General features: G+C 46.0%; 1 protein-coding gene across 2 annotated transcripts; it reads right to left on the bottom strand.

Moving 5' to 3' along the window:
* Nucleotides 1-4135: 4135 nt before the first annotated feature.
* COL20A1 (collagen type XX alpha 1 chain) lies at nt 4136-59591 on the bottom strand. Of its 2 annotated transcripts, XM_075020855.1 has the most exons (40): nt 59267-59591; nt 55539-55623; nt 52926-53036; nt 51065-51208; nt 50665-50823; nt 49586-49786; nt 48183-48338; nt 47345-47464; nt 47008-47172; nt 45273-45437; nt 43766-43938; nt 42984-43113; nt 42339-42484; nt 40819-40942; nt 40204-40343; nt 39421-39550; nt 38750-38892; nt 37500-37632; nt 31078-31220; nt 30256-30385; nt 29897-29953; nt 27070-27108; nt 25336-25474; nt 23464-23606; nt 22987-23096; nt 22055-22213; nt 19945-20022; nt 19231-19317; nt 16994-17047; nt 15911-16006; nt 15358-15411; nt 14952-15005; nt 14559-14612; nt 13022-13093; nt 12299-12334; nt 10919-10985; nt 10147-10335; nt 8744-8821; nt 7783-7938; nt 4136-7278 (listed from the first exon to the last, which is right to left on the bottom strand). In XM_075020855.1, exons 2-40 carry the CDS (start codon nt 55609-55611, stop codon nt 7265-7267), a joined length of 4422 nt encoding a protein of 1473 aa, XP_074876956.1. In that variant the 5' UTR covers nt 55612-55623; nt 59267-59591; the 3' UTR covers nt 4136-7264. The 2 variants fall into 2 exon arrangements, with proteins under 2 accessions (XP_074876956.1, XP_074876963.1); XM_075020862.1 differs by lacking the exons at nt 55539-55623; nt 59267-59591 and adding an exon at nt 53359-53576.
* Nucleotides 59592-62039: the final 2448 nt, after the last annotated feature.

The following is a 62039-nucleotide window of genomic DNA, read 5'->3' as shown; positions in this document are numbered from 1 at the left end:
AAGGAAATTTCCTAGATCCAGGTTATGGCCACTGCAAAATAGTCTCCCTGAGCTGTAAAACTCTTGCCGTAGGTGGGGAAGGTACTTAGACATGGGGAAGCCACAACAGAAATCCAGGGCTGTGTGTTAGCATAATAAAGAAACGTGCCATTATCCAGGGAAACCTGAACAGGACACACAGCCGCGCTTGGGAATTCAGAATGGCACTTTGCAGACATTCCAGGTATTATGGCCTTAAATTTGGCCAGTTATTTCAGCAGCTGTGCTCTTCCCAGCTCTATCCAAACTAAACCAACCTTTTTGCATATCTCGTCCTTGCTTTGGGACCTGCAGCAAGAAGGCAGGGACAGGCACCACCGGCCAGAGGGAGGGAGGGAGGCTGGAGCCGTGTCCTGCTGCAGGGACACATCGGTGCACAACGGCACGGCTGAGCCACGTGTGTGGGCGAAAGGCTGGAAGACAGAGGGCAAGCGTGGGCTTCAGCTAGGTCTGCCTGTTCTCTGTATGCATTTACAACTGCAGGAGAATGACCAGACCAGAACAGACCGTAAGTCCGTCCAGCTCAGCATCCCCTCTGGTTGGTACTTACAAACCCACCGGTCCCATCCTCAATGCTGGGTGCCGGGGGGGAACAGCACAGCAGCACCCAGCCCAGTGTCTCCCTCCTTACTCCAGACATCTCATAGGCACAAGGGTTTATAAACATTTTACCGCAGTGTGCAAGGAAAGGCAGACATAACCTAAAAATACAGGCTTCCCCCGGGACCTGCCGTGACTGCATGACTCAAAGCCCAGGCTGGCAGCTGAGGGGCTCCAGGCTTCACCCACCATCTCCTCCGCAGCCCACCGCGGGGATCAGCACGCACAAGGCTGTCTGGCCACTGCAAACTTTACCTCTCGGCAGCTCGGGCTAGCCCAGAGCTTTGGAGAATCCACACCGGGAGAAGCAGGCAGCTGCCTGGACACCAGCACAGAAGGTCCCAGGAAAAGCCAGAGCCTGGGGGGGGGGGGTGAGACCCCCAGTTGAGACGTGTGGTACCTCTACGTGGTAGCCTGGCACATGAGGCTTGGCTCATGCCACACAGCTCAGTGAGCAGCAGAGAGCTGCATTAGCTTGTGACAGTAATGTTGGAACTGAAACAATATAGTTTAAAGAGACTCCTCCGAAATACAAGTTACTGCACTAAGTCCGAACAGTACAAGCTAAAAGTCAATGCAGTCATCAGCCTGTTTGGCCTCATTTAAGAAGCTACAGCTGACCTCTGAGTTCACAGACTCAGCCAAGTACTTAAAATCTGTACGGCTCACAAAAACGTAGAGTAGCCATGGTTTGGGCCAGTTCCACGAAGAGCTGTGCTGGCACAGTGCGGGGAAGGAGGATGAGAGAGCCCGAGCTGCTCCTCTTTGCTTGTTTTCAGAATAAAGAGAGATTCAGTCTTTGGAGATGCTAATTTATCCCTTTTCACAGTCAGTGAGTTTGCTTATGGCAATGAAAGGAAAACAAACAGTCAAACATCTTCAAGGTCTAGTGCGTAAATGTCCCAACGCAGCTGCAGTCTGCGTCGCAGGGCTGCACGCCACAGAGGGGGACGGCGGCAGAGACGGGTTACGGTCTGTGTTGCAGACAGGCTGGGCTCACGGGGGTAGCCTGAACCCTCTCCGGCACCTTTTTGCATTTTGAGCGCACCGATAAAATGATCACGAATGTGGGAAGATTGCTGGGTCAGGAGCATCATATCGCCGGACCACAGCAATACCCACAGTGGCTGTTCAGAGCTCCTGCTGCAACCTCCTCCTTCCCCGAACCCATGAGCACCGATAGCAGCAGAGCAGGTGGGAGGCTTGGCTGTGCATGCACAATTTTAGCAATAAAACCACATGCGCTTTCCATGCTAGGCTGGAGAGTCAGCAGCAGCTCGAGCCTCTGCTCGCGTCTCCCAGCGAACGTGGGCTCGGGCAGCGGCGGAGCGATGGCCAAGGAGCGGGGACCCGAAGGGGTGAGGGTGGCTGTACAGCAAAAGCTGAGGTTGGGCACCTGCCTAGCAGAAGGGAATGCTTTGGGGGTAGCAGGAGAACTGATAAAGGTTTAAGGACAGGCTTAAGAGCAAATGTTTAAGGCAGCATATTGGGAAATTCAGTAGGGGCAGGCATAGGCTGTAGTTTGTTCACAGCAAAGGGTCCGTCTCAAATCTTCATCTTTTCTCCAAAAAGTTACTGCCAGTGCGGACGGTGTGAACTGCAGTGTCTCAAGGGGAGGGTGGCACTGTGACAGCAACAGAGCAGGACTGCCTGGCAAGGCCACAAAACTGCAGTGCAGCTCCTGGCAGAACTGCCCTGCCACACAGGAGGAAGAGGAGGAAGAAAGAACCACATGCATTTGCTCCATTAGCACATCAAAAATATCAGGTGTGATTAGGAGTGCTAAGGATGTGCTTGCATCCCTGAAGAGTCAGCGCCACTGTGGGATCACAGGATTTGGCAGGACAAGAAGAGAAGTGACAGCTGAAACTGGTTACAAAGATGTTACCGGCGTTTGGGGAGAAGCTTGGGTAATGCAAGTCACTGGCATCCTCTGTTTTGCTAGCATCATAACATTTTTCATACGGTGGCCATTCCATTTCTTCTCACATGGCATTAATAATTCCCCAGTTTAAAGTTCAACTAAAGCCTTGACTTCTGCTTCTGATGTGCCTCCTTGTAAAATCTAAGGGGAGAAAATAGGAATCAACACCTACTCCTCTTTCTTAAACAGGTTATTCCATCTTGGACGTTGTTAAGGAGGATGCTATCCCTCCATTAGATTCGATGATCAGAAACTGGAATAAAACTGGGACATGAACCAGACTATAACTGTAGAATAATGAATAATTCTGCTCCTCTAAACCCATGAAACACAAAGAGAGAGTTTTTTAGCATATGAAAGACTCCAGGAAAATGTATGCAGCCAGGCTGTTAACATTTGCAATGTTGCCAGCTCAGAGCTGATTCCCAGGACTTGACTGAACAAGCTGACATCAGAAGAAGAGTGAGGAAGCAAGACTGGCATACAGCAGGAGATCTAAAACTGCCTTGGAAGAGACCCAGAGCAAAGGAACTGGTTTTCAGGATCTGGGAGTGCAAAACTAAGCTCAGACACCCCAAAGGCACCACAGAAAGCAGACATAGATGCTGATCTTTTCCCGTTTACTTGTGGAGGAGAGATCCTATCCTCACCATACTGTTTCATGCCTTCCCACCAGTACATCTCCACTGGCTGTGAATGGAAGAAGACCAAAGGCATAGAAACCTGACTGTAATAACCTCAGTTACCACCATTTTTCTGGTTTCCCCTACATCCTCTTTCTTCTGGTTCCCTAATGCTCACTTTGTCTTGGTCATCTTCCCAGCCATAGGGCACGCAGGGTATTTTATCTGCAGCTGGCTGGTAGGATGATCTATGTAATCCCCAGCATTTTCAGGACTGTTTTCCACCATATCATCTCATTCTGCAGTGAGCTAATCCAAATAGCTTGTATCCCTTTTGGATAAGTTTCTCCCTAGACCTTCATCAAGAAACTACGCTCGAGGGAATCCACTTGTGTAGAGACAGACAGGCAGAGAGATACGATATGTGAGATGTAAGATTCACATCCAGTACTAAGGAAAATCCCCCTATAACAGCCCTGCCTGCCTTGATAGCCCCTGTGGGCTCTTCCCACTGCAGTGATGTCCATTTATGAGACCTTTCATCCCCACTCAGGATGTCGTCTTTGTTTCCAGCCCTTTAAATCTGGTCAAGCCAAGCTGTTAAGCCCTGCAGAAAGCCTTTTCAGAGCTGCCTGTCAGCAGCGTTGCTGGTTAGTCCTCTGTGCTTGTTGTGTCTTACTCCTGAGACCAGTTTAATACCTTAAAATGATGCTTGTAGCAAAAACATCTGTCTCAAAGGTCCTCAGCCTCTGCCAGAATCCAGCTGCACCGGGTGGGTCAAACTCTGCAGCACAGATAAAAATCCAAATTTATCACAATTTAAGGACTGGAGGATAGAAGTTTTAAAGAAACTGAAGGTACGATGTCACACTACACACTGTGTGGAAAAGAAAGTCTCCCTGACACAGATTACTCAAGGGCAGTAATAAGAATGAGCAAATCAGGACAAAGGATTTTAATAAGGACTGAACAGAAGAGCAGGTAAACAGACACTACAGTCTTGCAAAGGTGAAGACATGGTAGGAACTTGTGGGATTTCACAAGGAAATTTATGCACTGAGGTTACTTCAGGTTTATCCAGAAAACAGGTTTAAATCCAGAAAAACTAATATCCAAACTTTCATTTGTAGCAATTAAAACTTTGAGAACAAAGTCCCTACTAAGGAAAGATCTGCAAGAGAATTTTTTAAACCTCAATGCTAATGAATGACACTGTTCTTAACTACAGTTTGCATTAAAAGTGATAAACTGGGCCAGAAAAGTACAAAGCGTGCTAAAGAACAGCACAAGAGGGAAAAAAAGAGATTGTGTTCAGCAAAGAGCTTGGGATATTAATATTCACAAATGGCTGGTTTCTATACTCACTGACAGAGGATGGAATTGCAATTTAGGCTGGGGCAGGGTCTCTGAGCCTCCCTGCACCTCCGCCCTTAGGGCTGCTGTGTTTCTCCAACCGCTGAAATCTTTTCTTTTTGCTGATTAATAGCATGCAACGTTCCTTGCTAGATTAGGACACTCCCAGTGCCTAAAATCTTTCAGCAGAAATGCTCCTTGCCTTCAAGGAATTGGGTTACAAAGCACTTGCACACATACTCCGTGATACTAGGTGGACTAAATATCCATGATTTCAAGTAAATAAAACCACTCATGGGACAAAGTTTAGGAACATAAATGGACAAGTTGTTTGTGCGGGTTGTCTGTCTCCTAATCAATAGCCCTTTGGGGACCCAATTTTGTTAAAGTCTGACCTTTCATGTTTTATCTGAAATAATCAGACAAAAGCAAATGTCACTTGAAATTCTACCAAACAGGTTAAAGCCCAAGGCAGGCAGTGCGATGATGTCAGTAACTTTCAAAAACAGTTGATAAAGAAAAACAAAGGACTTCTGTCTCAAACCACCTGCAGTTACTAGATTTGAACAGGCAGAACAGCAAGTTCAGAACTGGGAATTTGGCTGCAGTGATTTAATTGGAAAGGAAGCAGAATTACCTGCAAAATCAGATGTTCCACATCGAACTGCTTACCTTCCCCAGTCTGTGAGCGTTTCATGGGAACAATTCTAGGTTCTGCTGTGCCAGGTACCTCTTTTACTTCCTTGCCTTTCCTGCCCACTGCTTTGCATCTGCCAGTCATCACAGCTATTGGGTTTTATATCCAGTGCTAAACGCAGAACCATTCTGAATGCAACTTAACGCCAGGTTTGCTAGGTTTATTTTCAGAATGCCTTCATTTTTCAGAGAATAGGGAAATCACAGATCACAAGCAGTTTGGCCTGTATAAACGGAAACATCTGCAACTCCACAACACGTATGCAGGGTGTCTATCCCAATGAATGCATCTTTTCCAAACACCGTACTCCCAATGTGCTGTCTACTTCAGCTCCTCTGACCTCTCCTTTTTCTTCTAGCTGAATTTTGTCTGCAGCAACACTTCATCTAAGGTAGAAAGATTTCTGTTTTATATGTCAAGGCAACTCTGGAATACTCCAAAGTGAACAGAAATGTTACTTCGATCAGAGTGGTATCTCTATGCATTTTCCTACCTTTTCCAAAGGGAATGTATGTCATACTGAAAACATTAATTCTTGGGAATTTCTAGAGAATGAACATACATGAAGCCAAGGACTACTTTAAATACTTACAGGATGCAGTAATCATATTTTTATGTGACTTTTTTTGTAGGATGTATCCCATACAAGTGTGATACATTCAAATGTTCTTTTAGCAAAATTTCTTAATTCTATAGGATTTTTCCATAATGACAAGAAGAAATAATATTTGGATTCCTTGTCTAAACAACCTAATTTTCTTAAGGTACACCTCTTTCTCTTTGGTATTTATGTGACAATCTACTTTTTAAATGTGGATGTGTTTGCTGTTAAGTTTCCAAATGTTGGCTATAGCCATATGAATACACAGCTACCAGTCTGGATGTAGCTGCAGAAATTGTGCATCCAAACTGAGTGCACAGGAATATGCATGATGCTCTATTTTTTGCCTCCTAACATCTTTGAAAAATCTGTACTGATACTTTTTGCTTCATTCTGCTTTTGCAAAAAAATTAAATGTTTTGTTGCTCCAGGTTTAAATCATGGTTCAGAAACAACTGTTTCTGAAGAAGGAGCAGTTTACAAGCAGAGTAACCACGCACAGCCTAAAGTAGCAATTGCAAAGGAGGAGGTACATTTTTATCAGTATCTACATGGTTTGTTGTGGATACATATTAGACTATGCCTCATGCAAGGAAAGAGGTGTAACATGACAATTACCTCCATGTCATATAGAAAAAAGTCAGACTCAGAGCTATTCAATATTCTACCTGATAAAATGTAAAGTAGCTACTCAGACTGCAGGAGGGAGAGATGGAGAAGGGCAGTAGGTTAATCGCCAGCTCCTCTCGGTACACGGCTGTGCTCTGTCTGATCTAAGGCTTTGCTTGACAGTTACCAAGCCCCAGAGGACGAGGCTAAATGGAAGGGTTTGTCACATCACGGGAAGGTTATCACGCTGTCTGCGGTGCTTGTGTACATAACACCCCTGCAAGGAAGCCATCAGCGTTTTGCCGAAAGCAGAAACAGTCAAAATGGTGCTAGACTTTGTTATCTTGTCAACCAACAGAAAATGCAGTTTTGCTCCAGTGGATTTGCATCTTTGGGCACGAGGTGCTGTTTTTCTCTGTGCTGGGGGCCCAGAATAACATGTGACAAAAATAAATGACAAGCAGCCAAATGGGCAAAAATTATCTGTTATTTCTGAGAATTTCAATACATTATTTCTTTTTTCTTACAAGTCTGTCAGCCTGCACCTCTGACTGTATTTTTGTCTTGCTGTGGGACATGCAATGTGGGTTTGAACACTGCAGTTGTCCAGTGCTGAAAAACAGAGAGATGACTCATCTGAACACAGTCTGGTTTGGTGGCTTTAGTGTTTGATTGACTTGTCCATATAGAAATGACGGGACATTAAAAAAACACAACACATTTGGTGTTCAGGTTACTGCTTCTCTTGGAGTGCGTGGAGCTTTCACCCAGAGATTTCCAGGGCAAAGCAAAGTCTTCAGCTGCCTCCGCACCAGTGGTCAGGGGATGAAATCTGTGTGTGGAAAGGAGATGAGGCCACTGAGCGAACGAATAAATCAATGTCAAGTACTGGGAAGGAATGGCATAGAATTAATTCTTTTCCTTGTAAATCTTTTGTTCGGTGCCAGTGATTTTCTTCATTGCCCAGGACTTTGTACAATTGAGCCTCCATGAAAAGTATGTGTAGGAACTGAAATATTGTTCCTCTCTATCCACCATGGAAACATTGCTGGGGGCATTAAGAACCGAAGATACCCCCACGATCACTCCACCAGCTCGACTACTGCTGCAGTTTTGTCTTAAACTATGAAGGATGGCTGAGGGGCAGTCAATTGAACTGGCTTTTATCCATATGAATTGCACGTGAATCATCCTGATTGCTTTGCAAAGGAGGCTCTTGCAGGACTGACAGTGCCTGAAGGATGAACAAAGGTCTCTGCCTAGCTTAAGAGAAGTAATCAGAGAGACCAGATTACTGTAAAATCATAACTTTGGTACTGAGATAGTCAGGACTTACCTCTTCTACCTGCCCCGTAACATCCAGAGATATCACAACCCCCTGGATATCCAGACTGCCCAGGCTGCCCTCTGACACCAGGAAAACCTTGAGGACCAGCATTCCCAGGGTGACCCTTCGGACCTGGTTTCCCCAGCACAACTTCTCCTGGTGGGCCTGAAGAAGGAGAAGCACTGTAAGCTGAGGCACATCTACTTTAGCTGCTTCAGTGTAATACCTCTTCTATATTTTCTCCGTCCTACATGGGGGTTAATTTCCTCATTTTGGAGGAAAAATAGGACCTGCCAGTTGGAAACCTCTTCTGAATCCCAGTAACTAGAGGGGTTATTCTTGACTTTAAGGGTGCCCAGCTTGGCTAAAAATGGAGCACGGTTATGACAATCCAAAGTCTACCTACGTGTCAATGCAGAAAATCACCTTAACCCCAGGATCCATCCCAGAGTCATTGGTTTTTGTGTCTTTACATCTCAACCATAAGAATTTAAATACAGAAGAATATGTTTGACCACACTCTCTTGATAATGCCTTGTTTGTTACATCAGTAGCAAACCTCCCACTGATTCCAGGTAACAGGGATCAGGATGGAGGAGTATGCCAAAACCTAACAGATTCCTCAACAATCTTTATGATTCGTGAGCTGAATTTTCAGAGTTTCTATCCCCTGAGCATCTGGTCTTGCATGCAAAAAGGCAGGAAAACTAAAACTCCCTGGATGTGTCTCAGGTCCTTAAAATACATCATTACCTGGGAATGGGTACCAGAGGGAAGAAGCTGCCTGGAGCAGTCTCTCTTACATCTTAGCAGACTGGAACCATCCAGGATGCTGCCAACAGTGCTGTGGTGGGAAGGTCAGTCTGTCCCACCACAGTGGTCCTAAGGCTGAACGATGCTTTGACTCTGGCAGCTGGTGAGCTCCGGATGGCCCCAGCGGGTCAGTACAAAGAGGTTGTATTCACTCTACCTGTTCTGCCTCTGGGTCCTTGGATCCCTTCCTCACTGGCTCCAGACATCCCTTTTTCTCCTTTGGGCCCTGGTGCACCTGATCACAGAGAAAAGTGTCACTTCACTGCATTTTGCATTTCACCCTGAATTAATGCTCCTGCAATCTCCCCACCAGGCTCTTAGATGTTCAAGTGGAGTCACAGCCCTTGGCAACAGAGGGAAATATCCATTTCCTTTAATTCTGTCTGGGCACCTACCCTCTTTTCCAGAGTAGCCATTTGCCCATGACCAACAGGGCTCCAACTGGCATTGGTCTGCAGCCTGATAGGTGTGAAAATGGAGATTTTTCACAGGGAAACGCATAGCACTGGTGTTAGTGCACTGACCCGAGCGTGAGGTCCGCTCCCATGCATGGATCAGACAAATCACAAAGCTGAACTGTTTCTTCGAGCAGGTGCTAAGTCAGGGTTGCTGGTTTTGCATGAAATTGCTCACGAAACCAGTACATCTCAGAGAAACAGGTGCATTTTGACAAAATACCATTGTTCATATTTTTAAGATGAAAATATTTTCATCAGCCATGTCCTTAAGATTGTTTTTCAGTGAGATCTGTCTTCTCCCATCTCCTCGCTTGACAGACTGGAAACATCTGCAGGTTGTTACTTCCCTTTTCTCTTAAGTGACATTTTGATAAGCTCTGCAGATACCAGCTCAGACTGAATAGTGCCAGAGTAAGTTGTTAAGCAGAAGGTCTCTAGTTACTTAGAGCTGTTAGGACACTGCTGTAACCAACATTTTTCTTTTTATTTTGACAGACAATTGCTTGAACCACTGACAAACATTGTCTGCAAATCCAAGCAAAACATATTCCCACCATCCACTCATTCATGTGCAATAACTGATGCCACTTTCTGAGATTACATTGATCTATTTCTTTAGTCATGTGTGAGGCTTTTGTGGTTGGAAATACTGATCCAGAAACCTATTTTCACTTTTGGTATTACTTTAGTTGCCTCATGCCCTTCTCCAGTGTTTTCCAAGACTTGTCATTTCTGCCCAGAGGTGACCTGTTCCACCACCACGTATTCAGCCAAATGGCTGTTTCTTTTGCCTTTCTGTAGGGATGGCCTCCTGCCCTCTAAAATTAAACTCTCCATCCCCAAAACCTACACATGGTAGCAAACTAGCCTTCCTCTTAAAGCAAAGCTTGCAAGAAGAGTGGGCTGCATCTGTTTCTCCCTACTCTTTTGAGCTAACTTCGGTTTCTCTTCCTAGAAGAGAGAAGTCCAAAAGGAAAATAGCAATGAGATGAGATGAGATAACATCATGGATTATCTTTACAGTACTCCTTGCGGCTCTAAAATGTTTAGTTAAAGTATCAAGGATATAGTAAAAAATGCTTACGAATGCTTCTGTCCATACCTCTTTCTCCAGGATACCCATCTTTGCCTGGCTGCCCGCGGATGCCATTTTCTCCTCTTTCTCCGTTGCTCCCAGGGGGACCTGGAGGACCTGGTGGTCCTGGTTCTCCTGGTTTTAACCTTTCTTCCCAAACAGGAACTGGCTTCCTTGCATGTTCATGAATGAATGAGTCAAATTTCAACACATGAGCTGAGAAGGCAAGACAGAAAATGAATGTTTCCTTGGCTGGGAGATTCAGAAAAGAGACAAAATCAGAGGATGTCGTCTAAAAAGGTACTTAAGACGATCAGCTAGTGCTAAAAAGCTGTCAGTCCAAACTGAGAAAGCCCAAAGCTGAAGAGGAAGATGAGGCAGCAGAGTCATGACTTTGCTGCCTGACCTTGGGCAAACTGGTGCTTCTCTTCATGCATCACAGCACAGGAGCTTTACCAACAATGCCTCATCTCAGGAGGAATCAGCACAAATCACCGAAAGAATAATTTCTTTCAAACTAATTTCAAGCTTTTCCATTTAAGAAATAAAGGAGTCTTTGCAAAGTGCCAAAGCGGTTTCCAGAGAAATATTTCACAAGACTCTGAGCTAATGCCACCCAATAAAACCAATGTAGTGCTGAGAACCTGCTATGGGACGTTCGCTACGCGTGGTGCTCAGCACGGCACAGGATGATGGAGCAACCTGGGTCACTACAGCTTCATGCTGTCTCCCCTCTGGTTTTGTTCGCCACTGCTGGAGAGTTGCGAACACACTCAGGAGCTAGGCTGGTTATACTCACTTTGAATCATCCGCTCACAAGCCTGGCTAACGAGCTGGTAAATTGTGGCCAAGGACTGTGGTTCCCCCTAAAGCGAAACATTTTTTTTTAATTAAAAAAAAAAAAAGGAAGTATTAATATCTTTTTAAAAAGATCGATATCATAATGCATGATAGCTTTCTGCCCATACTTTTCATCAGCTTGAGTTTCAGAGTTATTAATTACTGTGAAATGCAGCTTTATTTATTTATCACAAAGCTCTGAAGCCATAAAATTGAAATTGGGAAACATCAATAATTGCTTTTCTCCTGCACATCAAAAAGCCCAGACCAAAACTCAATAATTACCGAAGCTACCAAAAAAGGGAGAGAAAATTTCACTCTCAAATTTTATCAATAAAGATGCTAAGTCTATAACTCAATGTTCTCTGATATGTAAAACATTTAATATGATCAGATATTGCAACGTCTTATCTTTGTCTAAATCTTTTATGAATATTGATTCTTACTGTTACTGTATTCTGAATAAATCATACACGAGGGGTCCTTTAGAAAGTTTTAGTAAAGTAGGGAAAAGTGATAAAAATGCAAAAAGCTGCTTAAAAATAAACACTGACTCCATCTGTAAAAATTCATAACTAACACACTATGTACTTCCAAAAACTTTTATAAAATATACATCTCTAGCTGGATTGCTGTGCAGATTACTCAGAATTAAAAAAAAAGCTTAGCACAACAGCCAAGGGAGGGGAAAAAGGAAACTTCCACTGCCAAAAAAAATTCTAGAAAAGGAAAAGCTGGTGGGAATGGAAGGAGAATGTTGTTAAAAGTTATGATACTGAGGCATTAACTTGAGACAAAAGCACCTCACCCCTGTCTGAAGCCTAATTCACGTAAGTCAGTCTTGGTAATGACACTCAGACTCCTAGAAAGACACAGGGTTTCTTTTTAACCAAAAGTCAGGATGAGAAAAACTTCCTCTCACAATAAAATAACCTTCAAAGGCAGCGTGGATCTCCTGACCTCAAAGGCTCTGTGCTGGGGCACGCCAGAGGATTATTACAAATTAGTCCCCTCTTATGCAATACATTAAAAAAGAACAACTTAGTGCAGCCAAGTGGGTTTGGTTTTTCCTTCTCAGCAAAGAATGGATTTGGGCATTTCTTCTTCATTACTACAATTGATACTAAGGAGGTCCTGACTGCTGCAGGATTATTTATATCCCACCAGCATAACCAGTGCAGGTGAACGGAAAGGCAGCAAGCTATAGGTACAAGAAGTTATTCAGCACTTCAAAGGTTTGGTTTATATTTGTAAGCATAGCTTGCAAAGCAGGTTACCACCTCCACTCTTCTGAGTGTAGGACACAATGACAGTGGTGCCTAGCACCAGAAATACTCACTTTCTCTCCTCTTTCTCCTTTCGGACCTGGCAGCCCCTATGAGGAAAGAAAAGAAAAAATAGAAGTCTAGGGAAAGGAGGAGCAGAAGAAAACAAAAAAAATCAATGGGGATGTGGGTTACATTAGTGGGACATGGAGCACGAACTCTGTTTCTCATACTCTCATCATTTCCTTGACCTCATGACAGTGACCAGAAGAGCTTCAAGCTCATAGGAATATTTTGGTTTCTTTTTTAAGAAAAAGAATAACAAAGCAGCAGCTGGAGCAGTGGCATGAAGCACCATCAACAGGAATGCTGAAATTCCTCGGATACAATCTTAGAACAGATTTCCCAACATAGCAGGTGGATTTTAACACCTGAGAAGAAGAAATAGCTGTGACATCCAGACCTGTGGTTGCCTTTGCAAGCCCAATGCTGGCTACTCCAGCTCAGGGCTGACTCCTCTTGCTTTATTCTGGAATCTTACACCAGAAATGTATTTGGATGTTGGATTTTGTGCAGTTTATGAATCTAAAGAGAGCAAAGGGAGCTGGGATTTGTTAAATGCTTTATCAACAGTTAAGTAGCCTGGGCTTCGCATATCCAGACATCTCCTTAAGAAGGACGAGTGTGAATTAAAACTATTCTTTAGACTCTGAGGGAGAGCTGCTGTAGGAACAGCTTGTTTCCACTCAATTGTTTCATGCCTTGGCCTTCTTTGAGACACAAAAGCAGAAACTTACTGTTGGCCCAACGTCACCCGGAGGTCCCTTCTCTCCACTGCTGCCTCGGGAGCCCGTCACTCCTTGGAAACCCTGCAGACATTATTTACAAGACACAGATAAAAATCCAGTTACTTCCTAACTTTCTTCTTTTTCCGTTCAAGGCTGACAACTCCTTACAGCTCCAGGAGCACCAGCAGTTTGAGTTTAGAGGACTCTAGCAAGGGCATTGTAGCCTTAAGGTTTATGTCAGGACCCAGTCCAGCCATAAGTCCAATGTTAAGAGTATATCGTGTATGAGTCATGTTCACATCATTTCCTATTACTGTCTCAACTACTGTCAAGCCAGCAAAGCTGAATTTTGCCAACAAACTGCAATGTGTTTTTTACCCTACAGGCTTTAGATCCTTCATTATATATTCAGATTTAGAGATAGCCTAGAGGATAACCCTTTTCTTCAGCCTCCTAATACCATGCTGTTGTTTTCTTTTGCCTCTAAGACCTGTGTTTGCCTCTAATACTTTCCAACAGTAACAGCAGCTCAGAGAGTGGTAAGTGCCTTCTTTGGTCATCTCCTCTTTGTGAAGTTTCTGTGCTCTCTGGAGCCATAAAGGGAAGAAAAAAATAAGCCAAAACCAACCAGTAGAAATACTTCCTTTTATAATTTTCCAGCTATTATATTTAAGCTCAATAGAGATTAACAACTCTTCTGGTCAGTGAAAATGAAAGAAATCTTCAAGGCAGCACCAGAACAGCTTTCAGAGCCTGCTCTCAAGGCTACAGTGCTTTCCTCATATTTAGAAAGCTGCGGCTCAACCCTGTTGGCTGCACATCTTCCCAGGATGAGCAAGTCAAAGTTATGAGCTGAATTCAACCTTAGCTCCCATAAATACTTAACTTTAGCACAACTACTGTGGGGTCTAATGCTAAGACAGCAGTGAGCAATCTCCATCGTACACTATTCAGGACTGCCAAATTCCTTATAATTCAGCAGTGAGAATCAGTAACTATCAGGTCCACCACCCATCATCTAAAACCAAACTTGTTTCAGTTTCCCATGTAAAGTGAAGTGTACCTGTTTCACAGAACTTGGAAGAGCTGTGGTGCCTTCAAATTAGCAGATGGATTTAAATCAACAGATCTTAAATTTCTGTTATCCTGGGCACAACAGAGTGCAAATTCACCTATCTACATACAGCCCTGGCAGCAGATATTGGAAATGGTGTGGGGGGAAAACTTTCACAGCTACCTGCATCCTCCAGCTCCTGCTGATTTCAGTCTAGCAAACCCATATAGCTCAAACTCAACCAACAGCTGAAAAACAGTAGCACCAGGAAAGCAAAAATAGCAAACCAAGCATCTCCTTGCTGGGTCAAAGCTTCGCCAGAACTTGCCAGAAGCAGTCAAGGTTTTTCTTCTTACACTGAGGGTGGCAGGGAAAGTGGACATCTGTACAATGTGCCAAGTATTCCCCATGATACCCTGAGAAGGGATTTTGCCGTGACACCTCTGGGTGAGGAAGAGATTTCGATATGCATCACTCATAGTGAGTACTCACCCTTGGTCCAGGAGGTCCTGGAGGCCCAGCTGTGCCTTCTAGTCCCCTCACCCCCTGCAAACCCAAATCCAGGCATTTATTAACAAGAAGATTCAAAGAGACCTAGTAAGCAGTGAGGTGGTTTTTCCATGTGCTGCTTTTAACAGGAGCTTGCTAGGAATGGGTAAAAAATGCATCTGCCAAGCAGGCAAGAAAGGTGGCACCTGGTCAAACTCAGCCAAATCTGAGATGACCCCCTTTTTTTTCCCCCCAAGTCCCTCTGGCTTTGCAAAAAGACCATTCGGTTAGGCACTGAGTGCATTAGGAGAGCTGGATGTTTCAGGTCTCTGCTGGTACACTCACAGCAGAATTTTAGGCACCCATGCATGAAAACTCAGAGGTGGGGTATTTTACCTTTGCACCTTGAAGACCATCCCTGCCTGGAGCTCCCTGCACACCAGGAATGCCCTGTAAATCAAAATTGCTGAGTAAAGTTGGCATCTGATTATCATTGCCCTAATTCATCTCGTAACAGGGGACATAAGAAAAAGATGGAAGAAGAAACAGAATTATTCATTAAACAGAGCAATCACTGTTATCCCACCTCTAATTCCATTATATCTAGCTTCCAGATAGGTCTGTCTTTCTTGCACCAACTGACTCAGTTTCCCTTGGGAAAGCGATGACGTTCCATAATAAAGGACAGTTTCCAAGCAGACAACAGTAACAACTCCATGGCTTTTCCATCTTGCTTAAAGTAGTTACTGGGAAAAACAGGCAAATCTTGGAGACAATTAGAAAGAATGGTGTCTACCATTACCTGCATGCCAGGACTTCCAGTGTCTCCTTTCTCTCCTTTAATTCCTGGTGGTCCCTTGAATTAAAACAGAAGCAGATAGTTAGGCACGCTGCAGCATCCTTTAAGGCAGACAGCATCCTGCTGCTCCACATCCACGTCCCAGGTCACTCCTGCTCTCTGTGGTGCTGCAGGATACTTTACAGCCCCGGCACGTGCATGGGGATTCTGCCATCCCAGACATGCACGCAGCAGCCTCCACCTCTATTCCTTGCCAAATAATGATGATCATCGCAAAGAAAAATGCCTGAATACTCCACTGGGCTGTTTTCATTAAAGGCACATTAGGGAGAGTCTGGACAAAAGCAGTCTTTTGCCAGAATGACTAAGTGCAGGGCCTCGTCAGCATGAAAAAAATGATCATCTTCTCTCTCTAGTGCAGCTGTCCAGCTGTTAGTAAGGATGATGTAAATAAATAGATCACATTTGGGGGTCTTTATTGAGACACCCATTTCCGAGACTTGTTCTAGCTGCAAAGAGCAAGTGACAAAAAAAGGTAGTGGAAGAGATCACATACCACAGGACCCTGAACCGTGATTCCTTGGGAACCTGGAGAGCCTTGTTGGCCACTAGGACCCTCTGGCCCTACTTGTCCAGGTGGGCCTGGTTCACCCTAAAGCCAATGACATGAAATCAAACATAAGGAAAGAAAGCAATTAGTACCTGCTCTTTACATGGGCTGCACTGCACAACCTGGGTCAGCATGAACCGTCTACAGTATTTGAGATGAAGTCAGGACAGTGAGGAGATCTCTAGTAACCTCGTCTGCCTTTGCCTTTTAGGTCCAAGGTTTTGGTGCATGTTTCACTGGAGAAGACAGCAAAGCTGCAGATGATGCTTTGCAAAGCACTATTTGCCTTCCCAAGCAGAAGGTCATCCCTGTTATTCGAGGTGGCCAGAGAGCAAAGGGAAATGTTCCTTAACCCATGGCTGAGATCTGCATTCATTCTCATTCCTTCCCCAAAATCTCTCCCCCGTAACCATGCTGCTTCCCCAGATGTTATCCCAAAGAAGGGGACCAATAATCTGGTCTGGCTCTGCCCGGCGTTGATCAGTGAAGCAGTGAACACTTGCACCAGGGCTTGCCCCCATCCCCAGGATTTGGAGATTCAGACCCAGCTGTTCCTTTTGCTCACCTCAGGGCTGCACCTGAAGGCTTTGTGTGGTTCTTGCTCTGCTTCGGTCCTCACGCTGCTCTGCCCCAGAGCATTACCACTCTGTCTGGTTTAGAGGCTTGGCAGCCAGAACAAGCAGAGCACAAAGACTGCCCATTTTCCAGCAAGGCTGCTTTCAGAGAACATTGCTGACCACATTCATTGCATTAATTCAGCGCAATCAGGCTCATCATCTCAAATTCCAAATCCCAACTAAGCACTTAATTAATAATAAGTGATCCCATGCCCCTCAATGCGTCAGTCCTTAAGGCTCTGTTCGGGCTCTGCTTGGTGCAGTGAGACAGCCCCCAGCCTAAGGAGCCCAGTTCAGACCAGGAACGGACACATCCAGCTGCACTAAGAGAGGATTCCGCACTCCAGCATCGTTCCTCTGACGCAGCCTGAAGCAAGCAAAGCCAGAGGTAGTGCTGAGCATCAGGACTCACCTTGGGTCCTGGCTCGCCCTGCTCCCCTTGAGGTCCTCTCCTCCCAGGGCTGCCCTGCCAGTAGGACACAAAGGTGCTGTTATGAATATCATGATCTTTATTGCAGTGTCACCAAGAGCCCAGGGGACAGAAGTTGGTGCACTTTGCTGTGCACATTGAAGGATGTTCCCTGCCCCAGAGAGCTCGCAACCAATGGAGAGAAGAAGAAAACGAATCAAGTCATCCAGCAAATGTGGAAAAGGGGAGAAGAGGGGAACAGCACAGCCCCTCCGTGACAGGCGGTGGGTACACTGCGCTCACCCCCGGCAGGGAGAGATGAAGTTTCAACCTGTTCAACCTCCTCCCTCCAACTCCCCCAGCAAATCCATGCTGAGACAACATCACGTGTGAATGTGGAAACACACTCAAGAAGAAAAAGAAGAGGCGCTCACATTTACAACCCTTTGGGACTATGTTGGGTTTTGTAATATCATCCTGAGAGAACAGACACGTGCTGAGATTGGGGACAGCAACCAGCTCTGGGGAGACCTGGCTTAACTCTGCATCACTGCTGGATGGAGAGAAGAAACCAATCTTCTGGCATGAACCAATGTCGTGTGAACTTTTGACATCTTAATCTGAAAGTTTCTTCTCCTGAATCTAAAAAAACAATGGATTTGAATTAAGAAGCACAGGCAGGGAGCTTTGGGAAAGGTGCTTTCAGAAGTGCCCAGAAGCTCATTTCAGAAGTCAGCTGGACCTGGTCAAAAACACTCATTAAGAACAGTGATAAATACAAGGTGGGACATAGTCTTGCTAACTGGAGTTTTAAAAATAGCAATGAGTGCTCTTGTAACTGCAGGAAATTACCAAGGGTTTAGTGGAGTGAGGATAAGGTTATGTGTCAAAACTGTATTTTCTTCTAATGCTTAAAAGAGTCCTGCTCTTTAAAGAGTTGTACTGCGGAGATGTTTAAACCACAGGGCAATGCAAGCTGGTAATTATGCACTTAGGATATTGAAGCAAACTGTGATAGTGGAGTGTACTATGTAATTAAACTTCCACCGGAGTGAACACGTAATTACTCTGCAATGAGGTGCTGTTCCTTGCAAAACATGGAACTGAATTCACAGTTAAACCACAGTAATGCAAGAGGTGATCTGAAACCTTTTCACTTGAGAAAGGAGGCCAATTTTTTTAACAGTTATTTTCCAGGAGAAAAGCACCTGGAGTGGCTGAAATGGGGTGCTGTGGACAGGTTGTCAGGTTTTGGCTGCCTTGTGCAAATAAAATGGTTTTCCCCAAACTTCCAAGAAGCAGACTTTTTTGATAACTGCTTCCTGGTGTTTAACTGGAATATTTTCTCCTGCCATTTAAGTCCATGGTGACTCTCCTGCCTTTGTAATGGATAGGGAAAAATACTGCATTTGCCCTTTATCTCTGAGCATGTTGCATACTTAATGACTGTTAGGACTCCCCCCCGCCCCGTTTCCTCCAGGGTTTTCTTGCAGGACACGTTCACTGTAAAGAGAGAGCGCTTTGAGAACAGGCAGGATTGCAAAGTCTCCCCTTTCTCTTTACGCTGCCCACCCACACAGACACTTATAAGGCTCCTGCTTAACACAGAAACCAGATAGGAAGGTTTTGTGGTGGTTTTTTTCATTTACAAAGAGTTTCAGAGCCTCCAATCCATGAAATCTCTGCAGGCACCGAGGGTGACCCGTCCTCCTCTCCTAAGAGGATTAACGTGGCACCAGGAACTGCTCAGCCTGTTCCCAGCTGCAGCTGTTGCGTTGCCAGCTCACCATCTCCCCATTTCATCAGTATCTGGAATCTGAAGAGCACCTCAGCCTTGCCCTGGCACGAGGAAGACATCAAAGCTCCCTAAGATAGGACGAGGGGAAACGGCCTCAAGTTGCGCCAGGGGACGTTTAGTTTCTAAATTATGAATAATTTCTTCACCGAAAGGGTTGTCAAGCATTGGAACAGGCTGCTCAGGGAAGCGGTTGAGTCACCATCCCTGGAGTTATTTAAAATACGTGTAGACATTGTGCTTAAGGACATGGCTTAGTGGTGGACTTTGTAGCGTTAGGTTAACGGTTGGACTCAATGATCTTACGGGTCTTTTCCAACCTAAATAATTCTAGGATTCTAAAACCCTGTGAAGCCCCAGTAGCGTTATCCTCATGCTTGGCATGCCCAAACAACATGAAGCAACACCAGCGTGTGCAATATACTGGTTGGAAGGGTGAACTTACAGGGGGCCCTGGAGGTCCAGGCGAGCCCGGGCGGCCAGAAGTACAAGAGCAGGCAGGAGCTAAGGTTGGGCAGGTCTCCTCGTCCCTCTGAAACAAAAGCAAGCCAAAGTGGCATGAGCAGCAGCGTAGCAAGAGCGGGCTGGATCACAGTTTTCAGTGTTTCAAAATTCAGTCTTTCAGTTGGAGAGAAGCAGAAATTTTGTCTACTCCACTGAGAGATTTCTGTGAGCAGTTGAGCGGTTTATTTTTCTGTCAAATAACAAGGTTAGACAAAAAATATGAACCGGCCTTGCCCAAAATTTGTATAACACATACTGGAAGATTATTTTCTCCTTGCTAATTATTCATACACCCCACAAAGCACCTTTCTGTGTTGAGAAGAAAACTTGAAAGGAAGAGCAGGGGTTGTTGTGACTCAGGGCTGAGGTGGCAGCAAAGCTGCAGGACTGTCAGGACTGCTGTCACAGATGAGGTCGTGACAGGAGGGATATACACTGCACTGGGATATGGAGTTTTCTTTCCTTTTGAAGCAAACACAGTTTTGTTCACTTCTCCAAGAACCACACAGAAGTTATTCCCAAGAGAAGAGGGAAAAAACCCATGGTTTCCCTCCTGAGTCTATGAAAATCATTTGCAGTGTCAGTTCAGTGCCATGGATTCGTTCCATCATACCCAGCTTCATGCCAATTAGCAGAGTGGTCCCTCTTCTCTTACCAGTGCAGGGAGATCACAGCATCTGTCTTCCTCTGCCCCCACGCTGCTGCACATGATCTGCAAAGACTGCAGCTGGAACTGTGGGAAAAAGAGAGTTTGACAAGAAAATAGCATTGGCATACATGGTCCATCACCAAATCTCATGACATTCAAGTGCTAAAAACAATCTTCAGTGATGATTTGACACAACTTTTCCATGTGGTCCTAACTATAATTTTGTCCCAAAAAGCCACAACATGAAAAATACCCCTGGGCATTGAGTGTTTTCCAAGCCCTCAGGTCTCTGCGTCTTGCTAAGTACATCAACAAGCAGCTTCACACCAGCAAAAGCCAAGTCTCCCATTTACTCACAAACCTGCAATAGCGGGCAGGTTCTCAAGTAATTGGGCTTCAGCCCCACCAAAATGTGAAAGTAAACTTTGCTTTGCTCCCCTTAGGGGCATGGAGATAGGAGTGGCAGCAGCATTTCCCAGGACAGAGGTGATCCCCTCCCAAGAAACCCCAACCTGTCTCTCTCATCACATCCCTCACAACTGCCACATCTTCCCGTTCTGATTAACAAAGGAGCACACACTGCACAAAGCCAAACCAAAATAATGAGGCAGAGATTATTTTTTTCTTCCCTTGACACCATTTCTCATCTTTTTTTTTCTTCCACTCCATGCATTTAACAACAAGCAAGCTGTACAGCCCAGGGAGTGTGACATGCAGCACACAGATATAGATAAGCCCTGTAGATCAAGCAGCATTTAAAGATATCTTAAATTAAATAAGGTTCCACAATAACCAGTAATGAGACACTCTGTCTTCTCAAGGGCAGCAGAGCCGTGCAAGACGTGAAACTTTGCTGAGCTTGAAAGGCAATGGGAATAGGGATGGCATGAAGCTGTTCATTACTTAGCTAGAGCTGTCTAGCTAAGCTGCTAGCAGGGAGAATTTGGGAGGGACAAGGAGAGCACAGATTCCTGCTTGTCAGCCACAGGCTTGTAGTCAAATTGCCACAGAATTTATTTAGGAAATAAGTAAATACTGGTTGAATACCACTGTCCCCTGGTTTGTTATACAGCTGACCCCATATCTTACAGGCAATCCCAGTGTCCACTTTTTTCCTGGTATATCCCAGACATCTGCTTCTCTCTTTGCAGTTGGGGAGGCATATGAGACAAACTGGTTTTACTGTGCTGCTTTGAGGCAAGGGAAGTTGTAAATCAACTGATGTGCTGTTTTCTCCTGGACTTCTACATCTAAAAGCAGAGCCAAGGAGTAAAAGCTTCACATGGGTCATGAATGATTTTCGACAGTCCCACTAGCACATAGCGAGTGATGAACTTGCCCCTTATTCTGCATGTATTTAACACTCCTGTTTTGTGGACTAAGCATGGCAACAGACGGCCAAGCAATGGCATACATGGGTGTTTTTGCCCTTAGGACCAGGCACTGGGCTGTCACAGGGAATGACGCCGAGTCCACACTTTCCCTTATTCTTTCCTCTTATAGGGAGCGGGCTCTCTGCAGTGCTGTGCAATGCCGTAAGGATATACCAGCCGGCTGGCACTGAGTGTTTGGGTTGGGTTTTTTTCAAGTAGCAGCTGACAAACAGCTTATATACTGATGATTGTTTTCCCATCATTTGCATGCAGATAGGCAAGCCCAAACACGCCGGAGACTGAGGCACATCCAGCCCTGTTGCCTTCAGTCACCGGCATTTCCCGATATCACTCGGTGGGGGCTGACGTGCACAATCTTCCCTTGCAGAACAATTCGCAAACCCTCCTGTCTGCTTCAGCATTTTAGTGCAGGATCTGTGCTTCCCTGGTCCCCAGACGATGCAGCCAGCCGAAGGCACCTCCGGGACACGTTCGTGCTGCTGCCTCTGATCACAGACCTCAAACAGAGGTAGGAGGCGAGGGGGAGAAACACCGCGCTAGGAAAGCTCATTAAAATCGCAGAGATCAGCGGGATCAGGGCACGGTCGTGCGTCACAGCAGCGTTTGGAGGCATTCGGAGCGAGAATGATGCGAGGCGGCACTCCTCTCCATCTGCCCACCCTCGCCAGCTCCAAAATCGAAGCCCCGCCGCTCTCCGACAGCACGCACCGCTGGGGACTCACCGACGCAGACCCGCTCCTGGGTCCTCTGGTCCTCGTCACTTTTCCCAGCATGACGAAGCCGGCGGTGGAGATGCTGCCGACGGTGTTGATGGGTTTCTCCGCTATTTTCTTACAGTCCAGATAGAGTTGGATCTTGAAGTGGCTCACGGCCACGTGCACCTGGGCAGCAGGTGGAAAGAGGCGGGTTGGAGCTCCGCGACGAGATGAGGGAGTCTTTTTAAAGACAGCAATGCCTTCTGCCCAATTCCCAGACTGCTGCTGTTACTGGTGGTGTGTTTTTAATGAGCAAATGGATCAAGGGGGCTCAGGAATAAGTTTCAGTATGTGCTATGTCTGCTGTGCAACACTGCACTTTTCCCTGAAGGTCCCCTCACCCCTCCTTGGGAGAAGCCTTTCTGGAGCTGTAGTATTAAATAATTCAGTTTTCAGAACTAGCTGAATAATGAAACTGCCTACAGATACTGATAGAAAGTGCTTGCTGCTCATTTGAGTGGAATACCTTTGCTCTGAGGACATAGATGGCCAAAAAAGTCCCCTGTTACGAGTGATAAGATGGCTTTCGCACAAGGTTGGATTTTTTTTTTCCCTTCCTTCCAGCACTAAATGGTCACCAAAATCCCAAATTCTAAAAAAATGATTGATTTTTCAATTTTTTCTGATTATTAAGACCTACCCCTCCCCTCAGTTTTGGAGTTCCTGGGGAGAAAGGGAAGCAATCAATATATGGAAACCATATTTTGAACACAGGATGAACCTCAATTCGTTACAATTATAAACTTCAACATATCAAATAGGTTTGCCAGTTCCCCAGCAACTCGGATGCAAAGCCTTTGTATAATCACTCTTCACTTTGAATAATACACATTGATGGCATAATACTCCCAGACTGGAGTGAGATTGTGAGCCACATTTCTCCCTCTCTTGATAAGGACCTTATGGAAGCTCCCATAGAATATCTTCTTCACTTCCTGCTGGTCAAAGGAGACTTCCTGTAAATCAGCCTTGTAGTCATGATTGAAATAGGTCAAGGATTTCTTACTGGCTACAGGGAAAATAGGACAAATGACAGCTTAGAATTAAAAGAGAAATTGATTTCACCCACATACGAACAATAGTAAATAAATAGGCTTAAACATGGTGAGAGATTTCAGGTGTTATAATGAAATTCTTCAAAACAATGGAAAAGAAAAAGAATATGTTACAAGTAGAATAAAAACAAAAATCTGTCTCTTACTTGCACTAGGCAGTATTTAAAATGTAAGGTTGGCAGCAACAACAAAGCTTCCCAAAAAACTGCTGCCGTACAACAAAAACATTAAAACTTCCCAAGTGAATGCCCAAATGAGTTCTGCTGCTCGCAGAAATGTATGCAAATACCTGAATTTAACGTATTCAACAAGAAACCTTACGGTCAAGGTTAACACCGAGAAGGGGCTGGAAGTCCTCATCTGTTATTTGCCACACAGCAAAGGGCTCCTTGGGGCTCTCGGGCAGGAGGCGCAGGAGGATGCTGATGGTGTGCTCGGGTGGGATTGCAAAGAGGTGGACATCACTGGAACGAGACAAACCGAGCAAGCATCAGTGGCTTCGAGCAGCGAGAGCCAGAAGACAACATCCTACAGACGGGACTCATCTGTTGTGTTTCTTGGACAGGGTGGCCTGGACAAGCATCCCTCCCCAGGAGCTGAAGACGATAGGGCAGGAGAGAGCCTGGCCCCTATTTTGTGCATCCCTCTCAGGCTTTTGAAGCCTGTGCTGAGCGATGAGCCCTCAAGGGCCTTCGCTTCGCGCCGGGGGGCATATCCAGGTGGAGCAGCCGATGTCAGTCCATCACTGCCAGAGCTGCCTCGGGGAATGCCAAGACACAGCGAGCGCAGCCTTAATGCTTTTCAAAAGAGAGCCCAGCAGTAGCTTACAAAACATCCCTGCCAGGCTCCAAAACACTCCCCCAGGTCTCCTGTTCAAGAAGGAGGAATGGTCGTCACGTATCACGGGGTAAATCTTTAAGCCTTGGCAGAAATCGGTGTAAGTGCCCTTCAGGGATAAGCAGAAAGCACCCTACGGGTGCCCGCGTCCCAGCTGCAAAATGTGGGCTCAGTGCTGGAACTCAGGACCATGCAGCGATGCCTGTCAGCATCTGCTGGCACGACCCAGCTCCCTCTGCAGCCACCGCCAAACCCATCGGAGCAGAGTGGGCAGGAGCGGCAGCGAGAGGATACAAGGCAACGAGGAAGGTCAAATTGGTTATGCCTGTAATCTGAAACAGGACACATTTGCATGGGCATATACACAACTCATCAAGCATCTTTTCAGGACTGATTCATAAATAATGCCAGGTTCTTATTTCTCTCTCTGTTTCTGAAGGAGTAATGTCCTTGGAAAGGCATATGTATCAGCTGAACAAAAGGATTTGCCCATAATTTTCTGAGTATTTAGACCAAAGAGTTCTCTGGTTCTCCCCCACTCTGTTTACTCTAAGAAGCTTTGCTTCTTCAACTAAGATTAAACTGAGCCAGTGCCTCAGTAATTAGGCTTTAAACAAAGTAACACTGAATGTCAGGAGTCAGATCATTCCTGATTTATAGTTGCAAAAAATGAGTGAGGTGATGGGAGCTGCCTGGCCTGTTTGGGACCCTGCAGAGAAGCCTTGTACGCAACAAAACAGGGTCAAGTCACAACCCAGTCAGTGGTTATTCCCTCTCATCAATAAAGACCAAGCTGCAGAGAGCAGCTATGAGACAAATATTTTCTAAAGCAAAGATCTGTCTCCAAACCAGAGATGCTGGGGGAAGGGATTGAAGACAAAAATGTGACCTCAAACTGGCATCACCAAAGTGTACGTGGTTGTGGACAGAATGCCTAAAGAATGGTGCAGCGTCCAGACATGATGTGATCCTTATGTCCATCACAGCAACTAACACTGCTGGAAAAAGTGATTTTGTAAAAAGGAAAAACCTCACTGTGAAAATGTTTGGCTACACAAAAAAATATAATGAATACCCCTATCGCGTCCCCTTAACTTCTGCCTGACGTATTCCCTGCTCATCTTGAGGAAAGTCAGAGGTTAATTTCTTAATATAGTAAGGAAAAATACTCTGGCATTCTTTTCAGTCTACCTATGGTTTGATTTAGCTCATCATCTTTATCATTTCATTGTGAAGTTTCCAGTGGGGCTGCATCATTCCTCCACAAATCAGTGATCTTCCTGTGCTGTGAGCATAGCTAACATGTATGCGTGAGACTGATGATGATGACGACACCGGTCACAGCTCCACTCCCACCTGGTCCTCAGGGTGAGCTGAGTGTCTCTGAACAGGGTGAAGGTACGGGAACCACTGAATATGAATGGCTCCATAGCTACGCCTTTAATGGAGGCGTATTCCTTCTCTACCAAGCCAAAAACTTCCATCATATCAAATCCTGGAACAAAGACAAACAGAAAAATAAGTGATTAGAAAAGAGTGCAAAAGAAGCGTGATTGAAGAGCAGGTAGAATTAGCCTCTAGCTAGCATGGAGAAGGCAATAGGAGAAAATCCCATAGAAACCCGGACACCAACAAGGCTGCGCAACCTCACAAGAAACCTGGAGTGTACTTCATAAGTGGCAGCCAAGGAAAATAGTTTGTGTCTGTACCCTCTGTACACATTTGCTGTAATTTCCTCCTCTTGGAGAAGAGTAGACTAAGGATGGAGACTTTCACAACTGTGTTTTCAAGTCTTCAGAATGAAAAACATATGAGAAAGAAGTTACTCCAACAATTTCTCCTTTTCAACTAGATGCAAAAATATTATCTTCAAAAGACATGGAATCAGTCCAGTAATTGCTAGTAGGGAGAGAGAATTATTTCTGCTCTGAAATGACTTGCATGTAAGAGTCAGAAAAATTAGGAAAGAACTTTGAAATACGAGCATTTCCATTTCTCTCTATTTTCACGAGACACCCAGGGGTGACCTGCCTTATGCGGTCTACAGAGATTCTCCCTTGACATCTCTGACATCGCCTCCCTGGCTCGTGCAGCTTCATCTCACTCTCCCAGCTCATCGTTAAAGCTCCGAGTCATTTTCTCATTTCAGTTTTCTGTTCAGTAAGACAAGATCTTGCAATTGGGATTCTTTTTTTAGTTTATCTGAGTTTGCAGCAGGCTGGGATGAAGGAGATAGCTCGTTCTTTAGCAAATGGAAAGGCTACAACTTCATTACAACGCGGTGCTTTCAGTCTGGATTCCCTCACCCCTTCACCGTTCACAATCTTTTGTAGTTTCTTGGCTTGATTTTTTATTTTGCCTGGGTATTGGTCCAGGGTGCTTTTTTTTTTTTTTTTTTTTTTTTTTCATTTTCCAACAGTACTAGGGAGTTTGCCAAAAGAAATTACCTACTTGAGAGCCATTTATCTCTGATATGAGTATTTCTCAGTCCCACCCATATCACAAAGCTCTTCGGGAAGGAGGTGATATCACTTTATAACCAGCTTTATAACCAGGACTAATTGCTTTCTAAGTAACAAATACATACAGCAACCCCAACAGCATGAAGAGGGGTTACAGCATAGACAGGAGAAATGAGAACTTGCTACCCTAGCAAAGTCCGTACACCCTGACTGCAGAGAGCCCTTTGGGTATCTGTAGCTCCTCTAGAGGATGCAAAGGTGATCTTGGTGATGGACTGAGTTTTTCTTAAGGAGCCTATTTGAGTTAGGAATAGAAATCCTCTTGAAATGCAACAGCCTTTTGAAGCCTAGCTTCCTTAAGGCCAGTGAAAATCCTGGCATTAAGCACTAACAGCTGAGAGCAGGAGCTGGTGGAACAGCAGGGGCATAGCAATTCAGTTAGTGCAGAATACTCTTCTACCCGATAAAGGAAATTTTCCTATTTTGGTTCTCAGACTTCTCCCCTTTCCCTTAGGACAGGGAAACCATTTTCCCCCTGCTCAGCTCTTGCATATTTCTCAAAAGCCTACACCAGGTAGTGTTTTCACATTCACAGCCCAGCACCACTGGGGTTGATATGCTACTGTACCTCGTACGGAGCCTTTGGTAGAGCTGATGGTGGGGCAGGCTGTGAGAAGAAAAGAAAAGGGAAAAACTGTTAGGGAAAAAAAAGACAGTAGGGGATTATGGAAGCAAAGTAAATACAGTTCCTCTAGGTAGAGCAATGGAAAAACAGCGAAACAGAATATTCTAGAGCTTAATTCAGAGCCTGGTCTTTAGCTTTGTTGATATATATATGGAGAGAGAGAGAGAAAGAGAGAATTTATGTTTATGCAGACATAAAGGTCGTTCCTTGGCTTGCCCATCACAAAAATAAAAATACTGTCTTTCATCATCAAACATCTTCATGATCGCTTTCTTTTGACTAACTCACCTGGCACCTTACAATATGAAATACAAGGGAGCATCATGTTCTGCAAGTTTCTCTTTAAAAACAGGCATCAAAACACTTTTTTTTTTTTTTAAACAGTGCTTTTACTGCAACATGCACCTTAATGGTGTTGTAAGGTAAAGATATCTGCAGTTCCAAATTTGTACCTGAAACTCGAAATACACACAGAAAAAAAAAAAAAAAGTATCTCAGCCTGAGAGTTGGGCTTTTGAACTCTTTAGGGAAACACAAAGAGTTTTGGCAAAGTTTTGCAGTTTGCCTTTCAGAAATTCCCTTGATGAATCCTCTAAGATGCAAAGGACAGAAAGCAAAACCAGAGGAGAAAAGACTGGGATGTGAAGCTGAACATGAGGCACCATGGTTATGAGCACTTTCCATTTATAAGGCTCAGGTAAGAGGGTGTTTCAGAAAACAGAGCACGAATGCTACTTTCAATTATCTGCTGCCATGTAAATCCCAGGCCATGGATGCCAGATGGAGCTGGGACAAAGGGAATGCTTGACGCAAAATGAGAAATGTCCCTGAAAATCAAGGACACTTGACAAGAAGGGCTATTTCATAAATGGTTTTCTAGGTCATCAGTATAATCGAATCTAGCAGATCATTATACTGAGGCTTCGTTATAGCCTTGCTATTGCTATTCTTGCATCAATGCCATTTCATACCTCATCAGAAAAGCAGGGCTTCCAATTTTCCATACGTAATTTTTGTAAAATGTGTAAAAAATTTAAAGAGGGTGACTTACCCTCCTCAAGGCACCCGAGATTCCTAAGTCTATAGGAGATTCAATGCCATTCTTCATGATCAAGACATACATCAAAGAAAGGGCACCCAAACCTAGTACTCTGATGGTCATGGGACTGCTGAAGCCAGGAGTTAAGCCACAAAGACCTACAAGTTGCCTTGATCTCCATTATTCAACCTGATGTGTAGTTTTATGTGTACATACCATAATTCCTGTAGAATTGGGTATAAAACTATTGAAGGCGTCTATGGAAATCAGTTAAGAAATCAGTTATTGAAACTTGAGCCTCAAAACCATCTCTTTGGGCTTGACCAGCCTCTGGTTTTGGAGCAATGTCATACACCCAGGATGATCTGACTTATGTCTACAAGCTATACACTGCTCTCTCCCTTCCCCTCCCAGAATCCAACCAGCTTTCCAAAGGCATTGCTCAGAATTGAAGCATGATGAAGAAAAAAAATAAAAATAAATCCCCCCAAAGTTATATAAGTGGGCTATAAACTTGCCCATTTACCAGGTATCTGACTTTCTTGTTTGGGAGTCAGGGAGTTCCTTCTGACCCTTGCCCAGACCCCAGGGTCCCTCTTGCTGTCATCCCTGGCAATCCTCACCTCCTTCCCAGGCTGAAGGCACTTGGATTGCTCACAGCTCTTTGATCTGGCAATGCTCAGCTTAGGCAAAGCATATTAGAGTCAGGGTAAGGATCCTTGGCACTGGCAGTATGCATTTCTGTTTTGAAGATTTTTTCTAGACTTTCCAGCCTAGGATTCCTGCTGTCTTGCTGTTCTCTCTGTTTTTTTATTTTCTCCCCAGGTCCCAGGCAAATGCAGTTATTCGCTATACAATAAACATTCACTCCTGCAACATTAGACCACTTTTCCCAATAATTTGGTAACATATTGATATTTGAGTCTTTTACTGCACATCAAACAGTTTTGCCAGCATTATTGCATACCATCCTTATTACTTAAAAAATGTTACTTTATAAAATATACAGAATTTAATATTTGTCCTATTGTCTCTTCAGCTATCATAGCCAAACAGCTACATTAAATTCTACAGGGTGACTCATCAGCCTTATGGGAGGGTTGTTTTCTGCTTGAAAGTTCACTGGACTTTTCCACTGTCTTCTGAACACCTATAGGTTTCCTCAATAAGCCACTTGAAAACTTAGTCTGATATGCTCTTTGCTGGGTACAAACAAAAAATTTCTTACCTAATCTGCTTCATTCTTCCTTCGTGACTTTCCCTGCCTTTAAAACTGAAGTTTTGTTTAGAATCATTTCAAATAGACAGGAAAAGGCATTACTGCCATAATATCTGTAGTCTAATATTTGCTTCTTAACCACTTTTTATAACCCTGTTAATTCAACATTTCTTCCTAATCCATTTAATAGTTTGCTTTATATCAGCATATGAGAACATATGCTCATTAAATTTAATAAGGGACTTCAGAGGGAACTTTAATTTAAAACATGTCAACATTCCTTTTGCTCCATTTTGGTCAAGTTGTGTGGAAATCCTCTAAAAATACTATCAGTCATTTTACTAAGTGAGTCTGATATTAAGAAGTTATATGGTTTCTGGCTGTCCTTGGACAGTCCCCAGAGGCTTCTGTCAAGAAATGACATACTCACTCCCGCCTGCCCTGCAGAGCCCACACGGTGCGATTTGTTACGGAAAAAAACCCAAAGCAAGACTTTATAGGAGGTGATTTACCCTCTGGTTTAGATGGAACGAATCCTCGTACCGAAGGGAATTTAGACAACACGGGAGCTGAAAAAGAAAGCAACACACACGTGAGCTCTGTTATTCAGGACGGAGATGCCTGGCTCGGGACCCGGGTGGTCACCAGCCCTTCCCGGTCATCCTGGAATTGCAAATAATACAGGGGAGGAGTGCAGAAGTTGAGGCAGAATTTTCCCTTTTCAAGGCTAGTAGTCTGCCCTGCTGAGCAAAACCCTGGCCTTGCCCGCAGCCCAGGGCCAGCAAGGACATTGCTGCCCTGGTAGAGATTGCCTCGAGACCGATGGATGGAAAGTTCTGAAGAACGTGCACGTGCTGACTGATACACTTACCCGTCCGGCCTGTCGTGGATGTGCTCTCGGTCTCTCCCGTGTAGTGGATGGCAGAAAGAATCACCTTGTAGGCTCGATCAGGCAGCAGCGACTGCAGGGTCACGCTGTTGCTTTTGCCAGAAGCCATGATCTACAGTGGGGTGGAAAAAGAGCCTAACATTTGGGCAGGCTTCCCGTTCTAGCTCTTGCTCACACCCCAGAGTTACATGGAGGGGTTCTAGTGGGGAGTCCTGGGACAGCGGGGCTCAGGGCAGCACCCCTGCTTAGTTCAGGCAACGGTGGAAGCAAGCCGAGGAATCCTGGCTATGCATTGCCATCACACCGGTCATGTCCAACAGAAGAGTATTTCCTTATGTAAAGACCCCAATATTCCCCATGCAAATGGGTCAGAAGTGCCTTGAAACATATTCCCCATGCAAATGGGTCAGAAGTGCCTTGTAACACGGTAACCAGTCTGGGTTTGGGTAGAAAATCTGGGTTTTAAAAGGTTAATATTTAACCTCCCTAAGTCAGAGGGGCAGTAGGTTTATCCTCAACTCCTCTACCTCCGAAAATTCCCCACCTCAGTTCAGGGAGGGGAGAAAGCTGCATTATTAGCAGCTTTGATGGACACAAATATCTTAAGTGCAAAGAAGCCTGGAGGTCCTCTTCACAAAGCAACACACCAACAAGTCACAGGAAGAGATTTATTTTTATACTCCTGCGAACCAGCTATCCTTATGGTAAACCCCACTGGAGTGAGCAGAGCTCCCCTGGGCATTAAATTGTCCCCATGTCCCTCTGGTCCAGTGCCTGTCACGTACAAAGGAGCTAGAGACTTACTGTTTGCTGAGCACCGGCATCAGAAACAGGGTTGTAAGTGATTTTGTAGTGCTGTACGCGGCTGTCGGGGGGGGTCCAGTGGAGCTGGAGGCTGGTGGGGGTCTCAGAGTCAATGAAGAGGTTGGTGGGTGGGCTCCGGGAATCTGCAGCAGGGATTAAAGGTGAACGGCATAAAAGGCAGGTAGTAATGTCTATAAAAAAGACCAGCAGCACTTGCTTCCAAGCCCGTTTCTGAACGTTTCAGTGCTCTGCTGTGCTGTTAACCAACTCTCAGAGAAGAAGCAGTCACCTTGGGGACTGGGCAAGAGAGAAAACAGATTCTAGAGGGATGAGGATTGCCCAAGTACAACACAGTGCAACTCAAGCATTCAGCAATTCGAAGCTTAGGATATGGGAAAAAATCTTGGAAGGGGGGAAGAGTCCTGGAAGCAAAAGGAAAAGAGATCCTTTGTATACACCACGGACAAACACCAAAGGATTCCCTTCATAAAGATCCAAACTGCAATTGAATTTCATCAAGGATCTGGAGACACACTGGATGACATCTTTATTGTCAATTAAACCTGGATCACTAATCAAAGTTGATCCATCATAATTTCTAGTATTTTCCGGCTTTTTCTTTCTGTTTTAAAAATATTCTAAAAAAACCCAGAGCAGCCAGCACACAACAGTTTAGTCTAGCGCTTCTCACACTAACACCCACAGCCTCGAGGAGGGGATCACGTACGGTGCCTGAGCTACTCTCCCTTTTCTGGCCCTGCGACGTATGGCTGTATCCCAAACAGGTGATGGGCTGAGCCGTGGTCAGCCAGAAAAGGGTTTGCCAGAGACCGAAGCTAAGCAATTCTTAATTATGTAAATGCATTTCTTTCCCTGGGGTCCTGCTGTGTATCAAACTGGACCTAGCAACAGAGGCTGTTATGCTGGAGTGATTTCTCTAGGCAGGGGTTGAGAGTCTTTACGAGAAAAGCAGAGGGGGCTAAATCCATCCGCTGTTCAAACAAGGGGCTCAGCAGTGTGGGGTCATCTGCTCCCGGAGCTTATTTCCAAGCAGTGTCTTGCTCAGCGTAAGTGTATGTGTCTGGCCTTGAACCCCTGCTGGTGTGAAGACACAGAAGCCTTGCGCAGAGCAAAGGAAGCATTTTATTCAGAAGGGACTAAAAATGATGGGTGAGCCCTAAAGACAGTCAAGGACACACACCCAGGCTATGAGATTTCTATTCTGCGGTTTTACCTGTAAGGCTCTTCTGCCCACCCAGCAAAGTCTAGGGTGACCTTAGAGCAGAGGTTAAATGAAGATCATTTGCATCTTCATTGATCCTCCTTCCCTTTTCTGTATAAAATGAGCTTACCTTCACTGAAGCTGAACCAAGATTGCTAGCAGCTGAATCAGGCTGGAGGCTGTTGCTGTGCATCACCGCAAGGTAAAGCAGAGAAGAAAACAAGTGTGGGAGGTAAAGTCACTTCAGCAGCACTATTATTAGTGCTGTGCTATACGTCTGCATCTTTGCTGGCTGCACTGGCTATTTCCTTCAGCTGAGGTAAGTGGAGGCTCTGTTTAAGTGAACTTTAAAGGGAAAGTTAGGGAAAGTCTTCTGAGTTGGGTTTATTCTGGAAAGCCCCCAGGCCCGGCAGAATTTGATGGCATGGATCTGACAGCCAGGAGAAAGGTCGCCTCGTGATGCTGCCCAGGAGGAGAGAAGCATCTCTGACACAGAGGACACCACCTGTGTCTTCGATTAACTCTTGAACCTCTCTGCTCCTCCGTAGGAGGACTCCCAGCCTGCTTGCTCTGGGGTCTAACCAGCATCACAGGCACATTTTCAAATAAAAGTAAAACCCTGGCGTCCACTTCATCAAAATACTCATCTGCAGTGATTATATAGGTCATGTTTTTTCCCTTGCTGCCATGGGTTGAAGCTTCTTCCCCACATTTCAATCTTTTTTATTTGCAATGTATGCTTTGTTAGGCAGAGCTCATTGAGGAGCTGGATAAAGAACTTGAAGACATTTATCAGCCCCAGGCTGGAGATGCTGCTGGCACAGCTTAGTTAGAGCAACAGGGCACATAAGCACTTTGTAATCCACTTCAGTGCAAAGTCAGCCAGGGTAGCTCAGCCCAGCTTCAGCAGCAGTTCCCATCCAAACTGCTCTCTAGCTCTTTGCACAGAAGAGGATGAGACACGCTCGCGTGCTCTGCCCCGGTGGCAAAAACTTCCAAGAGACACTTTCTGAGCAGATGGGGAGGATGGGGAGGAGTAACATTGCCAAATTTGGGAAGATCTTCCCCAGTCCATATTTACTAATTTTTGTCTCATCTTGCCTAAGCTGTGGGACTCCTTTCATGGCCCCACCTCTGTGGTTCTTATTCTGATGGACCAACAGACTACATGGGCTGTCCTATTGCAGCCTGGTCCATTTGTCCCTCTGCCTGGAAAAGCCCATGTTAGCAAACAATTGAGATTCAGAAACACACCTGGGATATGGTGGCTTAACACATAACCATTTCTCCACTGAGCCTGGGACACAATGCAACTTCACTTTAAACTCCAGGGTAGGATTTGAGCTAAGCTGAGCAAGGATGGAGAGCGATACCTAACCATTTATGGTGACAGCATATTTCAACTGACAGCTTCAATAACTTGTTATACTGCTGAAATTCAGTTATATATAAAAAATACCTTAAAGGGCTGCCCTTGCATCCAGGTTCCCAAGTCATGTCACAGCCCTTTTGCTGTGGGGAGAGCCCCTGTGTCACCGTGGACTGCTAACATGTCCTGCAACCCTCATTCACATCACTCAATCCTGGAAACACCGTGGCAAAGAGAGACCCCAATATCCTTGTCCTTCAGAACAAGCAGGTGACTGTTTTATTTTGTTTGAGCTCCTTTCCCTCAGCCTGGATGAAACAACTTCCCCTCAGTACAAGAGACGTCACTGTCTGCTTCTCAGCAGGATGAAAAGCCACCCCTTCCAGCATCTTCCGAGGATTATTGCTCAGCAACACCTCCGTGTCCCAGGAGCTTCCTCTCCCAAAGACCATCTTCTGCACTCCCACTAGCTAGCGTGAAAGGTTTGTATCTGTTTGAAATACCACTAATGTTGTTTATTAATATGACAAATGATCGTCATGTAGAGCCTTTGGTCAAGGATAAGGAGTTTGTTACACTTGACAATTTATAGTAACGTACTGAAAGGAGAGCTCTTAAACCGAAGGAGACTTCAGTCTAAATATAACAGAGAGAGAAGAAACATCAGAACCATGTTTAAGCACACAGTAACAACTTTGTTTTCCTTGGTAAATAGATCAGTGCGCTTTTATTCCTGCTCTGCTTCTTGGTAAGTCTGCAGAGAAAGGTTTGCTTATCTGGGTTACTGAAAAATAATCCTAAACTTTTTCTTTTTTTTCTCTAGCTGAGACTAAGAATTGAACAAATACCACTCACACCATGCATTTTGTGAGAACTAAAGCACTCCCTTTGGCACCAGGTTTTTGCTTGGGTTTCAGACTCGTGTAAATTAAGGCAATGGCAGGGAGGGACCAGACTGATGGCAGGAGAGAGGGGGTTGTCAGCCCCCCCGCACTAGCACAGCAGCGGGGAGGGGTGTCCTCCTCCTAGAAGGATGCCCAGACCACCTGGCACTGGTCATGGGAATGAAATTAAGGTATCATCTCAGTTATTTATGTTGCAATGATCTCACTCCACTAAATAGTTAAATATTCAAATAAATAATAATAATTTTTTAAAAAGGCTGAGGACCTGAGTTTTTCCAGCTACACATCTTAACTCCAAAAGTATTTTTTACTCCCTCTTGCTCTCTCTGAATATTTAATTACACCATTACAGCTTAAACACTAAGTGCTAAGCTAGATAAGAAGATAAGGGGCCTGCACCATATCATTGCCTCCAACTTTTGTTCCTTTTCCAGCTAAAGCTTCAGCCGTTTTAAGTTGAGTTCATAAAGACATTGGGGATAAATCTCAAACCATAAGTTTGAAACAAATTTTCTTCTTACCAGGAAGAGGAGAAATCTCATCCCAAGCCTACCAAGTGACACATCACAGCGATGAATGGTTTTGGTTTCTATAAGAGGATGATGTTTCTGATGACCCGTTGTCTGTGAGGGACTGGTGTCTGCAGGGTCCCTTGAGTATAACCCATTCGGCTTTGAAATGGGTGTTTCAGGTGGGGTGAGAGGGATTAGTGGTCCTGAATAAAATGAACTTTGTGTTCTCATCTCCTGCCCAGGGCAAGAACATGGTTCCATTTCACAAAACCAGCATGCAAAGAGCATTGCTCTGACCTGGCATTTTTTTTTTCCCTTAACCTTCAGAGCAGAATGTATTCTGGGGAGGATGAAGGACAGGGAGAGAAGCTTGTGTTATCAGTGCTTCCTGCTGAGTCTCACTTCAGCCACTGCCCTTAAACTTCAGTGTTTCTTGCAAAGTCTACTGAGACATTTTTAGAAAAATTTTGTAACTTGACCTATTCCTATATAAGAGGATGTTGCCAAGAGAGGAAAGAGAAAAGCAGTGATGAAAGAAGAGTGGTTTCTCAACCTCCCCTAACACGTACTTTCCGTTTTGTTCAGCACAGCCTGATCACTGCTATTCACTGGGTTGCAACCCAAAGACTGCCATCCTGAGGAGAACCAGATAGCTTTCATTGGTGTTCCAGCCCCCAGAATTTCATTTTACAATGAAAATTAGGGTGGAGAGGGCTCAAAAATCAAACCAAGGGTTTGGGGTTTTCCAGATAGCAGAAGAGATTGCCATGCCCTAGGTGAATGAGTTACCATTCGCCAGCTCTGACATATAGACAGACCCTGTTGGACATCCTAACCACTTGCAATTGCACAGCACAAGATGGTACCTTTTGCCTGAAACAGTAAAGGTTTGAAGGATACCACATCCCAGGATTTTCCAGAGTCCTGCCTAGTGCCACATCTTCCCATAGGTCCATTGCACAAGCCTTATTCAATTTGCTGGCATCCCCAAGTGTCCTCTGACCTGCCCAAGATCAGCCCTGCCTCCTGAAAAGCATCAGCCATCCCTTCCCCTGTGCCATTTCTCCCCTGTGGGCACTTCTTTCTTTAAACATTAAAAAGAAAGAACCCCCATCAAGGACATTGATTGTACATGCAAATATTGGCGCTGAGAAGTGCGTGGCACTCTTCTGACTGCTCATGCAAACCGACCAGCAGCACCCAGGCACTGAGACTCCAGTTTGGCTGCCCAGCTGCACACCTGATTTTTTTTTGAGCGCTTTGCTTTCTTCTTGCAGCAGGGAAAATTCTGACATCCCTAAGGCATCCTTGTTCCTGAACAAGGACAGCAGCTGACAAGCAGAAGTCAAATTGCCTTCCGTGTCCCACCGGGGTGCCAACACCAGCAAGGACTGGCTTGTTCAAATATGCCTAGAAGGGCACCGTCACATGTCATTTGCAGTGGGCTGAGAGAGCTCCTCTGACATTTTGTAATTCATGGATTAAAGCATAGCCGTTCATTTTCCAAAGCCTCTAAACAGCTCTGATTGTCCCTTTATCATTGTATACCTGTAGAATGCTAGTTTGTTTTTTTTTGTCAGTACACAGCTTCTAGGTACTGACCTGAAGTAGCTTTCTGTAAACAAATGTAATTATTACTCATTATTATTAAAACCTGAGCTTCTTATTCCAAGATTGCCATTTGCTCCGAGCTTCGTCAGCTCAACACCAGCCTAAATGAGTTTATTTCTGCAAAGGAGGTTGAGAGCTGAGAGACAGAGGAGGCGAGGACTGCTGCTGTTGAATGAATTGTATTCCATTCACTGCCAACAAAGCCATTATACAGGCAATATTAATTAAGAGGACCTCTGGGACTGCCACTTTTTAACCTCATATCCTGTCTGTACAAAGCGAGATTTAGATAATGCTTCCAAGGCAGAGTCTGCCTGCAGGATTCTCTCTCATTTTTGTAAGTGCCCTCAGATGAAGCACAGCTCAGCAATGACGTAGCTGAAGAAATCCTCACCCTCCTTAACAGACAATATTTTACTAACAGGAAACATTCATTAGGCAGCACAGTGACACGTTCAGCTGAACACCCTACAGAAAGCCAATTCATTTGCATTGATACACTACACAGAAGCAAGGGTGGGGAAAGCAATGTATTCTATGATGTGAAACACAACGCATGGGTAGCAGATGCCTTCTAAGATGCACCAGCCTGCTCGTGTTTGCCCAGCCTATTTTTCTCAGGGCAAATTCAGAACACTTTAAGACAGAAGGCTAAATATCATCAGCCCCTTTCAGACAGTCAGGTTTGGGTTTTCAGAGCTGGAGATGACTAGATCTGAGCTGCTGGTCTGTGATGGGTTCTGAGGCATTCTGTGCCCCGTTCATTATCCCTAGGCTGTGGATACCGAGCACTGATCACTTACTGGTCCTGTGCTGAACAGAAACTGTGTCGCTTCGAGCACCATCTTTGTAATAGGCCCAGATGGATATTTTATAGTCAGTGTTCTTCTGCAAGTCTGGCAGGACAGCACTTGCCACATTTCCAGCGATGGAGAGCTGCAGCAGGGGAAGAAATGAGTCAGTTGAGTTCCCAGGCATCCCCAAGCTAGTTCATGCCATCCAAGCATCTGGCTCACAGATTGCCCGTAGGCACAAATGAGTTAGCACTGGGCTTTGGGGACAAAGTCTACTGTTGTGGGTTGCACATATCTAAGCAAAGGCAAAATTCCAGCCCTGATTAATGCAGAGTAGATGCCCATACGCTGCTGCCCAATTATATTCAGCAGCTACTTCGGTACCTCAATGCAGTGCTCTAACACAAGGTAGTCAATCTGCCTGGAGCGTGAAATCCCTTTGCTCCATTTCCAGCTTTTAGGTGTGCTGGGGACAGAAGCCCCTGTACACCCCTATTCCAGCCCAAACGTGAAGCACTGCGTGAGACACTCATGTATTTAAACCACCATTTAAACTGCTGTTTGCACTCCTACTGAAAATAGAGGCTTGAGATGGAAGAGGTCACCGGGTCCATCCCTGCCCCTCCTGCACCAACTCTGTCTCTCGTCATTCTTCTCTGTGTGCTCCTCAGTTGGACCTCATCCTTCCTGAAGAGCGGTATCCCAAAAGTAGTCAGTGGTTAACAGCACTGAGGAAAGCAGAAGAGACTTCACCCCGTCTTAGAGGCGATACCTCTAGCTATAAATACTTGAATATTATCCTTGTCTTTTCCACAACAACTTGACATTGTGGGCTGGTGATTCTCTGCAACCCCAGATCTTTTTCTACTGAATTGCCTCTTAGCTATTTGTTCTACATCCTGTATACCTGTAGTTAATTATTCCTGCCTAAGCTTAATACTTTCTGCTTGTCCCTATTGAATTTCATCCTTGAGATTTTCCAGAACACTTCTGCAATCTTCCCAGAGCCTGTAGGACTGTGTGCTGCTGTCCCTCCTGCTTCCAGCACTCAAGGGGACTGCTCCACTGAACAGAGCCAGACCCAGGACAGACCCTGTCTTACTCCATAGGTTCCTTTGGGCGCTGCACAGTTTAATTGCTTGAGCGCATTAAGTTGAAGAGTTTTACACCGCCCTACGCCACTCTCGCAGGTGAGTTCAGAGCCATCAAGCAGACACAAAGCCAACCCAGCCTCCCCAGAGGTGTGTGTGGGTCCATACCTCCTGAGGCTTCTCTCCACCAGCTGTGCTCCATTTGATCTGATAGACAACCACATCGGAGGCAGCGACAGCTTCCCACTGCAGTCGGAGGCTGTTCCCAGAGAGCTCGGTAACCTTCAATGCACGTGGCGGGGGGACCTTTACTGAGGGATGCAGAAGGAAAATAAGCTGAAGTGCGGGCACTGACAGCGCCTCGTCAGAGCCAAGGTGGGGAGCAGATGGTTGGGGAGCAAAACATCTACCAAGCAGATGTCTGAGACCAGCCTGTCTTTCACTTCTTCAGACCCGTATGACAACAGCCATCAGGACAGAGAGGGGTAAATTATTTTTAAAACCCTAATTAAGGAGGTTTATCGCATTTGTGGAGAGGACATGTATCACGCTGGTATTGTAAAGGGGAGAAGGTTAGGAGGGCTCTGAAGGACACAGAGGTTAGTGATACAGCATGCTTTTTATTCATTTGCTTCCTTTCTTTATTCCTTCCACCTCATTTTAAACATAACACAGTTGGACATATTCCACACACAAAGAGCGACAGTCATCTGGGTTTTGTGCAAAGTTTTTGGCCGTGAGCTGCTGGAACCAGTCTTCAAAACATCCCAGTTCAGACACACACAAGCTAATTTTGTCACCTGTTACTGGGACCAAAAGCATTTCCATTCCCTACTTACAAGTGGTGACATTGCCAGTAATTGGAAAGGAGTCCCCTTCATCATACGTCGATCTGACACTGATGAAGTATTGGGTGAGGGAGGACAAAGGTCTCAGGACAGTGGATGTTGCAGTACCAGGAACCTCTACCTGCAGTGGAGGAGTTGTATGAGTATTGTATGAGAAAGGCTGAGAGAGTTGGGGTGGTTCAGCCTGGAGAAGAGAAGGCTCTAGGGAGACCTTATCACAGCCTTTCAATAATTAAAGGGCGCTTATAAGAAAGATGGGTACAGACCTTTTAGTAGGGCCTGTTGCGATAGGACAAGGGCTAATAGTTTTAAACTAAAGGAGGGGAGATCCAGGCTAGATACAAGGAATAAATTTTTTATGATGAGGGTGGTGAAACATGGGAAGGGGTTGCCCAGAGTGGTGGTAGATGCCCCATCCCTGGGCACATTCAAGGGCAGGTTGGACGGGGCTCTGAGTAACCTGATCGAGTTGAAGATGTCTCTGCTCATTTCAAGGGGGTTGGACTAGGTGCCCTTTAAAGGTCCCTTCCAACCCAAACTATTCTATGATTCTTTCCAACCCAAACTATTCTATGATTCTATGGTTTGGAGAGGAGCATGAGTACAGCTGCAGAGGGGTTAACACATAGGTGGCAACCGCATCAAAAGTGCCTATTTCAGAGCTAAAACACTGCCAGCAGATAAGCCCTCCTGGACCCATGCAGCTGAAGGAGAACAAGGCAGTATCTGACATCCCAAGTTTCTTTTCCTTCCACCAACCCCTTGAGGACTCACCTCCCCAGCGTTGCTCCCTCTGCTAGAAACGTAGGTGACGTGGTGAGCTTTCACAGCTGGAGACGCAGCCTCCCAGCTGACTCGAACAGACGCATGGCTCAGCTCGGAGAAGCTCAGGTATCTGGGAGGACTCAAGGCCACTGCAACAACAGTTAGTGACAGCACTCCGAGTTTTTCACAGGCTGCACAATGGCAATGCCACCCGTTACCTCCTGCTGCTCTTAGACGGCCCCACCTTCAACTAAGAGACTCATTCACCATGCTGGGAAAATATTCTCTGTATGTCACTACCACACATGCCTCGGGGATGTCGTGAAAGGCTACCTGGGCTTTGGGTGAAGAAACAGCCAAATAATTCCTTTTTCTCCCCAGACAACAAAGACCTCAGGGAACAGGTCTTTCAGGAGTCCTTTTTTACCAGGGGAAAATCACTCCTTTTTCACAGTTCACCATGTAATTAGCGATCCCCTCGGGGACCAATATTCTCTTAAGGTCAGGCAGGGAAGAGGCAGGGTGTTTACAAGCCACATGCACAATACGGGAAGCACCTCATTTAACAGGTCTCCCCTGCCTTAAGTGTTTAATAACAACTCAGTAAGCAGTCGCAGCACTTACGGGTGGTTTCCTGGATGCTGGCTGGATCACTCGCATCTTCCCCGTACATGGCGTACACTGCGACAGAATACTCCGTGCTGGGTGACAGCCCGTCCAGCAGGACCTCAGGCTGGGCCACCTTCACCTGTCAACAGAGAGACGTTTTGGGGTACCCTTCAGCTCTAGGGTACCTGCCAGCACTCGCAACAGAGCAAGACCTTACAGAGACACAGGCCAAGGTCCCTTGGGTTACACTAAGGGGACTTCTCCACTTTGGGACTTCACCACTTGGGTCGGTGGTCTACAGCAGTCCACTTGGGTTGGTGGTCTACAGCAGTCAGTGCTCTGCCTCTCTTCCCAAGGGACACCGAGCACGTTTTGGGGGGTACACATCACCTCCTCCTACCCTGGTCTGCAGAGGCGTACGTCTCTTACACAAAAATGATGCTGCTGTTCTTGTTCTGGGGTTGGATCGGCGGGCATGTGAGAGATGTGATCCCACTTTGCTCAGACACATGGAAAACTCTCGCAGAAGAGCTGCCAGCAGACCCAGAGCAGCCGGCTTGCTGCCACCTGCCGCTAACGCAGCACAGCCACAGCTCTCCTCCCGCAGCCTGCTCACTGCAGAAATGTGCCCCAGAGACTTTTAGGAGTCTGCACGCAACGGAGCACAGTTTGATAAAAGGCTGGGAACATTTTAATGCTGGTTTTGTAGACATCCCCTAGCCTTAGAGCATTGCAATCTTACAGTGAGTAGGTCAGGTAACTGCAGAAATGTTCTGCATTCTGCAAAAAATACAATTTTAAATGTTGGTCTCTCTTCAAATGTTCTGAATCTTTAAAAAAACCCAGAATTATGCACTGAAAGCAGAGTATAAGCATTAATTGCTTTGTTTTGAAAACTGTCCTGCAATTGCTCCTATTGCTGTGCATTCAGAGGGAGGGAATCTGAGTCAAAGAGCCAATACATGTCCCCCCCACTGTTTGGTTTGGTTTTTTAAAAAAAAATATTTTTTTCATATCCTCAGCCTACAGGTACTCCAGATAACTCACTAAAATGTACACATGACAAAGGGTTCTTAGCTGTTTTTAAGGATTTTCCATCCATCGAGCGTTGTTTTATTCTTATGCAGTGTTGTAGGTCTGGTTTTAGAGGTCATTGAAAACTGCCCTAACAAAATTGCAATTAACATTTTAAGACAAACACAGTCAAGACATTAATGTACAGCCTCAAGGATACAGCAATTACACTTGGGGCTGCAAAGATGTGAGTTCAGTGCCTGGATTTCCAGGGCCCCATGAGGCAGTCACTTCTCTCCCTATGCCTTAATTTCCCACATGAAAACCTCACAGTTATAAATTGCTTTCAGATACACCGTAAAAAAAAAAAAAAAAATCTTCCATGAAAGATGTTGCTGGCAAAAACCCTGACGCTTCTTTTTTTTTAAACACATGATACCAATTCACAAAGGTTAGAGCTAGAATGAAACTCAGCCCAGACAGAGAAAAGATGATATTATCATTATTCTCATGAACTCTACCTCCGTTGTATAGTCCTCTGCTCCATCGGGGGCTGCGGAGCAGAGCACCAGGTACTGCGTGGCTCCCTGGGCTGCCTTCCAGCTCAGCCTGATACTGTTGTGGCTCAGCTCAGAGACACGCAGGGAGCGAGGGGAAGACAAAGGCACTGCAGGGAAAAACAAGGCAGAAAGATATCTTCAATGTATGAGGTCTGTGACACCTCGAACCCTAATGGAGACCTGACTTTGCAACAGCTACTGCAAGCTGGTGGACGTCTACCCCACATCTAACACAGTGGAGCAGCCACTTTATAGACAATAGGTTGAATTTACTTGGAGTCCAAGGATAAAAAAGTAGCGAGGGGTTGCAAGCTATTTCTAGCACGGTGTGTTACTGCCACGTCAGTGGTCTCCTTTGCAGAACGACGTAGGTGGAAAGGGACCCCTGAGGTCTCTGGTCCAACCTGCTGCTCAAAGAGCAGGTTGGTCAGGGTCTTGTCTGATCAAGTGCTGAACAACTCCACAGATGGAGATAGCTGTAGACAGACTGATCTTGAGGAAGGAGGAAAAATGCAATGTCAGGCTCCAGACTGAGATGGTCGCAAAGGAGCTTTTTTCACCTATCATAACCACGCATCGGCATAATTGTCTCTACTCACGACCTACATGTGGAGGTGACGCCTCTCAGCCCATCCCCAACAACTGTGTCGTAAATAGGAAACACCGACACCAGATACTCCGTGTGCGAGGTCAAATTGGAAAGCCGCAAAGAGGAGACTGCTCCATCTAAAAGCACCTGAAAGCACAAAGGAGGGCTGTCAAGACAGGGAGGTGTTAGCCGCTCTTTAGCAAGGGAATGGCTGAACCGGCCTTCCCTAGCAAGCTTGGCTTCTTTGTGGCAGAGCTGTGCCCAGAAACATGAAGTCCAGTTGCCCTCTGAATTTTGTGCCAGCTAGCATCTCTCCAGAATAGAGAGGTAAGAGGCAATAAGCATTCCTCTAAGGCTGGGATCTGTGCAAACACGAAGCAAAAGACTCTAATCATGCTCTCACTGAAATCAAAGTAAATCCATCAACAAATTGGATTTGCTTTTCTAAGTCATATCCATCACAGATGAGCATCCTTGGACAGCTCTGTGTGCCTCAGTGTCCTCTTTGAGTCAAAACAGATGTTTTAGGGAGGGGATGACACTCCATAAGAGAAAAATCAGTGTCAGCATGGCTTGCAGTATTTCTAGCAAGATGATATTTACCCCATTTCTTCTTCTGTCTTGTCATCCTATCAGCTGATCACACTTACACTCATTATGCATTTAATTTCACCTCTGGCTTTAGCTGATGTCCCACAAGAACTGTCCCTCTACCCTCACCTTTCTCTCTACTCAAGTCTAAATTCCCAGCCACCTCCTGGAAGATACTGCAGTCTCAGATGTGAGAAAGGTCTCTCACCTCTTTGGGGATACCACCCTTAGACGGATAATACACAATCCGGTATTTCTTTGGTGGTCTCGGAGGAGGACTCCAGGTCAAGTACATGCTCTTAGAGGTCACAGCTGATATTTTAAGGTCAGTTGGGCTCAGCTGGGGACCCATGTTCACAGGGATATCTTCCACAGTGCTGCCTAGGAATTAAAACCAGAGTTACTTTCTTATATTCAGACTTCTCATGCCAAATGTTCTTTCTAGCTCATAAATATGAGTGACATTTTTCAAATCAAGTTACAGTCTCCTTCCCTATAGAAACTGTTCCAAATGGCTCTGAAATAAATATTTAAAAACTGGGCATACAGAGAACATGCTGTGTATTTTGCTGGGTGCTGGGAATACTTTTTCAATACAAGTCTGCATTTTTGCCTGTATCCAAAAGATAACTCAGCTTTCCTCAATCAGGAGAATTTCTCAAAATGACCAAGCAGAAGTTATTTTGGTTTCTTTTTTGAGCAGCCTGTCTTTCTTTAGCCTAATCTGCACCTTTGAAAAATGTCTAATTATATCAAACAAATACAAATCAATAAGGCTGAATCAATTTATTTATATGAATCTCCAGAGCATTAAAATAAAAGTATGCTTGAAAGTTAGACTTTCCCATTCTCCTTAGGCCAATCTTAGAGCAGAGACAGATGGAAATATGTACACGATATTTCTCCTGAGGATCTAAGCTAACATCTGGAGTGGTTCTTCACTCTCTTGTTCATCATGCAAGCTGTTCTCCAGCAAAGGAAAGAAACAGGCTGTTTGGTTTTAACTTGAAAATGCCTTGGAGAGCCATCATTTAAAGTAAAGTGTGGGGGGGGGGGAAAAGTGTTTAGATGTTTTATCATCTCCTCTTCCTACCTCCACATTTCCTCCATACACTCTCCCTAATATATTCTCAGATTAGCTCTTCTGCTTTTTCTGCCTCCTCTTAGTTGGAAGAAACTTAGAAAAGGAGATGGTTACAACACATTTGTCACACCATATGATAATGGAAGAGGGAAAAGAAGTCCCACCTTCCCTACAATGGTAGATACTGTCATTAGGTGATTATATCCACCAAGAGTTATCCAAACCCCTGGTAGGAATGGCTGTTGCCTGTATTGGCTCACAGGCCAAAAGCAGATAACTAAACCAAGAGCATCAGAATGGAAACGTCTACAGGTAATTTCTCTCTGTGACAAGTTAGAGACAGCAGGGAGTCTGCGGTAGAGTGAGAGTGGAAGAACTGCATCCAGAGGGTCTTGTAGAAGACGACGATCACAGGAGAAACTGGCCAACACATTGACATGGCAAGGACCGTTGTCGGGCAGCAAGAGGGCTGAGCAAGGACATCAGCACTGGAGGAGAAGAGTTAGAGGGTGCTGACAGGGTGGTGGAGCTCATGGAGGGAAAGGTATGAGAAAGGGTCAGTCCTGATGGCAAGGGAGGTGGACGGTGAGCAGAAGGAAGCTCAGCCCTCACTAAGGAGGTTTCACTTCACCTGCGTTTTCCTTGTTGCTCTTCTCTTTGATCCTGGTGCACAGGACCCGGGTGAGCTTGCCAACTAGAGAGCTCAGCAGCGGGAAATCCAGCACGTTGTACACGGTGAGCTCCAGAGGCTCCGAGGCCACTTGCTTCAGCTCTGCCTCGTCCGCGTTCTTCACCCCTGCAACCAGAGCAGAGAACGAGACTGAGAAAAGCCCCCGGAGAGGAGCAGCTTCTGCATCCTGCTTCTGTGTTGTTTGTTCAGGGGTAGGACGGGTCCACCATCGTCCTGCTCTCCAAGCAGAGCCTCCCAGTCATTCCAGTGGGGTGGTGGTGATGGAGAATGGCCTTGGGCTTCCCTGCAGCAACAGCCCCAGTCCAGCCTGGGAAGGGCTTTCAGCTCTGTGGGCTCAGAAGGTCTTTTGTGGCCTGGAGACAGTCCAGTGAATCCTCCTGTTTTCCTGCCTCCTCCTCACTTGCAGGCTTTGCTACCAGGAAGGCAGATATTTTTCACCCTAAGAGGCAGCTGGCATAAATGAGGGAAGGAGTGAATGAATAAACAACAATTTTATATCTATGAGGTGCCAGCGCTCGCCACAGAGAGACTGTTTTTCATCAGAACATCACATTGCATTTCAAGAGTGTCAGGGATGAGCAAAAATCAGACCATTTATTTAGCAGAACCCCACCATCACAGAGCATCCTCCATTCCTATCCCTCTGCTCCCCACCCTCATTAACCCTCTGCAGACCAAGCTCCACAGCACACAATTTACTTTGCTTCCCAGTGCTAGGCTCAGGGTTGCCCTAATATTGCCCAAGCAGTACCATTGCCAGACAGGGATCCCACCTGGTTTCTCAAGACCAAGACCATTACCTTAACAGCTTTGCTAGCCTCCTTCTCCCTTGTTCTTGCAGTGAGAACCAAGGTGCTATTGAGATTAATACTCAGGTCCTGATGTCTAAAGACCAAACAACATGATCTTCCTCTAACCAGAGAGGAAAGGCAAAGACGCCAGCAGGGACACATCTCCAAGTGATTTCAGGTACACAGATGTTAGTCTGTTGTGCTGCACAAGATACAGCTGAGGCTCAGCAGCTTCACTCATTCCATGAAAGGAATCACAGTGCCAGCCACTTAGCTACATAACCCTATGCAATAAACGTTTGCTTGTGTGTTCCCGACATAAATTAGCACTTAAAGTTTTGGGGACTGCAATTTTAGGAGAGTTTTCTATGTTACTTCATTGCTCATGTGTTAGTCTCTAGCAGACTGATGTAGTCATCAAGGACAGCGCTGCTCAAGGCCATTTTGTGTCTCATTATTGCTGGATAGTGAAGAACTGATAACATTATTATTCAGAGAAATGGGAAGTTGCGAGAGGCAGTAATTGTAAAGGAGGTCTCCTGCTCTCCCCAACACAATGTTCTGTTGCCTAATTCCACAGCTGAGAATATTGTTGTCATGGCACAGGTCTCTGAGGCTTACAAAGGTCTTTAGATGGGAGGTGTGAAGTCTCTCATGTGAATGAATGTTTTTTCTAAACAAACAAAATACCCTTTGAAAACACCGCCTGTGCTGAATAAATGAGTTAATTTTCATCTTAGCCACAATGTAGTGAGTTCTTACCCACTACCTTAGAAGCAACCTGGGTCTGTAAAACTATCAAAGTTGAGGAAACATAACCTTCAATTTGAAGATCAAAAGTAGGTTGGCTTTGTCCTACGGCTTATCGATGGCCGTGATCTTACCAATGGCAAATATCTCTATGCCCAGGTTTTTCAAGGTCTGAGCAGCCAGGTTGGCATCATCCTGGGATTTTCCATCAGTCAGGAGTATTACCAACTTCACAGCTTCCAGCCGGGCACCAGCATCTGGTTTCAGATTCTGCTCCAGGACGTGGGTCAGTGCCAGACCTGGGGAGGAGCAGAGATGGATGGTGTGCTACAGCACAGACAACACCCCACACCTTTACTCTTTTCTCTGCTCCCCAGTGGATTTGGCCCCCATGGATCTCATCCCACAGGAACAGCCTCCCCCACTGCAGCCACACAGATCATTCAGCAGAGACCCGCGAGATGGAGTTACCTGTGAAGGTGTTGCCGCCCTTGTACCGCAAATTTCTCACGGCCTCCAGCACCTGGTCCCTTGTAGAGTAAGTGCTCAGATCCCACTCCGTGCGGGGATCGCTGCTGTACTGGGACAGCCCTGGGGAAGGTAAGAGCTATGGGCATCATGCGAGCCAAGGTAAGCTGCAAGAGGAGACCCGTTTTGGGGAGGTGGTGTCAGGCTTGCCATGGAGGATGCCACAAAATAATGAAAGGGAGTGGGGGTGAGCAGATTCGGTTTCTAGCTCCACTTCTCTGCATGGTCCTTGTCATGCTGGCAGCAAGGTGATGCCTCAGACCCCACTGGCTACAGTGGGACTTGCCCCTGCGGTGATGCTCTGAAATATTTGATAAGGTCTTGATGTTAATCGGCTTCAAATAGTCAGCTGCAAGGAATGGGAAGAATTTACACTGTCCTGTTTCATGTACACCCTGTCCAGCGTCAGCATCACTCAGAACTGGAAGCAGCGCCGTTCTTAGCTGAACTCAAAGCAACTCCAGCGTGGCATTGCCATCGCATCTGTCTGTGCAGTGCTGTGGAGGCTGAGCACCTCGTCAGAGCTATGTAGCAAATCCCAAATGCATCTCAGCACCAACACTTGACCTGGAGCTGCCCAGAAAATATTGCTTCTGTTCACTATTACAGCCACTAGAGGCCAGGGCTTGCTACCAGGTGGGAAAAGTTGTCAAGAGCAGCAAGCAGGACACCACCCTAAAGGAATAAAAGCTCCTTAGAGGAGCACATAACCACAGGAACAGAGCCCAAGGCTCCTTCAAACACAGACTTCCCAAGGTCAGGAAACAGGAAAGTGTCCTACCTACTCTTATCTTGTCTTGGGCAATACTGAATGGGGAAATCAAATTGCTCAGAAACTCCTTAATGAGCTTGAAATTGTTGCGTCCGATGCTCCAGGATCCATCCACAAGCAGGACGATATCAGTCATTGCAGATGTGTTGCACTGAAACTGGGAACCTGGAAAGTATAAGGTTTGATATTGAGAGAAGCAATTGTAAAGGAGGAAAAACTGCTTCAGTTTTAAGATAAAAAGAAAATCTGCAGTGAAGGGCCTTGTCTGGGTGGTGGATTGGACCATCTGCCAGCCTGACACATCCCAGCATCTTGGGAAAACTACATGGCTAATGTAACCCATCTGAGTACCAAGAAATTGAATGGTGTGCAGCTGCATTTCTGGAAAGAATGGGTTAAAGTGTCAAGAAGTGTGTGCCTAACCCAAACACTGCTCTCTGCAAGCTGTCAGCTCCATTACGTCTCAGCCCCAGCCCAGCGCTTCCCTTTTATCTAGCCTAAGTCTCCAAGAATTGCAGGTGATTGCTTAATTCCATTCCATCACAAGATCCCCTGTGGGCTATAATTATTTCGTGGCTTTATATTAAATCCAGTCTCTCCGTAAAAACCTGCTGGCATCACAGATACTCAAGCCCTGCCTTTCTCCCCACCCCAGACTTGCAGCTTAACAGAGGATAAGACAGGGCATGTTGCTGATTGAATGCATTTTCCCCGAATATTTTTCGGATGGGGGAATCTTTCATCTTTGGTGGAGGGAAATAGATGATCCCATCAAGATTCAGTGGGCTGCAAAGAGGTTACTCTCCTATCTCTTTTCACAGCCATGGATTCCTATTGGTCTCAAGGGACGAAATGAGGATGCTCTAGCCAATCCCATTCCCACCCCTTCAACAGTGCTGTGAGCCATCTGCCCTGCCAGTCTCAACTGATGAATCTGAATGATCATCATGGATCAGTTATATGTGAAACATGAAGAACAAGTCCAGAAGGTGGAGCAGGTTGGGTAATGAACATCACTTATGTGCTCCTCTCCTTCTGAAGGCTTGGGAAGGTCCATGGCTAGGGAGTCTGTTGAAGAATACAAACTCTTACATGGATCTGTCAGAAGCAGGGGGAGTTGGCAACATGAATAGAGAGAATAGTGGCAAATCAATAAATTAAACCATCTGGAAGGAATTTTTGGCCTAGTTCCAGTTTGCCTTAAGATCTGTGATGTTCTGCAGAACTCCAAACTTCTCCAGTGATTCCTGACAGTTCCTCAAAGCATGACCTAGCAATTAAAAGCACTATGAGCAGCATCTGTACTCTTGAAAATCTTGGTGACAGAGGGTGGGATGGAAGGCTTGTATTCAATGAGCTTTACAGAAAACAGTGGGGAAGAAGGAGCAAGATGTGTTTGAAACCCCTCTCACCTCGCCTCAATGAATCCTTTGTGGGTTTTTCTTTTCCTAGAGGCTCTCGCTCCGAGTTTGCAGGAGTGCGCTGGGATGATCTTGTGGTTGTTGGTGTTGCTCCTGTCACGCTGGCCTCCAAACTGGGCTGGTTTCTTGTGGCTTCTCCTGAGCCTTTGGGCTGAGTCCCCTTCTGCCTTTTCTTTTCAGCTTTGTCCTTTGCTGTGCTCCAAAGAGGAAAAAAAAAAAAAACATTGTCCCTAGCTGTATTATCCCCATGCAACCTGCTGCAGTCATCAGCCGATTTCAGCCACATTTGACAGAGGTGTAGGGAGGATAAAAGTCCTACAATCTTTTGCAAATGGGTGGTTAGGCAGAGAAGACAATCTTCATTCACGCCTCTCTGAGAGGGCTGCAGGCGGACTCATGAGTTCATAATAATGTCAGTAATGGATCACATCAAAAGTTTGTCCTTGCCATTATCTTCGCTGATGAAAAATAAGGAATGTTTATAAAACATAAACGAGGGGAAACATGTCATGGCACCTGATACCCAAGGTACTCTCCAGACCTCAGCAATGTGTGACTCAGAAACATCCTATGTTACTGTCAGTCTTCTTGTGTAAGGGCCCTGATGGGTCTTTCTTCCATCAACATGTATAAATGCTTTTTTGAACCCATGCAAACCTTGTTGGTAGACACCTGAGAATCTATGCAGTTATATGCAGTCCCCAGCCATAGGGGAGAGCTCACACCTTCTTGTAGACCATCTGCAGCCTAGGAAATCAGGCATCATCAGCCCCAGTGTTTTGGGAGCAGCTTGTTCTCAAAGGATCCACTCTCATTTGAAGGATTTGACTCTAGCTGCTTAATTTGAATACCTGTCACCCCCAGGAACGCATGGATGTGCTTTGTCAGGCTGGACAGTTTGGCTGGCACGAGGGGCAAATAGGTTTAGGTTGCTTACTGTGTTCTTGTGGTTCAGAGAGGCATGCAAGGGACGAGACTGGGCTAGCGTGTCTCACTGAATGAATGTCCCTGATGAAGTAGGGGTTGCAGGGGGAGGGTGGGATTGGTTTTAGGGACAGCTGTGTACCCACCTGGCTGTGTCAAGACAGCATTCAGGGGTGGTGGGGTGGCCTCTGCCACCCCGCTGTGCTCGGCTGCTGAGCTCCCCGAAGAGGTGAGATTCTTTCCTGAAGCAGCTCCTGAGTTCCTTCGGTTATTTCTAGTCTGGGATGCATTTTTTAGATCCTCTACTGTAGGAAAACAAAAAACAGGGAGAAAGAGTCAATCTAGACAGGTCTGTGAGTCACAGTCCATCCGTCATCTCCCGAGTCTTCACCATCCCCCTTTCTAACCTTTCCACCAAAATAATAACAGGCTCTGTGATTGAGACATAGGCTACAGGGCATACACTGGAGGATGAGCTCTTCGGAGCCACATCTTCAAGAACCTCGGAAGCTCTCTGAATGGTAAAATGCAGAGCTCTCTACTTACTCACAAATTTCCTCTTGGCAAACAGGGCTTCCTGGGAGCCGTTGAGCACATAGACCTGCAGCGTGTATTCCTTGGTAGGGCTCAGCCCCCCCACTGTGGCTTTGGGAGTCTTGGTTTTCAGCATGACTTCTTGCTCCGAGTCCCCTGAGGTGGGATGAAACCACAGTTCAGAGACTGTTAGAACTTAAATTTAAGCTGACAGTAGCAAAAGCACATCTGAAATGCAGGGAATGTCTGCCTAGGGACCTCAGTCAACTCTTTTTTTTTATTATTATTTATTTCATGAATCTCTGTTTTTTACTCTTTTTCCCAATCCAGAGTTGAGAACATCTGGGGTTTTTTTAAATCCCTGATACATGCCCAAAATGGAAAACCAGCTCCCATCCAGCATTAGTGCAGCTATCACCAACTTCTCAGTTGCTGAGTGAAAAGCTGGTCTAAAGACAGTAAAGACTGGGCAGTTACTAGTAAATACTGCTTATGAAAACAGCCAACCAATTGATGTGCTTGAGGTCATACATGAGAAAGTGAGGAAGCGGCTTGGTGGTTTTGGAGGTCATCCCTGGCACTTGGGACTCCTCTTACTTATCCCAGCCGCTCTCGCTGTGCTGTCTCTGCAAGCCTCATCTCTCCCAAGGGCAGCTGCTCTCTGCAAGGAGACAGCTCATTTCTGGGGCCGGCACTGACTCCAGACCCCTCCAGTCATATCTTGGGACTGTGGGACCTGTCCTGGGGCTGCAGGACCTGTCCTGGGGCTGTGATGCCTCAACCAGCTGGGAACTGGGGCATTTCTGTGCTGGCACAGCATCCAGCAGATAAAGCAAGGCAGCTCTGCAAAGCAGCAGCCAGTGCTGCACCAGGGTCTCCGTGCTACCCAAAACAAAGGGAGAGAGGCAAACTAGCTCCCTAAAAACCTCCGGTCTATGTATTTAAATCATGGACATGGATGCGTTTCTGACCCAGCCATCCCTGCGCTCATGCCTAGGGCTGGAGGCTGGAGACGGAGCTCCCCAGCCTACGCAGAGGGAAAGCCTCAGGCATGTGCTGGGAGCGCTGGCGGGGATTCCCTGCATTCCCGGGATGCTCATCGTTCTTTGCGGAGCTGAGGCCCAGGGAGGAGCAGGGCAGGGAAGGAATGAGAAACCTCCTGCTCCGGCTTGGGAAACAGGTGGGGGCTGAGCTAAAAGCGGGTGTATGATCATAAGAGCCCTGCTGCACGCACTCCTGCCTGGCAGCTCCCTTCTCCGGCTCGCTGGGAGAGCGGCAGCAACCGAAAACCAAATGTCAGCCAAGACTAAGGTTGCCTCCAACCATTGCTCCCCACCGAGGGACGTCGTGTCCTTCCAACACCACCAGGTTCAGTGTCCAAAGTTGGAGAGCTGGAGCTCGGCCAGGGCAAGCTGCCAGGGGGCTCAGCCCCCCACATACACATGGGATCAAGGACTTCCAGACAATGAACCTTTCCTCATCTTTTTTTCCTTATACAGTCCCAAAAAGCAACACTTTCTGGCTAAGACTTTCCCCTAGGATGAAGGGGAAAGAATGTCATCTCCCTCTTGTGAATGAGTGATAGAGTGACTGTGCCTGCACTGATGTGGCACTACAGACTGCTCTCACGGTGGCCAGAAAGTCTCCTTGTCTGTGCTGCATGTACAGCCCAGTGGAAAGTTTTGAACTTGGTAATCAACACTTGAAACCAGAGCAACCAGTGGATAATTCCCTCTGCCTCATCTCTATCACCTTAAGATCTAAATAATGCTCTTACTCAAGCCCTGTTGTCCCCCAGCCAAAAGGTGGAGCTCAGTCCCTCACTCATACACAAATCTCTGCTGGGTCTGACGTCCGACATATTAGCACATACCTGCCATGGGCTTTACCCGAACTTTGTAGCCATTGATGTTCCCTTCGGTCTCTTTCCACTTCATTTGGAGCCTGTCTTCCGAAAGGACAGTGAGTTTCAGCCGGCCTGACCCTGGGGAGGAGGAGACGTGTCCGTGCTGTTATGGAGGCAATTCCTTCCTCTGTATATGCACCCACAAAACACCACATATGCTATCATCTCCTCTACGGAGATGGGAACAGTTGCAGTGCAGAGGAAACCTTCACCACCCCATGCAAGTCCTCAGCATCCCCTGACGCTGCACGGAAACTTCTGCAGTCTCCCTGCACCTCTGCTAGGAAACCCACCGCGAGTCACTCCAAATCTGCAGCCTCCACCCTATGCGAAGAGGATTTTCTCAGGCGCTCAGGTAAGACCTTAATAGATACTGCTGCAAACAGGGAAAACGGCCTACCATAGAAGTGAGGGCTTTCTCTGCACCCCTCACATTTTGGAGGACTCTCCTGGGAGCTTTCATGCAGAATGGTTTTCTTCAGCAAGTGTGTTTAGTGCAAACATCGGACATGGGAGGGTGGGAAATAGATAAAAGGGCTCAGTGAGGCTCTTCAATAGGCTTGGGCTGCTGAGAAATGCAAAAAATTCCCAGGTGATGGATCCCACACTTCTGCAGAAAGATCACTTCAGAGGCATCTCCAAGGTCCAGTTGGGTTTAGAAAGAAAAAAAAAAGGGGGGAGGGGGGAAGAAAACAAGAAAGAAAACCTGATTGTTTTCTACGGTTCCTGGCAAGACCATAACTCATGGGCACCAGCTTGTATCAATTTGCTGCAGGGAGCAGCAAACTAAATAACAAATCCTAAGGAAAAAAATAAAATCAGACAAGGAGGTAAAAAGAAGAAAGAGCACATTCCCTTATCATCTCCAGATTTCACAGATATCTTTTAAACCCCAGCTAGATGTCTGAACTCATATGTCACTCTTTGAATCAATGATTCCTTGGTAAAACATAGCTGTACTGTCGTACAAATGTCACCACAGGAAACCTTTTCACTTGGCTGGATATAGGATGGCAACTCAGCAGATTTATTTCCCCTCCTTCCCGACACTGTACCTACAGCTGCCTTTCCAGCAGGCTGCCCTAATTTGCAATAAGTGAGCGCATCCTTTGCCTGTGCTCTGTAAGGATCTGCACTCAAACACCCCCCTCATTTGCAGTTGTTACCAATCTCTTTCCCATTTTCCCATCTTTTCTTTTCCATTACTCATTAAAAAAGCTTAAGGTGACCTGGAGTGTCCGGCTCAGTGCTGGCAAACTGTGTTGCACAGGACTCCTCAAATCCCTAATCTGGTCTTGCATGATGCCCAGACGTCTCCTGACATCTTTGCCATGAAGTCACAGCCCAGAAAGCAGTGAGAGCTGGCAGTGAGGGCTTGCTTGTCTCAGCCCAACATCTGTGCCTTAACCTTTCCTTGCAGAGACTTCCTGCAGGCTGCCCAACAAGCAGATAACTATTTTGGGGAAACAAAGCTCAGATTCACATCTCACCCCGGGCAAATCTGAAGGGGAAGAAAGAAAGAAAACATGGGGAAGAGGGGTGAGGGGCAAAATCAAATCCCAGAATCACGCCTAAGAGAAATGGTAAGAGATCATGGAACAACGAGGGGAATTCATAGTTAGATTAAACATGGAGCTGTTTTCTTTTGGCCAAATGTGGTCCAGCTCCTCGGCCATCACTCTAGGAGCCCAGAAGCTAAAAAGGCAAGAATGTCCCCAGACAGATCAGAAAGGACAGCATCCTCTAAAGCGCCATTATGTACTGGATGCAAATGAACCCCAGCGCCATGAAAGCTCCACTGTTTCCCTGCCCTGTGTTGGATGTGTGCTATTTGATGCTGTAACCTTGCTCTCCAGCTGATAGGGAGTTAAGCCCAGACTTAACTGCAGAAGCTGGTCTGGAAGATACACAGCATGGAGACACGTCTGTCCAAACTCTGAAGTGCCATCACCTCTCTAGAAACCTTTGTGCTGGTCAAACATAATATAAAGCTGGATCTTCGACATCAGAAAGGCTATGGTGGGGTGCTATAGGTATTTTCCGGTCATTTTTGGTACCATGGGAGCACTGTATGTTACAGGAGGAATGCGCCTCGTGCTTTCTTCTCCAGATGTTGCACCACGTATCACCATATATGTCCAAAGCAATAGTTTCAGAGTGCAGTAACTAACAGAAGCAACACCCTTTTTCTTCCTATTTCTCAAGCTCCATTTGCAGATCACATAAGCACCCTTCGTTGCTTTTATACAGGCTGAAATGCATCCCTGGTGCGAGGGAGCGGCATGCTGAACTGCTGCCAGTGATGAGGACAGGCTTTGCAGGGTGGGGAGGGATGGAGATACTCTCCCCAAATGGGCCCCCTCATCTCCCGTTGCTCTTCGTGGGTGGGAACAGGCTGTTTGGAGCTTCACCAACAGACACCAGAGCACAGCAGCCCCCTGAAATCCTGCGTGTGATTGGGAATGTCCCTCACGTGCAGTGTCACTGCCAATGAGAAGGGCTCGGGCAAAGGCTGGGCTAACCCAGGGGACAGCCAAACCGTAGGGAATTGCCCAGAGCAAGGGCAGGAGGGCTCCTTACCTTGGCCCACTCGTCCCCACACATGGCTCGCCACAGGCAGGCAGGCAAAAAAGAAACAAGTGTGAATCAGCATGGTGACCAGGACCTACAAAAGGGCAAACATCAGGAAGAAGTAAAAATTACATTTCACCATGTCAAAACCCTTTTTTTTTGCAGTTCTCAGTTAAGGGACCACAAGTTGAGATCTACAGCTCTATGTATCATTGACAGCACTGAAAGGGTGGATGGAGAAGCACATATGAATTTTCCTGCGATTCCTATATATCATTTTATATTCTCGGTCTCTCCAATACAGGTGTTCAATGACTTGGACCAGTACCAAATTGCCTCTATAAACCTGATGGGGAGTAGGCTTTGACCTCTCAGCCTGCTTGGCCCTGGAGATGGGCACTACTCTTTTGGCAGGACAATCTCAACAGCGGTACAATAGGTGATGGGTTCTGCTCTGACCATGGCAACATTGGCCAAATCACTGGACGGACCCAGATTCCAGAACAACTTCTGGTTTAAATCGTACAGAAGTAATTCATTCCGATTATCATGACCAAAATCAATATAGGTATACAAACACACAGCACCTTTCTCACATCCCTGCAATGCACGCACTGATCATCAGGGGAAAAGCATTTAGAGGAACACTCTTTGGCAGACAAGCTCCTCACGCCACAGATTTAATGACCCCGCGGTCACTGTGATAAAGCGATTATGCAGCAGGAGGGATACCACAGACCTAGCTGAGTGTATATGTCAACAGTTTAGAAACAATTTCTTATTTTTCAGTGGAGTTCCCAAGAAGTTACATTCAGGACTTGTCGGGATAATGTTGTTTTAACTTGCTCACCTGAACAGACCGAAAACTGATGCAGTTACAGACTTAATCATGGCAGAGCATCAGTTTGACTTAGAAATAACCTCTGCAGCATTGACAAAGCTGGCAGTCTAAGGGCAGCCAGGCTACAGCCAACAGACCTCGAGCACCTTCATTTGTCTTTGCTGGCCTGGATTTCAGTTTTATTCAGTTCGTATTCTGTCATGGTTTAACCCCAGCCGGCAACTAAACACCACAAAATCCAAACCACAACACTACACCAGCTACTAGGAAGAAGATTAATTCTACCCCAGCCAAAACCAGGACAGGTCAGAAATTTTACGTCAGCATAAAACCACCCTGATGGGAACAGTGCCTCCCTCTCCTCTCAGTCTCAATATACCAGGTTTAAAACATATGCTCTTGGCCTTTTGCAACGCATCATTGGCATCTGTCATTTTTGTGCTACACATTTCAACCTTATTGCTTTTGGCAGAACCAGACCATACACAAGTTTCTTCTGCTGCTGTCTGCAGTGACATTTCGCTTCTATTCATTTTGATGGACAGGTATTTAGAGGCTCCTGGCAAATGCCTATTTCCCTTCAAATACATCAGCTTTTTAGTGATTTCAAGGAAAAATAAATATGCACTTGAGTGACCCAGCCATGATCTCCCGGGGTTTAAATCAGTTCTAAATTGCTGTAAGAATGAATGGAAAAATATACAAGTTATAACAGGGAGATGTTAACCACCCTACTCAGTCTGTGATTTTTTTTTTTTTTTTTTTTTTTTTGATTGAAGATCAGGTTGTATGGAACAACTGCAGTGTAACTGAAGCCCTTAGCCATGAGGAACACTTGCTTTTTTCTTTCCAGCTAATAAAATGAAGTCATTGCTTATAAAAAACAGCAAACATTTTACAGGTGGGTTTCAGGAATCTGGCTGTCACCCCAAGAAAAGCCGGCCCTGGCTGCAGAGGTACATGTGGCAAACAACAGCAAGAAGCCTGCATTTTTAAAAATTCCCTGAACCAAAAGTCCATTTGTGCCATTTTGCAATGCCACCAAACTGCTCTTGATTTCCTTGCAACTTCCCCGTGGCTCTGCTGGCAAACGGGATGCCAAACTCCGGCAAAAGTGTTTGTGGATTCTGTATGATCTTTTCATGTTAACCAGGATAAATTTTTTTTATTGTATGGGATCCGAAATCAGGTGAAATAAACACATGGACTTCTCCAGCCTGCACCAAACTGCAGGGTCCGATTCAGTCAGGAGCTTCCACCAGGCTGTGTCAGTAAGGATGGGTTAAATATTAACCCAGGTTGGATCTAGTAAGTCCCTAGGGTGTAGATCTTTACTGCGACTGAAGCAAGGAGCGGGGACTTCATCCCTTCTTCCTAGCTCAGAGGCAAACCCATCGCTATTTTGCCTCTTCTCCAACTCTCATTTTCCTACCTGTGAAGCAGGAATAACCAATGCACCTGTCTGAAATGGTGGAAAATACACGGCTCGAGGAGTTATCTCTTCCCAGCCTGAAAAATTCCCTCTCTGCAGGTTACCTGCTGGACCCCAAGCCCCCACTCTGGGTCTCCGTGGTCCCTTCCCATCCATTTCTGCCCTCGTTGGTGCCACCATCCAGCCATCCTGAGCTCTGGACCCCGTGACGGAGGGGACCACAGTGCCATCAACCTGCTGTCGGGCAGGGAGCCTCCGGCACGCCGATGCCTCTCTCCCATTACTTGCCCAGGGAAGGAATTTGGAGACAGCAACACATGGAGCATGTGGTGAGTATTTCCAGGACCTGGAAAATGGGGGGGACACAACACCACTTCCCACTTGCCCCAGCTGTGTGCTCAGAGGGGATTTGGAGGTTAAGGCAGTTGGAGATCCCCTTATTTGTACAGGGAATTTTAAGAGTAGTCACTTTAATGGAAGGGAAAAAAAAGTCTATGCAAAAAATCCCTGCCCTGTGTTTAAATCAGCACAAATGAAGTGGGGATCTGAGGGCACCGTGAATTATTTCCACCCACTACAGCCACAGTCTGGGGACATTTCCTCATCCCAGAGGCCATCACCGTCTCTGCACAGAAGTGCTGGCAGGAGCAATGTCACCTCATGGCCTGCTCGCTGCCAGACACGCAAGCAAGCGCCAGGGACAGCCCTGCAGAATAGACCAGCGACCTGCCCGAGGAAGCCAGCTGCAGGGAATAACTCTGCCCCACACTCCCCGAGTGCTTTGACAGCTAAAGGACCTAAAACAGACTAGAAAAAAATCACATTCATCAAACCCTTCCTGTTCTCACCTGGAAATCTCCTGTATTTCAGTTCCACTACTGAACAAAAAGTCTCAATTATCCCAGCACCAGTCTTAAAAAAGTGAGGCACAAGTTTCACTTCTAGGCTGAACCTTTGCAGCTTCCCTCAGCCCAGGCAGGCTTTAGGAACATCAGCTTGATGCAGACCCACACCATACCTCCAAGTGGGAAAAACCCACCCAGACAACTGCCATGGCTAACAAACCCTGCCAAGTACTGTCCTCTCTGGCAGCAATTTCCCACAGGTTTTACACTATTAACCACAAAATAGAAGGAAAAAACCCCACCAAACCAACAAAGAAAGCGCATTTCTCACAGCCGTCGCTCCGAAAGAATCGCTAAAGCAGTCCTGGCAATATTTAGAGCTGACCTGCAGCAAACGTGAGCCTTGAAGCTACTTCACCATAAGAGGAGGAGACCTGCCACCCCTGCGCAGCATCGGCAGCGCTGCCCTGAGCTGAGCTGCACCACCTCCAAAGTTTCCCAGAAAGCAAAACCCTGCAGAAGTTCCCTGCACCGCCAATACCCACGCATGCCCCAAAACAACCCAGCCCCTCCTCGGCATCCCTGCCATCCCAGTCCCAAAGGGAAACGAGCCACAGACCTCTGTGGAGCGGCACGGCTTTCCCTGGAATCGGTCGGGAGGTGCGACGAATCCAGCTACATTCTTAAATTGTGGGAGAAGCAGCCCTGGCGCCTCGTCTGCTCCTCGGCGTGATTAGAGATTTCGATTCCCAGACGTCAGGAGGGATAAGGAAGGGGAGGGAGAGCAGGGGGAGAGGGACAGCGATTCCCCCACCTCCCTCTCACCACGCAGCGGAGAGCGTCGCTTGGCCCCTGCGCGCAGCCAGATAAAGCGTGCACGAAAAGGGAGAGACTGCTTCTACGAAAACCAGTAAACGGCTTTTAGTGGTTTTGCTAACTAAATACCAAATACATGTCTAGGAAGCCGCACGCTGGTTTCCTAGAGCGCAGCAACAAGTCGTGGCTCCCGCCCACTGTCAGACTCCCAGGGATGAAGTCAGTCCGGCCCCGTTCACAACCCATGAAACATTTTTGAGCGCCCCGCGTTTGCACTGAAGGCAAATTGCATTGCATTTGTTTAAGGAAATTAAGCACATCTGTAAGTTTTGCAAGGCCAGAGGCTGAATCACGAGCTGGGGCTCGATGGTGCGGCAGGCTTCCCAGCTGTGGGATACAGCCCTGACCTCCGCCGGCATGTGGTCCCCAACTCCAAGAGTGCTTGGGAGAGCCGCCCAGCTCCGCGCCAAAACTTTTTCGGAAAGATTTTGTCCTCTTTGCCAGGAATGGAACAACTGACAGTGGCATTTCGCGTTACAAATGGAGGCCAGGTTTTCAGCTGCATCTCTGGGGACTGTCAGCACCAGTCTCCCATTGCAACAGAGCTGGCTGCAAGAAACTCGCAATTGCCGGTCTATAGGAAACACAGGCACCTTTGAAAGTGTCAACTCAGATAGAAAAAAAAAAATTATAGCTTTAAATATTTGTGCACACTAAAGAAACATTTGGTAGTTCATTGCCATTTCACTTTATAATCTAGGAGGTATTTAAAAGCATCACTATATACAGGCCAAAGGATAACACCAAAAGGAATCACTTAAATCTTGTTAAGACAAAACATGGAGCATTTGGTAGCCTGTGGAGAGAGAGTTGTCACTGCACTACATGTATATATCACAAATTACCTCTTCTGTAATTCCTACTGGATTTCAGTAGTTGCTTAGATTTGCTACAGCTTACTTTAAAACTAGGAGGAGGTGAGAAAGGAAAGAGCACAGATCTCCTGCCCTTCACTTTCAGGGAATTCAGTTCCAAAGCTAAAAGGTGTGCTCTGTTCACATCAAAAAAATCTGGAGCTGCTTCCAGTGCTTACGTTCAGGTTGTTGTTTTCTGGCCCACCTTTCCCAAGGTGCCCGCAAAATGCTGTGGTCTCCTGGCTTTGACTTTAGTTCAAGCCCAACACTCTGGATTAAACCTTGGGGCCACCACAGACATCCAAGCCCTCCCTGAACAGCAACACAAACCAGAATTTAAAAAGCAAAAAGGCAGATGGATGCTGCTTTGCTTGTGCACTGAATGGCTAGGAATAACAACTGTGAATATATTGACAAATGGCTTAAAAGATTGTCTGGTTTCACTTAGAGGCTGGAAGGACCCCAGTGGATTATCAATGCAAACATCTTGCTTGGACCACGTTCCAGGAATGCTGTGCTCCAAGCAGTCCTATTACCTCTGCACCAGCGCTGGGGGAGCACATATCCCTTTATATCAAGGGGAAAAAAAAAAGGCAGACAGCAGTAATGCAATACCTAATATACAGCTGACACCAGATTTTCCAAGAAAGTCAGCTCCCACTTTAACACAAATTAAAATTACTATCTTTTTGGCTTGTTTTGATTTTTTTATTTTTTTTTTAAGGCTTGATTGGTGGCCAAGAGAGCTGCACTGAGGGACCTGCCCTAAGCAGGAGTGCTGGAAATCATCCTACTGTATGCACAGCATTACAGGCTGATCCCAAGCAGGATGCTCAGTGAACTGGAAAGCAAGAAACCTCCCCAGTTTCTTGTTATTACCTGTTATTCTATATTTAGTTCACTTTCAGGGTAGTCTGCAGATGAGTATTCTGCATTGCCTGCAAATGCGGTCATCCTGGGAGCAGCAGGGTCCAGGGGGTCTGGATTTTGGTGGCTTTCACTCATTTCTGTTCCCTCCCAGAGTCAAACTCAGACTATGACACATTTCTTTTTGGGCAGACACTGTTTAGGGTCTCTCCTTTCCCCCATCACTAGGTTGGTAGCAGCCTGTGACGTGTGGGACCTCTGCCCAGTTCCATGCCGAGGTGAAGCTGGTTAATGAATTTAAGCATTATTTGGGGGTGGGACCTCAAAAAGCACAATCATGGACATCTCACCTTTTCAAGAAATGGCTGGGAAGAGCAACCAGTCCTGGCTGTGAGCGTGGCTAAGCCAAGAGAGTAGCAGGAGCCTTAGACTTTCTTTAAAAGGAAGCATACATCACTGTATTCATTTCCTTATTTTCTTGACAGAGTCAATGGCACAGCTTATCGGGCCATCTGGAAAGCACATTGTGTTCAGTAGACTGCACAGACAACTCAGGGGAGCTCAGAGGTACTCACTTGCTTGGTATCAAACTTCTTGCTGCTTCCCAGCTTGTACCACTTGCCTTGCAGCTCAGCTGGGCGAATGGCTTGTTCTAAGGTTTGGTTTCACGATGTGCCGAACTCTCCCCCTGGCATTAAAAAGGAGCTGCAAGAGCTTAGACCCTGTCAACATAGGTAGAGCCAAATATTTCAACAACATCAAAATCCGAGACTTGTGCATTAGAATGTATTTATT

This window comes from Buteo buteo, chromosome 2 (assembly GCF_964188355.1).
Source record: "Buteo buteo chromosome 2, bButBut1.hap1.1, whole genome shotgun sequence".
Lineage (NCBI taxonomy): Eukaryota > Metazoa > Chordata > Aves > Accipitriformes > Accipitridae > Buteo > Buteo buteo.
This window is presented reverse-complemented; position numbering and strand designations above follow the sequence as displayed.

Bases quoted from the DNA above. Each gene is read 5' to 3' on its own strand.
- COL20A1 (XM_075020855.1), bottom strand. From the start codon at position 55,611: ATGCTGATTCACACTTGTTTCTTTTTTGCCTGCCTGCCTGTGGCGAGC. The intron at 31,221-37,499 runs GTAAGTGATCAG...TCCCTGCTGCAG, and splicing joins TTCTGTTCAGCACAGGACCA to ATTCCCGGAGCCCACCCACC. The intron at 15,412-15,910 runs GTATGTGATCTC...TTTTAATTCAAG, and splicing joins TCACGGTTCAGGGTCCTGTG to GGACCACCAGGAATTAAAGG.